This window comes from Loxodonta africana, chromosome 1 (genome assembly GCF_030014295.1).
Source record: "Loxodonta africana isolate mLoxAfr1 chromosome 1, mLoxAfr1.hap2, whole genome shotgun sequence".
NCBI lineage: Eukaryota > Metazoa > Chordata > Mammalia > Proboscidea > Elephantidae > Loxodonta > Loxodonta africana.
The window spans coordinates 205,926,518-205,992,442 of NC_087342.1; the positions used below are offsets into that span (position 1 = coordinate 205,926,518).

Sequence of the window (65,925 nt, forward strand, 5' to 3'; positions counted from 1 at the left end):
CAAGAATAATGTGTCCTGCAAAACTCTTGCTCAAATATGATGGTGAAATTAGGACATCTCCAGATAAACAGAAATAAAGAGAATATGTAAAAACCAAAACAAATTTGCAAGAATTATTAAAGGGAGTCATTCATTTAGAGAACCAGCAATATCAGAAAACAGCCTGAATCTAGGACGCAAGACAGCATCGGCTAGACACCAACTTAGGTAATGAACTCTCAAGGGTACAGCAAAACTAAGAGATTTACAACAGGGTACCAGAGAGGTCAATCTGTAACTCATGACAACACCAGAACAATAAAAGAGGGAATAAACGGTGTAATTATAGAACTTTCAAATGGAGAGGAAGTCAAAGCCATATCAAGTAATAAAAGACTGGTTTAAACTTAGGAAGATAGGGGTAAATTTCAAGGTAACCACAAAGAAAGGTAATAAATCTACTCATCAAAATAAAGAAGAAAAACAAAGTCTCAGTAAACACAAAATCTACAAAAATGAGTGAAACAAAGAAAAATCCACAAATAAAAGGGATTCAGCACAGGAGAGTAAGAGGAATGAAGTAAATGTTAGCACCACAAAAAAAGCACTACAAAATGACTCACACCTATCAATAATCACACTGAACGTAAATGGCTTAAATGCACCCATAAAGAGACAGACAGTAACGGAATGGATTAAAAAAACAGGACCTATCAATATGCTGTCTACAAGAGGCATATCTTAGAAACGAAGGCATAAGTATATTAAAAATCAAAGGTTGGAAAAAATATATCAAGCAAACAGCAACCAAAAAAGAGCAGGAGTAGCAATACCGATCTCAGGTAAAACAGACTTTAAAACAACATCCACCATAAAAGACAAGGAAGGACATAATATAATGATTAAAGGGACAGTTTACCATGAGGACATAACCATAATGAATATCTACACGCCCAATGACAGGACTCCGAAATACATAAAACAAGCTCTAACAGCACTGAAAAGAGAAATTGACGGTTCCATAGTAATAGTAGGAGACTTCAACACACCAATCTCGGTAAAGGACAGAACATCTAGAAAGAAACTCCACGAAGATACAGAAGATCTAAAAGCCACAAGCAACCAACTTCACCTCATAGACATATATAGAACACCTCGCCTAACAGCAACAAAGTACACATTCTTTTCCAATGCACATGGAACATCCTCCAAAATAGACCACATTTCAGGCCACAAAGCAACTCTCAACAAAATAAAAAACCCCGAGATAATACAAAGCATCTTCTCTGATCACAATGCAATAAAAATAGAAATGAGTAACCAGAAGAGCAAGGAAAAAAATCAAATACGTGGAAACTGAATAATACCTTGCTTAAAAACCACTGGGTAATAGAAGGAATCAAAGATGGAATCAAAAAATTCCTAGAATCAAATGAGAATGAAAACACATTGTGATGGTTAAGATTGCATATCAACTTGGCTGGGCCATGATTCACGGTGTTTTGGCAGTTGCATAATGTTTTGATCACTTCCCTGTAGAAATTTGATATGTGATCACCCCCATGATGGAATCTGCTGAGTGGTGCTGGGGGGGTAGGGCCTGTGGTGGCTCACCACCCCCTCAGCCTTCATCTGTCCACCTTCCACCACCTACTTCCTTCCTGCTCATCTTGCCAGGGTTGTTGGCTTGTTCCTGATCCAGCAGCTGTCTTGACTGACTTCTGGTTCGTGGGACTTAAGCAGCAGCTTACCTGTCCATCTTGGGATTTGTCAGTCTTCACAGCCTGTGAGCAATAGTCCTGCTCTCCAGCCTGCGGATCTTGGGTTCCCCAGCCCCTGCAGCTATGTGAATCAGGAGAAACCTTGCGGTCTTGCCTGCTGACTTTGGGGATTCCTTGACCTTCACAGCCTGTGAGTGGGAGCCCTGCTGTCCAACCTACTGATCTCGGGTTCACCAGCTTCTGCAGCTCCATAAATCGGGAAAGGCCTCTATCCTGATCCATGGACTTGGGACATTCTAACCCTTACAATCACATGAGCTGTTTCCTTGATATAAATCTCTCTCTATATATGTGTATTTGTATGCTTTACTGGTTATGCTTCTCTGGAGAACCCAGCCTAAGACGCACATCATAACAAAACATCTGGGACACAGCAAAGGCAGTGCTCAGAGGTCAATTTATAGTGATAGATACCCACATCAAAAAAAAAAAAAAGAGAGAGAGAGAGAGCAAAGGACAAAATCAAAACATTAGCTATACAATGCGAAGAAACAGAAAGAGAACAGCAAAAGAAACCCGCAGCCACCAGAAGAAAAGAAATAACAAAGATCAGAACAGAAATAACTGAAATAGAGAATAGAAAAACAATAGAAAGAATTAACGAAACCAAAAGTTAGTTCTTTGAAAGGATCAATAAAATGAACAAACCATTGCCCAAAATGACAAAAGAAAAACAAGAGAGGACACAAGTAACCCAAATAAGAAATGAAATGGGGGACTTTACAACAGACCCAACTGGAATAAAAAGGATCATAACAAAGTACTATGAAAAACTAAACTCTGACAAATTTGAAAACCTAGAGGAAATAGACAAATTTCTAGAAATACACTACCTACCTAAACACAGACTGAGTTTCAAAATCTGAGCAGATCCATAAGAGAAGAGATTGAAAAGGTAATTAAAAAAAAAAAAAAAAACTCCCAACAAAAAAAAAACTGTGGCCCAGATGGCTTTACTGGAGGATTCTACCAAACATTCAGAGAGGAGCTTTCACCAGTACTACTCAAACTATTTCAGAACATAGAAAAGGAAGACACTTCCAAATTCATTCTATGAAGCCAGCATAACCCTGATACCAAGACCAGGAAAAGACACCACAAAAAAAGAAAATTACAGACCAATATCTCTCATGAATATGAAGGCAAAAATTCTCAACAACATTCTAGCCAATAGAATTAAGCATCATTAAAAAAAAAAAAAAAACACACACCACAACCAAGTGGAATTCATACCAGGTATGCAAGAATGCTTCAACATTAGAAAATCAATCAATGTAATTCACCACATAAATAAAACAAAAGAATCACATGATCATCTCAGTCAATGCAGAAAAGGCATTCAATCAAGTCCAACACCATTCCTGATAAAAACTCTCAACAAAATAGAAATGGAAGAGAAATTCCTCAACATAATAAAAGGCATCTATACAAAACCAACAGCCAACATCATCCTTTATGGAGAGAAGCTGAAAACATTTCCCTTGAGAACAGGAAGAAAAGGATGCCCTTTATCACCACTCCTATTTAACATGGCCCTCAAAGTCCTAGCCAGAGTAATAAGGCAAGAAAAAGAAATGAAGGGCATCTAAATTTGTAAGGAAGAAGTAAAACTGCCCCTATTTGCAGATGATATGATACTATACATACAGAACCCAAACGACTCCACAAGAAAACTACTGGAACTTGTAGAAAGATTCAGCAGAGTAGCAGGACACGAGATCAACATACAAAAGTCAGTTAGATTGGTATACACCAGTAAAGGAAATCAGGAAAGCAATACCATTTATAATAAAAAAAGAAACCAAACCCAGTGCCGTCAAGTCAATTCCAAATCATAGCAACCCTATAGGACAGAGTAGAACTACCCCTATAGAGTTTCCAAGGAGCACCTGGCAGATTCAAACTGCCAACCCTTTGGTTAGCAGCTGTAGCACTTATAATAGCCACCAAAAACAAACAAAAAAACTTAGGAATAAATCTAACCAGGGATGTAAAAGACCTATACAAAGAAAACTACAAAACACTACTGAAGGAAACCAAATGGAAAAACATATAATGCTCATGGATAGGTAGACTCAACATTGTGAAAATGTCAATTCTACCCAAAGCAATCTAGAAATACAATGCAATCCCAATCCAAATACCAACAGCATTCTTTAATAAGATGGAGAAACTAATCATTAACTATATATGGAAAGGGAAGAAGCCCCAGACAAGTAAAGCATAATTGAAGAAAAAGAATAAAGTAGGAGGATTTGCACTACCTGACCTCAGAACCTACTACACAGCTGCGGTAGTCAAAACAGCCTGGTACTGGTAAAATGACAGACACATTGACCAATGGAACAGAACTGAGAACCCAGAGGTAAATCCATCCACCTAAGGTCACCTGATCTTTGACGAAGATCCAAAGTCCGTTAAATGGTGCTGGCAACACTGGATGTCCATCTGTAAAAAAAAAAAAAAATGAAACAGGGTCCATACCCCACACCATACAGAAAAACTAATTTAAAATGAATCAAAAACCTAAATATAAAACTAAAAACTATAAAGATCATAGAAGAAAAAATAGGGTCAACACTAGAGGCCCCAGTTGCTGCTGTTGTTACGTGCCCTCAAGTCGATTCCGGCTCATAGCAACCCTGCGCACTACAGAATGAAACGCTGCCAGATTCTGCGCCATCCTCACAATCATTGTTATGCTTGGGTCCATTGTTGGCAATCACTGTGTCAATCCATTTCATTGAGGGTTCTTCTTCTTTTTCACTGATCCTCTACTTTACCAAGCATGATGTCCTTCTCCAGGGACTGATCCCTCCTGATAACATGTCCAAAGTATGTGAGACCAAGTCTCACTATCCTTGCTTCTAATGAGCATTTTGGTTGTATTTCTTCCGAGAAAGATTTGTTCATTCTTTTGGTATATTCAATATTCTCCGTCAACACCATGATTCAAAGGTGTCAATCCTTCTTTGGTCATCCTTATTTGTTGCCCAGCTTTCACATGTATATGAGGTGATTGAAAACACCATGGCTTGGGTCAGGCCCACCTTAGTCTTCGAGGTGACATTTTTGCTTTTTAATACTTTAAAGAGGTCTTTTGTAGCAAATTTGCCCAATGCAATGCATTGTTTTATTTCTTGAGTGCTGATTCCATGGGTATTGATTGTTTATCATGATTGTTGTTTATTATTATTGATTGTGAGAATTTTTGTTTTCTTTATGTTGAGGTATAATCCATACTGGAGTCTGTAGTCTCTGATCTTCATTAATAAGTGCTTCAAGTCTTCATTTTCAGCAAACAAGGTTGTGTCATCTACATATTTCAGGCTGTTAATCAGTCTTTCTTCAGTCCTGATGTCCCATTCTTCTTCATATAGTCCAACTTCTCAAATTTGTTATGATCCACACAGTCAAATGCCTTTGCATAGTCAATAAAACACAGGTAAACATTCTTCTGGTATTCTCTGCTTTCAGCCAGGATCCATCTGACATCAGCAACAATATCCCTCGTTCCACGTCCTCTTCTGAATTCGGCTTGAATTTCTGGCAGTTTCCTGTCCATGTACCGCTGCGACCTCTTTTGAATGATCTTCAGCAAAATTTTACTTGTGTGTAATGTTAATGATAATCAATAATTTCTGCATTCTGTTGGATCGCCTTTCTTGGCAATAAGCGTAAATATGGATCTCTTCCAGTTGGTTGGCCAGGTAGCTGTCTTCCGAATTTCTTGCCATAAACCAGTGGGAATATAAAATGATACAACCATTTTGGAAAACAATATGGCGCTTCCTTAAAAAGCTAGCAGTATAAATACCATACAATACAGTAATCCCACTCCTAGGAATATATCCTAGAGAAATAACAGCCATCACACAAATAGACATATGTATACTCATGTTCTTTGTAGCATTATTCACAATAGCAAAAAGATAGAAACAACCCAAGTGCCCATTAACAGATGAATGGATAACTAAACTATGACACATACACACAATGGAATACTATGCAACAATAAAGAACAAGAATGAATTTGGGAAACATCTCACGACATGGATGAATCTGGAGGGCATTATGCTGAGTGAAATAAGTCAATCACCAAAGGACAAATACTGTATGAGACCACTATTATAAAAATTCACAAAAGAAACAATCTTTAAACAGCAATGGGTTTTGTATTTTTTTTTTTATGGTAGGAAAGTAAGGAATAGGGAGCGAAGAACACTAATCAGACAACAGATAAGTAGTAACTTTGGTGAAGGGTAAGACAGTACACAACACTGGGGAAGTCAGCACAACTTGACCAAGGCAAGGTCATGGAAGCTTCACAGGCACATCCAGACTCCCTGCGGGACCAAATTACTGGGCTGAGGGCTGGGGACCATGGTCTTAGGGGATATCTAGCTCAACTGGAATAACATAGTTTATAAAGAAAATGTCCTGCATCCTACTTTGGTGAGTAGCGTCTGGTGTTTTAAAAGCTTGTGAGTGGCCATCTGAGGTGCTCTACTGGTCCCACCCTGTCTGGAGCAAGGGAGAATGAAGAAAACCAAAACACAAGGGAAAGATTAGTCCAAAGGACTAATGGACCAGAACTACCACAGCCTTCACCAGACTGAGTCCAGCATAACTAGATGGTGCCCAGCTACCACCACCAACTGCTCTGATAGGGATCACAATAGAGGGTCCCAGACGGAGCTGGAGAAAAATGTATGACAAAATTCTAACTCACAAAAAAAGACCAGACTTACTGGTCTGACAGAGACTGAGAAACCCCAAGAGTATGGCCCCCAAACACCCTTTTAACTCCGTACTGAAGTCTCTCCTGAGGTTCACCCTTCGGCCAAAGATTAAACAGGCCCATAAAACAAAACAAGACTAAGTGGGCACCAGGGGCAAAGATGAGAAGACACGAGGGGACAGAAAAGCTGGTAACGAGAGACAAGAGGGGACAGAAAAGCTGGTAACGAGGAACCCAAGGTCAAGAAGGGGAAAGTGTAGACATTTCGTGGGGTTGGCAACCAATGTCACAAAATAATACTTGTATTAATTATTAAATGAGAAACTAATTTTCTCTGTAAACCTCCATCTAAATACAATAAAAAAATAAAAAGGGAAAAAAATTGTATGCAAGGGTCAAAACCTGCTGTGTCTTGCTCAGCTCCAGTGAGAAATATCCCTGAAGGCAGAAAATAAGAAAGTACTTCCTGGTCTCGTATTCAGCCCTGAAGTTATGATACAACGTTGATCCAGAAAAGGAAAATGGAAACACTCTCAAGTTCTAGAAGAACTAGGAGAATCTTTGAGGCAGATGTGATGAATGAGTGCGTTTGGAAAAGATAGTTACGATTTGCCTGGCTTCCTACCTATTTTCCTGCACTTTCATCCTTTACCACCAGCCACAGTCTCCCCACCTAGCCTCCACCCCATGGTCCCAGTCATGCCTCTGAACTTGATCAGAGAGAACTGCAGGGGCCCTGCTTCAAACAACTATGATTCACTTTGATGTTAGTTTTAATGTTAGGCTTCACCTGACTTTGTGCTCCACATAACCCCCAGCTTGTACCCCAGTTCCCCTAAGCCAATAACCTTCTTCGCTTCTGCCAGTCCCTCTTCTCCTTCCCAGGATGAGAGCATTTCCCCAGAAATCTCTTTTTCAGTCATATCCTGTTAGTTTCTGTCTGACCATTGCCTGACCAGATCTCCCCAGATTGCCTTTGCCCAGATAGTGCATCCCCCACACTGTTTCCCTGTCAGCACTCAAATTAGCCTGGATAGACCTCCCTGTCAACGGCACTGGGTTTGTTTTTTTGTTAGACCTCCCTGATGCCATCACCTGCCTGGACTGCCCCCCGGTCTTAGTCCCCATCTGTTTCACATGCTGTGCTCCACCTGCCTGGACCGCCCACTGCTCCAGCTGTGTTTTCCCCAGAGCATCCACCTGGCCTTCTGGGATAGGTGTGCCTGATCTCCAGATTCTCTCTTCTGGTCTGCCTGGGACTACCTTCTCCTGAAAACTGACACCTCAGCCATGACGCTGCTTAGCAAAAAAGCTATACCCATGTTGAGGTCAGCAAAACTATACCTTCATCCCCTACACCACTCCCCAGAGCATCATAGACGAGTCGCTGCCTCTGTGAAGGGTTTCCTCAATTCCTTAAGCAGAGTGGCCACTCCATCCTTGATGATCCCAGAGTACCCTGGACACCTGTCACCCTAAAGACATTTAATTTTTAGTATGTCTAATAGAACAGAGAATATTCTCTTCTTTAGTAGCAGGCATGAGATGCCTCTTAGGGAGAGAGCCATTTTTGTTGGGAAATATATTCATTGATCTTTCATAAGACCAGGTCTCTGGGTGGCACAAGTGGTTTGCATCCATCTAGTAATTCAGAGGTTGGGGGTTCAGACACACCTAGGCCTGGGGATCTACTTCGCTAAAAATTCAAGAAGACCCTATGAAGCAATTCCACTCTCTTACATATGGAGTTACCATGAGTCCATCAACCTGACAGCAATGCGTTTGGTTTTTCGGTTTTTCTTTTTTTTTTTTTTCATAAGATCACTTGAGTTCGGTGCATTCCTATAAGAAATTTCATCTGGTTCTAAGGCCTCAAGAAACCCTGGTGGTGCAGCGGTTAAGCACTCAGCTGGTAACTGAAAGGTCAGAGGTTCAAACCCACCAACTGCTCTGTGGGAGAAAACACCTGGCAAACTGCTCCTATAAAGATTACAACCTCGGAAACCATATGGGGCAATTCTACTCTGTCCTGTAGGGTCTCTATAAGTTAGAATCGAATCAATGGCAACAGGTTTGGTTTCTGGTTTTGCTAAGGTCTCATAGAAAAGGGCACAATTACACTGGACAAGGAAAGGGATTTGTTTGATCCTCAGAGAAGGTGGGAAGATTAAAGGAGGGAAAAGCGTATGGGCAGGGAAAAAAGTGGAACCATCAAAATTCAAAAAGCTACAGATGCCGTGATGGGACACCTACGCTGGAAAAGGTTGACCAGATATAAGAAATTAACTTTGAGTAGATTGCTTGGAAAGCAGTGACAAGTTTGGGTTTTGCATCCAGGCTTACTTGAACCAAAAACAATATGTGTAGACACAGACCCAGAGTCGGGAATCATGAGATTGTAAATTCTTAGGAATCAGTTACATTAATATCTTCAGAGGGCAGAGGGCTTCCCTGCCATGAATGGGAGCTTCAAGCCACCTCTGCTTTCATTTCAGAGACAGGTGGGAAGTGGGGAGAGGCCACAGTTGACATCTGAGTAACACGTGTTTGCCTCCTCTATTAAATAAAAACCAGCTTGACAGCAAAAACCACAGCTTATTCATCTTTGCTCAGCCATTATTTAACACAGTGCATGGCACACAGGAGGGAATCAGCAAATATGCTTTGAATTGGGAAATCGTTGCAAATATGCAGAAAAAAGCTCTAACTCACTAGGTTGATGCAAGCTCTTCTTGTGTCTTTTTGTACCTCTAAGACGAATCGACTCGAGGCCAGTGGGTGGTTTAAGACACTAGAAACTATTATCTGAATAATCCTTATCACAAGTTCTGGAAGTCATCTCAAGCAAGTTACTGTACTGGTGAATAACGTTTCACTGCCTTGCTCCCTCGGGCAGGGGGCGCAGAGCCCTGGGCAGCGGGGCTGCCACACTCCGGGCCTCCAGAAAGCTCATGGAAATGCTGAGGTCAGCCTTCCTGCTTCTGCCTGAGTCAGGCCAAGGGTGTGGCCCAGGTGAGGCCCCAGGTAAAGGGTGGGGATGGCTGTCAAAAGCTGCGTGGGAGAGGGTGGGGAGGAGCCATTTCAAACTCTGTGTGTGCATTTTTATTGAGTTTTCACAATTATCCTGGATGGAAGCTGGGCGTGAGAGCTATGCACTGCGCTGGAAATGGAAGGAATTGCAGACAAGACATGAGAGCTACAAAGCTTCTGGATTACTAACCCCACCTAAAAACACACATATGGTCCTGAGTTAATGGATCCCTGTCCCCTTACCATGGAGCCCTAGTGGCACAGTGGTTAGGCATTCGGTTGCTAACCAAAAGGTTGGCAGTTTGAATCTATCAGCTGCTCTTTGGAAACCCTATGGGACAGCTCTACTCTGTCCTATAGGTCACTTAAAGTCGGAATCAACTTGGCAGCAACAGGTTTTGTTTGTTTGTTTGTTTGTATCACTTTACGTAGTGTTTAGGTAAGTTTGCCTAATATACCTGGCCAACTGATTTCCCAAGATCAAGGAGAGGCCTTCAGAACTTGGCCTCATTTGCTAATTTGAAAGCTATATAAGTGGGTCCCCAGTAATAAAATGTCCACAAAAATCAGAAGAGCAGGGACTCTGAGATACAAAACCCTGGTCTTATAATTGAATGAGCCACCTATTTACTGCTGGAGTTGTTAGTCATTTATTCTCTGTTCTCACCAAAAGATGAGGTAGCCTGTACTTAAAGGGTCAGTTCAGCTGATTTCTGATCAGCTGATTTCTGGATGTACAGTTCACACGAATGAGTATTTATGTACTTTTTAGACCATGTCACCATCACATAAGAAGCTAAAGCAATATTTATACATGTTATGAACTAGGGCATATTATTTCTCTGAAAACATTTATAATAAACGTCGCTTACTCCTTCTAATGAAAGCATGCCTGCTAGATACATCTCCCAGGAGCAGTGATGACAAGGGAGGTCGTTAAAAGGCCCTGAACGAAGCTCTATGACTCTGTCCACATTACCACTTCATCATCAACTGAGTTCAAAAAAAGAATAAACAGTCTTACACTTTGGGTGTTTCATTAGCCAGAGACAGAGACCACGCCATTTAGGCTATGGTGGGGGTAATATTCAAGTTATAATAACTAAAGTCATATAAGAAATATTTGCACTCTGTAGCCTGAAGATCCCTATGTTAATTAAGCACCTAGGGTTGTCACAGTGGGTCTCTCAACACTGCACACTGTCTTGCCACCCAATCTCCCACAATCACCACCAAATATTAATCACTTAGATCTTTAAGCCCTTGCTTTTAGCAGCACCCAAAAGAAAGTCCTGGCAATCTGCTTCCAAAAGATCTCAGCCTTGAAAACTTTATGGAATACAGTTCTATCTTGCAACACGTGGAGGCGCCATGAGTCAGAACCCGCTCAACAGCAACGGGTTTGGTTTGGGTTTTCTTGGCCTTGAGAATTCCTGTGTATTGACTCATTTAATTCTCACAGCCTAGGATATAGGAACATTTACTGTAGCCCTGGTGGCGCAGTGGTCGAGAGCTTACCTGCTAACCAAAACGTCGGCAGTTCAAATCCACCAGCCACTCCTACGAAACCCTATGGGGCAGCTCTGCTCTGTCCTATAGGGTCACTATGAGTCGGAATAGGGTCGACGGCAACGGGCTTTACAGGTTTGACCAACAAGGAAACTGAGGTTTGTTTAAGTAATTCGCCCAAGGATACATAGTTAATAAATTGTAGAACCTGGATTTGAACTCAGGAAGCCTGGCTCCAGGACCTATACACCTAAATGATAAATGATAAAAAAAAATGATAGGCTACACCAAATTCCAAGAATGAGGAAACTGAGTGAAAAGAATGGTGTGTGAATGAAATGTATAACCAAAGCAAATTAAGCTACCTGAATTGATCAAAACAGAACAAAATTAAATAAAGAATAAAATATGTCCTTTATCTGCTTTATTGTTTTTCCCCATTTAAACCTGACCTTGGCCTGCACTGCCCTGGGGAAACGGAGGCCACAATTAAAACCCAATGGGAAACCAAGAGAGTTTGCTTTTGGGTTTCAGTTTTAGGATAATGGAAGGAATTTTCCGAAGGAGACCTGGTTGTACAGTGGTTAAGCCCTCACTGCAAACCGAAAAGTCAGCAGTTCAAACTCACTAGCTGCTCCAAGGGAGAAAAGACCCAGTGATCTGCTCTGCAAAGATTATAGCCTAGGGAATCTTAGGCAGTTCTCTGTCCTATAGTGTTGCTATGAGTCAAAATCAATAACAACAAGGGATTTTCAAGGGTAATTTGATTATCCAGTATTTTTCTTTACATGATGAGTTTGGAACCTAACTCCCTAATAAAATGTGACTCTACTCTGCCCAGTCTTTGTGACTGATCTTGGTCAAATCTTTTAACATTCTTTTCATCACTGAATCAAGGTCAAGAGGCTTCATGAGGCCCAGCAACTGTGCTCTGGAGTGGCATTCAGAGCAGTGCCTTCTTTCACGGGCCGTAGCAACAACCCTCCTGCTGCACAGGTCAGTGGGCTCAGTGTCCACTGATGCAGAGCTCATAGCATAATAGCAACTAACTGAATATTACACAGACTTTCAGGCATTATTGATCAGAACTCCATTAACTGCTTCTTCAGGTGGCACAAATAGTTAAACACTCAACTACTAACCCAAAGGTTGGCAGTTCAAATCCACCCAGAGTGTACTTTGGAAGATAGCCCTGGTGATTTACTTCTGAAATATCATAGCCATTGAAAACCTTACAGAGCAGTTTTACTCTGAAAAACGTGGAGTCACCATGAGTTGGAATTGACTCAACAGCAACTAATAATAACAAAGTAAGTTTCTTTGCCCAAAGCAACACAACTACAAGTGGTAGTATAAGAAGCTAGGGATTGTACCACTTAGTGTTTCACATCACTGGTTTTAAAATTTGAGGGGTTCATAGCACACTTTTGAATACAAGAAATTTTGACAACTTGCAAAAGGGATTTAAAGACTCAAGACTACACTAAACTAGTCAACAATAGATTCAAAAACAATTGTTACCTCGAGAAAACAGTATCCTGGTGTTTATACAGGCATCCACCCACAGTCATCGTACTGTTCACTGGGTTGGTCTTTAGCACCATATCTCAGTAAAAGTGCTCACTGCCCCAATTTAGGGTCTCTTAAACACTTACGATTAAAGCTTTCAAATATTTTAGTGAACATATAGGGTTGCTATGAGGCAGAATCGACTTGATGGCATACAACAACAACAAAAACTTTCTCTGATACTGAATTACTTTGTTATTCCCTTGTCTTTTGTGTATACAGCTCCATGTCATTAATTGTTGTTCAAATAAAGTTACGCATTGATCAAAATATGCTTGCATATCAATGACCGGGTTATTGTACATCAGTGGACCTCAAGACACCAATTGAGTACCACAATGCTACAGGGTAGTCTCCCGTGGAAGGTGTTTCATAGAACTTTAAGAATATTCCGTCCATCTTCATTAAGCTGAATAATTACATGAAATTAATCCAAAATGATGAAATTTCCTGACCTCTGTAAGGCAAATACAAAGTACATAAATAGGACCAACAATGATTGCCATTTGACTCATGGATGAATAGGAAGTATTAGAGCATCTTAATAGATTTAGCTGAGACCTGGGCCACTTTCCATCTTGGGCCCTTCTGTGCTCCTCAGGAGAATGAACTGGAGTCATAGTAATTGGAGTTAGGAAGCTTGCTGGGGTGGCAGTCTGGTTCAGGGTGTGTTACAGATAGAAAGAGAATCATCAGCAATATCTCCAAGATGCAGTAGAGGTGATGGGTGTGTCCTACTCTTGACACTGCTACTCTTCTTGTGCCAGTCCAAAGCCAGCCCAAAGGAAAATAGCAACTCATCCATTTATGTGGCGATCATTAGCTCATCCATGTCACCTCAGTGTTCATTATCTATGGTTTTACAGAGAAGTAAATTTAGGTCCATAGACATAAAATGCTTGGCCCCAGGTTTCCCCTACTCTGCTCTTTTCTTGATTTTAAAAAGTTACCTAAAATTTATTAGCATTTGCTACTTAGCCTTTAAATACCAATTTCACACACAAAGTATAAACATTAATTAGGTACTATTTTTCCCATATTACTTTAATTTTTTTTTTTTAATTGGCTACCATGACACCACTCCTATCTTTCCTCCTACCTCACTGGTTGCTCTTTCTCAACCTATTTTACACCCCGAGTTGTTGGGATGCTCCTGTGCTCAGTCTTCTTTCTCTCTTTTCCTGTGAAATCGTACCCAGTCCTGTAGCTTTAAACAAAATTTTTATGCTGATAGACTTAGCTTTTCTTCTGAACTTCAGGCAAGTATATCCAAATACTTTCTTGACTCCTTCACTTGGGTGTCTAATGGGCTTTTCAAATGTAGTATGTCCAAAAGACAATTTTTGGTTTTCTCCCCCAAATCTGCTGCCCTGAACTTCCCATTTCAGCAAACATGTCCACCAAACATCTAGTTGTTTAGGACAAATACGTCTCTGAGGAAAGCATGTCCCTGCTCCCTAGAGCATACAGGTGGGTGGGTTCTGCAGAAGGACCATGGGTGCCCAATGTTTTTGGTTGTAAAGACTGGGAGCTACCAGTTATCCTAGGAACCCTGTCACAGGTGGCTGGGTGACCTGAGTGGAGCTACCAGCCCTTAGGCCCCTGATGTGGGTAGGTGAAAAAAGACCCTGTTTAACAGGCAAAGCAATGTCAAACATCAAACACCCAACTCTCCACTGCACAGCTGAAGCAGTTGGAGTCTGCCAACAGGGGCCTATTCTCCTGAAATAAGCCCACACAGGTCCATGCAGAGGGAAAAGTTACTCAGAGTCCACGGACCATTTATGCCTGGACAGGAGCCGTCTCTGTCCTGAGCTCCCCCTGTTAGGGGAGCTGGCAAATTATCTTTTCCCCTAGTTGCAAATTTTTTCCTTCTCCAAGGCTGGGAGGATGGCCCTAGGCACTCAACAGGGTCTATCTCAGGCCCAGAGAATTCAGCCGCTGAAGCCGGCTTGGGGGTGAGTGGGTCGCGGGAAAATATAAGCAAGTACTTAGCTTTTGCCCAGAGCGCCATTATTCTCTGGTTCCGGAGGTGTGAGTAGGCTGTGGCTGGCTGCTTCTCCCTGAAAAAACTGTGGCCAAACGCTAGTACTATCCTGCTGCCACGGCTCCAGGAATAGTGCCTGAGATCTCCCTGGGATTCAGGCCAGATAATTCCTCTCCGCTTTTGAACTGTCTCTTCCTCCCCCTGCCACTCAGTTCATTTTCTAAGCTTTCCTTTGATGCTCAGGGCTCCTAGCTTGTCATAAGTATACTCATTTCACTTGTTTTTTTGGGTCTTTGCTGTAAAGAGCGCTCGCTGGAAGCATCGTCCTTGACGTCATTCCACAACTCATCTGGTCTTCGGTCACTAGTGTTCAGTGCTTCAAATCTATTCTTCAAATGGTCTCTAAATTCAGGTGGGATATACTCAAGGTCATATTTTGGCTCTTGTGGACTTGCTCTGACTTTCTTCAGTTTTAGCTTGAACTTGCGTATGAGCAATTGATGGTCTGTTCCACAGTCAGCCCCTGGCCTTGTTCTGGCTGATGATATTGAGCTTTTCCATCGTCTCTTTCCACAGATGTAGTCAATTTGATTTCTGTGTGTTCCATCTGGCGAGGTCCATGTGTATAGTCGCCATTTATGTTGGTGAAAGAAGGTATTTGCAATGAAGAAGTCACTGGTCTTGAAAAATTCTGTCCTTTGATCTCCGGCATTGTTTCTATCACCAAGGCCATATTTTCCAACTACTGATCCTTCTTCTTTGTTTCCAACTTTCACATTCCAATCACCAGTAATTATCAATGTGTTTTGATTGCATGTTCGATTGATTTCAGATTGCAGCAGCTGATAAAAACCTTCTGTTTCTTCATCTTTGGCCCTAGTGGTTGGTGCGTAAATTTGAAAAATAGTCGTATTAACTGGTCCTCCTTGTAGGCGTATGGATATTATCCTATCACTGACAGTGTTGTACTTCAGGACAGATCTTGAAACGTTCTTTTTGACGATGAATGCAACACCATTCCTCTTCAAGTTGTCACTCCCAGCATAGTAGACTATATGATTGCCCAATTCAAAATGGCCAATACCAGTCCATTTCAGCTCACTAATGCCTAGGATATCAATGTTTATGCGTTCCATTTCATTTTTGACTATTTCCAATTTTCCTAGATTCATACTTCGTACCGTATTCTTCTTCCTAGCCTGTCTTAGCCTAAATCCTATCCTCCATGGGTGACCCTGCTGGTATCTGAGTACCAGTGGCATAGCTTCCAGCATCACAGAGACATGCAAGCCCCCACAGTACAAGAAACTGACAGGCGTGTGGAGGTTAAGTATTTTAGACAAGTATAAAGAATAAAATACATATATATTCTGGGCCCACCAACCAGTAAAAGGAGCCCTAATGGTGCAGTGGTTAAGTGCTTGGCTGTTGGCTGAAAGGTTGGCAGTTCGAACCCATTAGTTGCTCCACACACACACACACACACAAAAAGACCTGGAAATCTGCTCCTGTAAAGATTATAGCCTAGGAAACCCTATGGGAAAGTTCTCCTCTGTCACATGGGGTTGCTGTGAGTGGAAATCGACTCAACAGCAACAGATTAACAGTTAACTGTTAAAACAAGTAAAAAAAAATTAACATTTTGTCAGTTTCGATTGGGATTTTTATAAACAAAAAAAATAGAATGTTATAGACAAATTTGAAGACTTTTTCAATCTTCTCCCTTGTCTCATTCCCTTCTACCTTCCCTAAAGGCAACTAAATCTGATGAATATGATTCTGGTCCATGGTCACACTTTTGGTGCATGTAAAAATACACATTAATAATGTAGTATATGCTTTGTGTGCCTTTATACTTTTAAAAATACTTTCTTAACATATGAATTATTCTACAACTGCATTTTCACCAACAATTCTTTGAAATTTTGTTTATACATATAAACCTAGTTCATTAGTTTTAACTGTTGTATAGTATGTGATTGTTTAAGTTTTATTTATTCCTCCACAGGTAGACATTTCAATTGTTTGCAGTGTATCACTATTACAAAAAATGCTTCAGCGGAGGTGCCTGTACCTGTCTTCTTATGCACATTTATCTGTGCTTCTCTGTGCATAAAACCAGAAGTTGAGCTTCTGCTCTCCAATTTTTTTTTATCACTATTACCAAATTGTTCTTTAAAATCAGTATAGCAATATACACTCTCATCAGCAGTGTCTGAGCAGTTTCAGTACCCCATGGAGGTACTTAAGTATTACCAAACTTTTAAATTTTGCCAATCTAAAAAACCAAACCCACTGCCATTGAGTCCATTCCGATGCATAGTGACTTTACATGACAGAACAGAACTGCCCTATAGAGTTTCTAAGGCTTTAATCTTTATGAGGTGCCCTGGTGGCACAGAGTTTAAGAGCTCAGCTGCTAACCAAGGCGTCGGCATTTTGAATCCACCAGGTGTCCCTGGGAAACCCTATGGGGTGGTTCTACTCCATCCTGTAGGTTCGTTATAAGTCGGAATCGACACAAGGGCAATGGGTTTGTTTTTCTGGTTAATCTTTACAGGAGCAGACTGACACATCTTTCTCCCACAGAGCGGCTGGTGGGTTCAAACTGCAAACCTTTTGGTTTGCAGCCAAGCGCTTAGCCGCTCCGCCACCAGGGCTCCTTTGCCATTCTAACAAAACCAAGAAAACTGAACCCATTGCCAGTGAGCTGATTCTGACTCATAGTGACCCTATAGGACAGAGTAGAACTGCCTCATAGGGTTTCCAAGGACCAGCTGATGGATTCGAACTGCCAACTTTTTTGTTAGCAGCCAAATACTTAACCACTGTGCAATAAAAAAAGTGTTAAATACAATTCTTTTAATTATCATTTATCTGAAAATTAATGAAGACTTTCTTGGCCATTCAGGTTCTCAATTTGTGAATTGCCTACTTAATATTCTTTGCCTATTTTTTTCTTGAGTTATTTTCTTTTCCTAATTCATTCATAGAAAGTGCTTAAAATATATTCTAGATACAAATTATTTACATATATGCATATATATGTATCTCTTGTTTTTAATAACTGCATAACAAAGAAGAAGTTTTAATAACACCCAGAACTGGTAGCATTGTAACAGCTTTAGGAAGATAGGACACAAGGAGTTTTGGGGGAAAGGCATGTAGATAGTCCCATGGTAGTGTGCACAAAGTATTCAGATCTTCGTGTCTCACATCGATGTCTACCAGACAACATCCCCTGGAGAGAAGGTGTTCAAAAAGTAGATGACAAGATGTCAGCCAGTCTTGCCCATGGCTGACCTCATACTTGTACAATGGAGCAATGAATGGAGTGGCCAGTGTGGCAGGGATGGAGGTTATGTACAAGCCCAACAGCATGGGCTTCCTTTCACCAAGGCTGCTCTGGCTATTGACACTGCTAAATAACCAGCCTGCCAGCAGCAGAGACCAACACTTAGCCCTTAATATGGTACCAGCCCTCAAGGAAAAAAATCACCCACTTAGAGACAAGTTAATAACATCAGACCCCTTCCACCCTGGAGGGGACCGTAATTCATCTTAACAGGGTTGATAGTTATTTCAATTTCCTTTCCCCATCTAAAGTGCTTCTGCAAGTTATCTGAGGATTTATGGAGTTCTTAATTTAGTAACATGAGATCCTGTATAACATTTACTTAACTAAGGGAGCAAAGATGTGACAAAGGACACATAACAATGGAATTCAGTGGTCTTTTCATATACTACATCTCTCAGAAACTTCCAGTCAGATAAAACAATAAAATAGCCTCTTATAGGCTCAGCTAAGTTTTTAAGGTACCAGCTCATGGACAACACCCTTCAGGGCTGGAGACTAGGCCCTTGTACAATCACTCCTAGTATCTTGTTTGGGGGATTGTGTTCCCTCTAACCAAAAATTTAGGCTCCGTAGAACTAGGGGTCTAGATCCCCAAGAAGGGAGTGGTTTCACTAGGGGACATAGTAAGGGGTTCACTGAACCAAAAGCTACAACTACCTCTGGTCATTTTGGGTTCCCCATGCAGGTAGACCAGCAGGCCAGCAATCAGAGTTAATAAACTAGTAGGGTTAATTGACCTTGATTATCACAAGAGGAGGTAATTAATGTTATGAAACAAAGAATACATCTAGAACTTGGAGGATTCATGAAACCCCCTTCATGTTTCCATGCTTTGTATTAAGAGTAGATGTGCAATTCCAGAAAGCACTGCCTGAATAGGGCAAGTTAGCTGTGGGCTCAGACCTCTCAGAGATGAATGCTCGGTCACCCCAGCAGGCAAACATTCTAGACCAACAGAAGCATTGGCCAAGGGTGAAGACAATCTAGAATGAATAGTAAAGAGGGAGATTTATCAATTACAGCCTTATCAACAGCTGCAGCTGTGGAGACTAACTCATTTCACCAGCCCTCCCATCTTCTAATTTTGCTCTAGAGACTATGTCCACAAGTAGCTCAAAGCATCGATATCAGATCCTACTCCATGTGGGGCACAGATAAGCTAAGTAAAGCCAGAAGTGGTGGGCTGTAGCAGACATTGCTGATGTCTCACCCCATGTCTCCTTAGTCCACCTCTGATTTAGCCTGCAGCTATAGTTCTCATGTACACAGGTAGCTTCTTACCCCAAGTATCTGGCTCTTTGGCCTGAAAACTTTACTGAGAGCTTACTCAGCCTGCGTACGCAGGGTAGCCCAGACAGGCCGGGGATTTAAATTCCCAGGAGCAAATCTCAACAATGAAGGACAGCAATCATTGGATAAATAACCTAGCCTCCCTGGCTGTCCTGCATTAGAATAATTCAGACGTGCATTCTACACTGTTTCTCAGAGGGTCTCCAGCAATGCTGAGCCCCGGTTGCCCACAGCAGTGATCTGACAATTAACACACACTTTTCTCCTTTGTTCCCTAAGCTGCCCTACTTTTCTCTTGCCTTTGTTTGTACTTTCTCTGAGCAACTCCCAAATAGATTACCTACCTGCAAGCCTTTTCTCAGGAATCAAAATTAAGGACGTGTGCCATTAAAAAAGGAAATGTTCAAATGTCAAAATGATGACTTATACACTGAATGGCTTGTAATTCATAGTAGCACAGCAATGACTAAAAATTCTTAGAAATAAAAACCAAAAGGCAAACAAACCAACAAAACAAAATAAAAACCTTTAAACCTTATTTAACGTCTGTATCTCTCAAATGCATTTGTACGGTGGTTAAGAAAATGGACTTTGGAATCAAACTGACCTGGGTTGGAATAATGGCTCTAGCATTTACTTTGAAAGTTAATAATCTCTGTAAGTCTCAGGGCAATTTGGCTAATAACTAAAAAAAAAAAAAAAATTTTTTTTTTTTTTTTTTTTTTAAATAACTAGCCAGTTGCAAATGTAAGCTCATTGTTATCTGAATATTCAGGAAGCCAACCAGGAGCAGTTTGAACTGAGGTACTTCAAGGCGGCAGTTCTTTTTTTTCAGGTCCTGTGCATCTGTAGGACGTATGAATAGAAAAAGAGAAACCTCATTTGACTCAGCTTAGGCTTTAATTAGGGACATTTCTGAACACTGAATTATCACTTAAAGACATACATAAATTGGGAGAATTGGGCAGAGAGTATATTCACCTTTGCACTAAATCCCTAAGACTGTTGATGAGAGATGTCTTTGTATTTCTGAGCCTTCCAGAAAAGAATTTGGGGAAGACGAATGTATGGGGTTTATATGTGGGAGGGGATGTAGGGAGGCATGACTGACTTCTTGAAACATGGCTGGCAGTAATTCTCATCCCTACCTGGATGTCCTGATTCTGCAGCCAGGGCTGCCAGGCAGGACTCTCTTAGCAGTTGTGCCTGCTCAAGGACACCCAGCCAAGGGGGCTCCTGGTGGGAAACTGCAGTAGTCCAAAGGAAGAGCCACCTTCACCTAAGTTACAGCAGCCCTACAAGGAAGACTCCTCCAGAGTGAGGGCCCCGGGGTGTCCTGTGTGGCTAATGACTGTTCTGAGACAACAGGTATCTGTGTTTGCCCGAGGTCTCCCAGGAATTCATTTTGTCGAGCTGATAACACTAGTCTTGAGGTTTCCAGCTTCTAAAGACCTAGGCTTCTTCTTTTTTTTTTTTTTTTTTTTTAAATCCATCGCTTCTCTTATACCTTTCATCAGGCAACCACTGATCTACTTTCTGTAAAAATAAATTCTTTGCATTTTCTGGAATTTTATATAAATGAAAACAAAGAGTATGTACTATTTTTTTATATAGCTTCTTGTGTGTGTGAAATACATGTAGCAAAACGTTTGTCATTTCAGCAGTCTTCCATGTACAGTTCAATAACATTATGTTCATCATGTTTTTCAGCCATCACCCTTATCCATACCCAAATCATCCCATCAGTCTTCACAGAAGCTCCGTGCTCCCTAAGCATTGAGTCCTCCCTTCCCCCTCCCCTCGCTGTAATCACTACTGAACTTTGAAGACCTAGACATCTTTAGAAAAGGATATAATTCCCATGGTAAAGACTATCAACATGAAGCTAATCATGGCAAGATAACCAGCTTCCTGGATGTACTTTGGTTCTCATCAACCTTCTGTGTCTACACTGAAATCGGTTTTTATTTCATTTTTCTTGAGGAAAAAAAAGAGCTGGACATTGTGCTGTTTGACTGTAGAAACTAGGTGGGGTGGCATTTGGAACTATACATTTTCACTTAAGTGTTTCAATTTAAGAATATCCACCAAAAAGCCAGAATAGAAAGGATAGAACAGGGTAACAAAGGATTGCCGTATGGAGCTTGCTTTCAAAGTCTTACTCAGCAATTTACATTTGGTGATTAAATTCAGAGATTCTATTTCAAATCTAAATGTTCCTTCTTAAAAGTAATTTGTTCAAAAACGGTTGATAATAGCAGGTCACTTACCTGGAATCTTTGCACTGGAAAAACTGGCTGGGCAAACCATTAAATAACCATCTGCCACGATTACTTTGTGACTCATTATCACTAAGACAATCTTGTATCATTTCAATCAACAGGATTCCATTTCTCACCAGAAAACTGTATTTAAAACACATGCACACACAGACTGCTGAGCTTTCCTTTGTTTAGGTTATTTCTGCAACGAAAGAGTAAATTCTTGAGGTTAACAATGAAGCAGAGGATAGTACAAGTGGAACATAATTAACACGACAGAATCTGAACCTCTTTTTAATTCCTCTTTTTGACTTTCTTTCCCACACCTGAGGTGTGTTATACTTGTCTCTGCCACACCAGGAAAATACTCACAGATACTTACCAGAGTTATGAAATCCAGGAACTGTAAAAAGGCAAGCCAAGCTCACCTAGGAATTATCTAGAAAAGCAAATTCTGATAATCAACAGATATCAAGCCTAGTCTGTTTTGGGGTCTTTGAAAACCTGAAACCATTTTATAGAGATAGATAAAACAATCTTTTGACCCCAAATATACCTGTTGTAAAAATCCATTGCAAAATCAACTGTTGCACAAAGAGTGAAAAAAAGAACAGCGGGATCTGAATTTATTCCTCCCAACCTCCCTAAGCAATCTGCTTATGCCCCGAAGCACAGGGATTGGCAGCAGCTATAATTACACCCTATTACATGATTGGAAACTCTGGTGGCGTAATGATTAAGTGCTATAGCTGCTAACCAAAAGGTCCGCAGTTTGAAGCCGCCAGGCACTCCTCAGAAACTCTACGGGGCAGTTCTGCTCTGTCCTATAAGGTCATTATGAGTCGGAATCGGCTCAACGGCAGTGGGTTTTTGGGTTTACTGCATAATTGTATGATCTGTTCTTGTTTAGACTCACCACTTTTCATAGTAACTTAGATTTCCAAATTAATTTCTGCTTTGGTTTTGCTGATAATACTTTGACTTTCTCTCTACAGAAGAGAATTATTAGAGAACTACTAAAAAGGTTTGCTTATGCCTTCCACCTAACATAAAGTAAGGCGCTCCTTGGAAACTCTATGGGACAGTTCTACTCTGTCATATAGGGTCGCTGTGAGTCGGAATCGTCTCGAAGGCAGTGGGTGGTTGGGTAACATAAAAAAGTAAAGGTGGCTGGAGGAGTTCAGACAATTGCTTCTAACGAGGCAATGTCTTCCCAAAACATGAAAAGGTTCGTTCATAGCTGTTCTATTTGAAGATGGAAAACCAGTTGCTGTCGAGTAAGTTCTGACTCATAGTGACCTATGTGTGTCAGAGAACTGTGCTCCATAGCTAGAGCTGATTTTCAAAAATAGATCACCAGGCCTTTCTTCCAAGGAGTTTCTGGATGGAACTGAATTGCCAACTTTTTGGTTAGTGACCAAGTATATGAACCTTTGCACCACCCAGAGGGTTGTTGTTAGGCACTGTTGAGTTGGTTCCAACTCATGGTGACCCTATGTAGAGCAGTACCAAACAGTGCCCGGTCCTGTGCCGTCCTCACTGTTATGCTCAAGCCCATTATTGTAGCCACAGTGTCAGTCCATCTCTTTGAGGGTCTTCCTCTTCCACTGACCCTGTACTTTACCAGGTATGATGTCCTTCTCCAGAGACTGATCCCTCCTGATAACATGTCCAAAGCATGTGGTGCGGAGAGTGTTAAATAATTAACTTGTAATTTAAAGTATCTTTTTTTTTTTCTATTAAAACAAGCATGGCTATATTTCAGATTAAATATTTGTCTGAAATTTTAAAACAAAACATGGAGGTTATAAATCTACTTGCCTCTGCTGAGAGTACTTTGGTGAAAAACATTTAGACACAATGACGTATGAAAGTGACAAGGAGTCTGTCTGTTTTCCATGCATTTCTGTTTCTGATTAGGAATATTCTGGGGTATTACAAAAGCCCAAAGGATTAGGTATAGCATAAATCGTGTGTTCATGATGTGCTGTGTGAGTTTTTTATGTAATATATATTCCACAATATCCCATAAAAATAATTAATACAATGTCCTATGCAGTATATGGATGATTCTAGGCTCTAAATTTTTTTTTTAACTTTTCAAAAACTTCAGTTAAAAAAAAACACTGCTGTTGAGTCAATTCCGACTCATAGCGACCCTATACAACAGAGTAGAACTGCCCCATAGAGTTTCCAAGGAGTGGCTGGTGGATTCAAACTTCCGCCTTTTGGTTAGCCGCTGAACTCTTAACCACTGTGCCACCAGGAGCAGATAATTTGTAATATCAAAAGCAGTACATTTTAGAAAGATTAAAAATGAATGCTTTAGGAAGATGAGCTGGGATTTTATCTAAGAGGTCTGCTACATTAGCCACCAACAGAAATAGCCCCTCTGATTTCAGCCATACCCATGGGATGGTTTGGAAACATGGCTTATGGCTGTAATGTTCAAAGCAATGACTCACATGGTCCAATCACAAAGAAGTGCTCCAAGACAAGACACTCCAGTAATGAAAACTCATTTCAAAATAATGTGAACCGTGTTTCTCAAACACATGCAGGGAGATACATAGATCCTAGAAGCTGATTTTTAAAATCCCGTTTTTTTTTTCCCCGTCTCTCAAACTTTTCCCTCAGGTGTCTCTCTCTCACCCACAACTCTCCTTGAAGAGCTGGCTCCTGCCCAGGCCTAATCCTTTACACTTTTGTTCCCCATCTTCTTTACTCCTTTATTTCTCTATTATAAAATGCCCCCAAAACACAGTCAAGGCATGCCCTTCCCTGGAGTAAGGAGAAGTGGGAGAAATTAAGGGAGTCACACCAACATGGTAGGAGGAGGGGAAAGCCTGGAAATACACTGAGGGTAGTAATACCTACCATACAATGTCCTAGTGCACCAAACAATACCAAGACACTTCTCTATCTCTTGCTGTTGCTGTTACTTACTAGCTGTCTGCCCTTGGGCAAGTTATTTCACATCCCTATGCCTCTGTTTCTTCTCTAAAAAATTAAGAATAATTGAACATCAGAGGGTCAAGGTAAGGTTTACGTGGGTTAATACCAGTGAAGCACTTAGCACAGAGCCTATTTCATAAGCAGTGTTTTTCACATTACTATCATTATCATCTTCATGATCTCATCACCTTGTAGCCAGTCGTTCTGCCTGGTTTGTTAGGGATGAGGGTGCAGTGGGAGGAAGGGGAGGCAGGCCAACTGGCAAACTCCTCATGGAACAGACCTCTAAGTAATCCCCCTGCTTTATGCTTTCCTCCCTCCCCATTTCCACTCTTTCCTGCCAAGCCCAAGCTTGCCATCTCTCTGGCACTTATCAAGAAGTACAGTTGTAACTTGCCCAGCAGCTGATTATCGAGTTTGTTCTGGGTGGTGGCTACTCTGCACTGTTGACAATGCCTTTTATTTTTCACCTTCCAAAATCTGTGATCAACTAACAAATCCTCCTCTTGTTATGGGTTTATTCCCTCTTGTATTTACTATTCTACATTTTTTTCTATACTGGTCAGAAAGTTATATTTATATTTAATAGAGTCCACTCTACCATTTTGAATCAGAAACTCCTTAGGGTACAAAAGTTTTTTCTTCTAAGCTTTATGGTTACTTAAGCTTGTGGTAGAGTCCATATCCACTTGTTTAGCATTTTTCCAACTAAAGCAATATTCTCTAATTTGAATTTTTTTTTGATGACAATATTAAGATTTTGCCTCTAGCTGATGAAAATAAATTTGAAAAACACACAAAAAAACTTATGGTATCACCTTACTCTTTTTTCCCATTCCCAACATATTTGAATAATTAACAAATGAACAGATATATAAAGGCATTGAATCAAAGAATTCTGAAGAAAAAGGGATAATTTGCAATCATTTCACAGATGAGGATACTGAGACCAGCGGGGAGACAAATTGCCCAGGAGGTCTGATGGTGCTGTGGTTAAGCGTTCGGCTGCTAACCAGAAGGTCAGCTGTTCAAATCCACCAGCCACTCCTTGGAAACCTTATGGAGCAGTTCTACTCTGTCTCATAGGGCCGCTATAAGTCAGAATTAACTGGATGGCAACAGGTATACGGGTACACAGCTAGAAAAGCCAAACTTAGGAGAGAACTCAAATGTGCCTTCTTCAGGTATGCCTAAAAAAAAAAAAACAAGTCAACCGAGCAGTGACTTTTATTATATTAATAGGGAAGTCTTTCAGTGGGAGTTCATAACAAAAATCAACCTAATGAAGTTATTATGACTATATCCTTATATTTTCTCTATTCTTTTATAAAAGGGAAGCCTAGCAAATTTTATTGTCAGTCCTGGAGTATATGGTTTTGAAGCTAAAAATAATTATACTCTAAAGCTATCGAGACAACTGAAAGACCTTGACATATTACTTGTTTGGCTCAACCGTAAATGCCACTTAGCATATCTGGCTACTTGTAGTGCCAGTGTGAGGTAATTGTTTGGGAACCTAGAACTGCTTAGTCAAAAGGAAGGGCAAAGGGTGGGACTCGATATAATTACAGAGTTAAAAACCACCTCAGCTTTACCATGGGAAATCTAACACAGTGCGTTGTTAGTCTTCAGATGGTTTCTCAGTTGAATTCTTCACTGCCTTCCAGATTCTCTGGAATTTTTCTTCTCTGTTTATGACATAGGAGTTCCTGGGTGGTGCAAGCAGTTAACATGCTTGGCTGCTAACCAAAAGGTTGGCAGCTCCAGACACCTAGAAGCACCTCAGGAGAGAGGCCTGGTAATCTACTTTCAAAAAAAAGTCAACTATTGAAAAGCCTATGGAGCAGAGTTCTACTATGATAAACATGAGGTCCCCATGAGTTGGAATAGACTTGACAGCAATGGTGGTCTTGTCCCAGTGAATCTAAAGAAACAAGGGATAGAAGATCTCTATAATAGGACAAGGCTGAAAGAAGCTGAACATTACAGCCAAACTAATGATGTTTAGTATATCCTCATCACAATGTTTCAGGCTGAAAGTCTTCCATTATGTCAGCTCATTGGTCCTTGGAAGTTATGCCATTTTTTCCTAAATTTGCATTATTAGGATATAGTGTGTTGTTGACTGGGGAGGGGAAGGAAAGTTGGCAAAATAGGAACAAATTCAAAGGCAAGGATGCATGCTTTAGAGGAGCTTGTATTCTGAGAACCAGTGTCATGGATAATGGGAAACCCACTTTCTTCATCTCTAGATAGCTGCTATTTTTTAAAATGAGTTGTACTGTTATTTGAGAAGATGGCATTTTTATCATTGTTAATTATCACACTACATCCTCTACCAGTCATTAAAAAAAAAAAAACCATTGCCATCGAGTCAATTCTGACTCAGCAATCCTGTTAGACAGAGTAGGACAGAGTAGAGCTGCCCCATAGGGTTTCCACGGAGCAGCTGGTGGATGTGAACTGCCGTCCTTTTGGTTAGCAGCCAGGTTCTTAACCACTGTGCCACCAGGACTCCCTACCAGTCAGGATTTTTTTTTTTTTTAAGTCGGGTGTAGTCATCCAGACTACATTCCTCTGAATTTATGATGAAAACATTCACGTTGTATTCTACAACGGCATACAAGAAAAATTCACTGCCAAGGACAAACTGGCCAACAGAAGGACTGAGGCAAAGTATCTCTATCATCTCACCATGCACCCCTTCTTCACATTTATGTATATACTATGTACCAATTGTCATGGTGTTGACTCCAATTCATGGTGACTTCATGTGTGTCAGAGTAGAACTGTGTTCCATACAATTTTCAATGGCTGATTTGGCTGATTTTTTGTAGGCAGATCACCAGGCCTTTCTTTCAAGGTGCCTCTGGGTAGACTCCAACCTCCAATCTTTTGGTTAGGAGCTGAGCATGTTTACCATTTACATCACCCAGGGACATTCACATTTTTATACCTTAGTAAAATTAACCTAAGACCAATAGTGCAAAAACCTACCAAGTGGGAAGGTGAATAAGTGGAAAAGATGTAAAGAGATGACTATACCCACCACCTAAATGGAAGAAGATCCCATCACAAGGACAAGGCTGTGCAGTGGCAGATGAGAGAGGGATGAACCTTCAGACAAACAGCACAAATGTTCCCTGGGGATATCTGAACCTACCCAAAATCCCTTAGTCCATTTGCCATTAGTGGCAGTACTGAACAGATAATGTTTGATATTTGTGTATGGGGCGTTGTTCATTAAGGAAGAAGTTCTGGCAGTGGACAACAAGAATTCATTAATGTTCACTCAGAAACTGTTATTGGACACCTAAAATGAGCAAGACTCTTAAAATTGAGAAAAAGCTACTTTTCAGTTTATCCAGTGTTCATGCAACCCACTCAGAGCATATTTTAAAAATTCCCTTCCCCAGATTTAAAGACAAAAAACTATTAAATAGAAACAAGATTTGAAAACCTGGTTTATTGGGGAAAAATGCATAATGAAAACTCTTTGCAATTGCTTATTCTGCAATTTACAAAATAATTTGATATAAAAAAGCTTAGTTTTCATTATGCGCATTAATACAAATGATAAAAAAGACCAATAACGAAGCCGATACATCGTATATTTTTCATTCACAGAAACTACATAGCACTGAATTCTCCCATTGCATGTTTTACATCAGAAATTTTAAATCTATTTGCCAAGAAGACCAGGTTTTTAATTACAGCTAGGTTTTTGCCTACAGGTGCTACCTATCAGAAGCTGTGTCTACATGATGAGAGCCAGGTAAAACCTGAGATGAAAAATTCAAGTGAATTCTTCTCCTTACATTGTTTTAATTACACTTCCGTGACACTTTTGTACAATGCTTTACTGTACAACCTAATCACATGTATCCCACTAACCCAAACCCACTGCCATTGAGTCGATTCCGACTCATAGTGACCCTATAGGACAGAGTAGAACTGCCCCATAGAGTTTCCAAGCAGCACCTGGTGAATTCGAACTGCTGACCTCTTGGTTAGCAGCCGTAGCACTTAACCACTACGCCACCAGGGTTTCCATGTAACAGTCATGATAAATTACACCAAGTCCATCTTTCAATCCACTCTACTCTGATCCTGAACATACAGACACAAGACAGTATAGATTTATCAATAAAGCATTTTCCCACACCCTAACCCTACAAACCACTTTAAAAGAGAAAGCATATCTTAACATCATATTCCCAAAGGAAGCTTTGATACTGCAACACGGTTTGGTCAATGTAAAGTTTAGCAAAAATTCAGTGACTCAGAATATTAATCATAAATTCTCACAAGTGATATGCATTTAGGAAACTATTCTGCTTTTTTAAATAGCTGAAGGCTGGAAAAATACTTATTTTTTGCATTTCTTTTAGAATGTTTGGTCACTGACAATTTTATCCAATATCTCTCTCTTCTCCTTAGCCCTTAAGAAGCCCAGTCCATTCGGTCTGGGGAAAACAGTAACTTAATCAGGTTATTGAAAACCTGGAAGCCTTCTTCTTTTTACTGTACAAAATGGTAAGTTTCATATTCAAATTCTTTTACAAATACAATATAAATGTTATGAATACACATAGGCGATATTGGTATAAAAACCCACTGCCATCGAGTCGATTCCAACTCATAGTGACCTCATAGGGTTTCCAAGGCTGTAAATCTCTATGGAAGCAGACTGCCACATCTTTCTCCCATGGAGCCGCTGGTGGTTTCAAACCACCGGCCTTTCGGTTAGCAGTCAATCGCTTTAATCACTGTGCCACCAGGACTCCTTCAATATTGGTATATGATAGGTAATTAGTTTAAAGAAAGAAGTCTCGTTTAACTCCACAAGACACATATAAAAGATGAATATAAAACTATAACACCATTTAGGAAACATTTTCTCTCAATTTATGTTAACATTTTTGACTAGTTTCATAATATGAACACTATGACATCACCGCCAAACATAGGTTCAAAATCATCTGGGGAAAACAGTTTCTTTCTCTGGAATCCACCTCAGCCACAGCGATTCTCTTCTGCTCTCGTTCCCCACGTTAGGCAGAGGTGTAGAAGTATCTGGGCTTAGCATTGCCCAGAAGGTCATCTTCGTAGTTGGGGAGGCAGCAGAAGAAGAAGGCACAGCCAATGAGGATGATTGTGGCTGCCCAGCCAAAGCCATAGGCCCAGTTATAGATGTAGGTGATATCGTGATTGTCGTGAAGCCTGAATTCCTGGGTGTACTTCACTGGGTAAATTACCAGGGAGATGATCTGGAACACAGCTAAAGGGGAAAAAAATCCCAAAGTATCAATGTATGAATGAGTGAATGCATGGTAACAGATTAATTCCCTCTTCCACAACTGTTTTTGCCTTTAATAGGCATTAAATCCATTTGTTATTGTAGTGTGCCATCGAGTTGGTTCCAACTCATAGCAAACCTATAGGACAGCGTAGAATTGCCCCACAGGGTTTCCTAGGCTGTAATTTTATAGCAGTAGATCACCAGGTTTTCTCTCCCTTGGAATTGCTGGTGGGTTTGAAGCACCAATCTTTTGGTTAGCAGCCTAGTGCTTAACCATTGTATCATCAAGGTTCCTTTAAACCCACCTAAGCAATGCTAATGAAAGAGTTAAGGGAATCCTGTTAATCATGAGCCAACAAAGATCAATTAAATACTATGAACGAATGAAGGGGACCTGGTGGCACAGTCATTAAGTGCACATCTGTTAACTGAAAGGTCTGCGGTTCAAACCCACCAGCTGCCCCGGGGGAGAAAGATGTGGCAGTCTGCTTCCATAGAGATTACAGCCTTGGAAACCCTATGAGACCGTTCTTTTCTGTCCTGTAGGGTCTATGAGTCAGAATTGACTCGACGGCCATGGATTTTTATGGGTGGATGAATGGTTTTGATCTATTTCTGCAAAATCGAAGCCGTATCACTGCTCAATTTTTCTGATTTTAACCCAGTAAAACATATATGTATAATTAAAAATAACAGTTGCTATGAAAAATAACGTATTCAAGTAGACCATATTCAACATTATTACCATTAAGATGCAGGAAGATTCCTAGACATTTTATTCTTTGCCCTGGTGGCACAGTAGTTAAGAACTGTGGCTGCTAACCAAAAGGTCAGTACTTTGAATCCACCAGCTACTCCTTGAAAACTCTATGGGGCAGTTCTACTCTGTCCTCTAGGTCACTATGAGTCGGAATCGACTTGACAACACATTTGGTTTGGTTCAGGTATATATGTTTCATATTTTACCTGTCAAACTTTTTAATGGAGGGTTTAAGAATGAAACCATAAAATGAGAACACAGGGTTAAACAGGACCCTTAAGCTATAAAAATGATGAAGATCACTGGAACTCGTTTTCTTCACAACCATAACTACTGCTACCCTGTCAGCTCGAGATGACACTTACCAGATCGTAATGGCTTAATGCTCAAAGGGAGCAATGGACAAAAGAGTTTTACAAGGATTTTACCATTAATGTCTCAGTGAATTATTTCTAATGGTGATTCAAACAGGCTTCCATGTAGTCTTCTCAGACATATGCAATGAAGACATAGTAAATGTGTTTCTTCAAATTATAAATTTGAACTACAAAAGCCAACTAGAAAAGGAAATGGGATTCAGCGAGGTTCTTTATACCTTTTGTGATTCCAAGTCATTTCTGGTTTTTAAATCTTATTCAAAAAGCCAACTCTGAAACATGGGGAACACTGGCGTAAACTTATCTGTAATCAAGAGAAATTTCAAAATGTGCCACAAAGAAAGCTAGGGCTGTGCCTGCACTGGCCTGCTTCTCTGGGGCCACCTCTTTCAGCCAGGGTCTCCTGAGCCCCACTTGTCTGGCCCTGGGCTTTGGAAACTTTACTTTTCTAAAAAAACTTGGGGAATTCAGCACGAAGTGGACATGCTGAATCTTATGGACCCCTTCTAGTCACAGGGCTTCTGATTGATTCCCAAGACCAGCTTCCCACTTTGTCTTTGTGCCCCAGGTCTGAAGCTGGACTTCTGCTTTGGTCCCTTGAGCCTAAATTCCTATCCTGAGGAACGACCTGGTGCCCTAGCTTAGCTTTACCCTTGTTAGCACCTTCTCTTTTTCCCTCTTTGAGAAATCTCATTTTCTATCTGAATCCAGCGCTGCGGCTGGGACCCTGCCCCTTTGCCAGGCTTCTCCAGTTCTAGTTGCCCACCTAAAATTTCAAATAATTCTCGTTCCTAGATTCTCTTAGTTCTAGTAGTCCATCAATAAATGTTCGCTATGAGCCAACTGGATTGGAGTCCCAGCCACCTGCATAACTAAATTTCTTCATACGGCCTATGTCTAGATCATCATCTCCTGGCACTGGTTCTATCCTGGTGGATGGTATAATTCCAGATCTGGTTCCTCCTCCATCCATCCGTCTACCAAATCCTTTCCCGCCCCTACCATATCATAAAGATCACAAAACTCCTTCCAACGAGGGAAAGATTCAGGGACATTCCAGTCTCCTCAGCATGGTGTTGTTCAGGGAAAAGTGAGGAGGCTGGGCAAGGGCACATCCCAAGCCTGGATCCCTCACTGGAGGCCAGCACTGGGGACCACACTCTGGAGAGCACTATGCTCCAGGATGACACACCCCAGACCCTCAGGGTGGGTGACCCTGGATATGGGGCTACCCAAGAGGTATGAGTGAAGAATCCTAACACACAGTCTTACCAGCCAAGGCAAGGAGGCCGCCAATCACTCTCAGGAAGACAAGCATTTGGGGTCCACAGAGGGCAAAGAAGGAGAGGACGAAGCAGATGACAAGGATGATGAAGCCACAGAAGAGCATGGCAGCTGCAGCTCTTCCCCACGCTACAAGGGAGAAGGAACAGTAATTACGAACAGAAGTCAAATGGAAAAATCACGTGTCAAAGTATCAATAGCTTTTTTTTTTCCTTCTTCTTTCTACTAATTATATTAGGGTGAAGGGACAATTTTTCTTTTGAGAACGCTTAGACATCTCCATATTGTAGGGGGAGAATAGGCAATTCATATGTGGGACATTAATTTACGAATACTCAGTAATGCTTTTACCCCTTCGTTTTTGGGGCAAATGTCTCTCTCTTAAATGAAGGTTTCTCATTTAATACATTTGCCACATAAAACAGGTATATTTAAAAGGTTCACCCAAGTTCCATAATACAACACTACTTTAGTAAACAACATGATTTTGGATTGAACAATCGAAATCACACTTTCTTCAGAAAATAGTTCAAAATCAGTTTAAAAGGATCTTGGGTTCGTATTAACACTTGGTATCATGCAAAAACAGTTCTTGAAAACATATATTTACAACGAGGCAGAGCTGTTAGGTAAAACAATTTAATGGTAAAGAAGTAGACGTAGTGTTATAAAAGAGCAAATTTTATAGCAAACAAGCATTCTAAATTTTTGCGTTTTAACTCCTGAAGTATTCACAATCTACTGCACAAGACTTCTTAGTTGCTGATATTAGTCCTAAAAAGAAACAGAATGAGCCAAAATTGAATCCTAGGTTTGAAGTTTTAGAAGGCCACCTCCAGCCTGTGGAAGGGAAATATGTGATACACACACTAGCAATTTCAGTTAATAAATCCTATTGTTCAGTCTGCACTGATTTTTAAAATCTCTTCAAACAGCCTTCTTCCCAGAGCCAGTAACTACCATTTAGGAATTAGCTTCTCTGTGCCAAGCACTGTGCTAAGAACTTCACATGCATTAACTCATTTAATCCTCACAGGAATCTTTTAAGCTATGTATTATTATCATCACTATTTTAAAAAATCAGGACATACTATAATTTGGAGAGCTCAAATAACTTGCCCAAAGTCCCACAGCTAGAAAGTGGGTTAGACAATTTCATCTCCAGCCTGTCTGAATTCAAAATATGGAATAAGTTAAGTGATCTTAACCTATCACTCCACTGTGTTTATAAAGAAAAGTCAGGCGCACCTCTGCCCTGTTTTTACCTCTACGCCTGTAACACAGCACAGCTGACAATATTTATTCCCAGTTAATTCTAGGTCAGGTCCCTGAGTGCTTTGCGCTCAGCTACTAACTGAAGGGTGGGCAACTTGACTCCACTCAATGTAGCTGCAAAAAGCCTGGCAACCTACTTCTTTATGATTGCAGCCATTGAAAACCCAATGGGGTGCAGTTCTACTCTGAAACACATAGGGTCGTCGTAAGTCAGAACTGACTCAATGGCAATGGGTTTTTATTGCTGTTGTAGCTTTTAATTCTAGATCAAAGTAAAACAAAGACATGGGATATCAGAAAGACCACAGGCTTTGCAGTCAGCTGGACCTCAATTTATATCCTGCCTCTGTCACCTACTAACCACGTGTCAGTCTCCTCACCCTGGTGGCATAGTGGTTAAGAGCTACAGCTGCTAATCAAAAGGTTGGCAGTTCGAATCCACCAGGCATTCCTTTGAAACCCTATGGGGCAGTTCTACTCTGTCCTATAGGGTCGCTATGAGTCAGAATCGACTTGAGAGCAATGGGTTTGGTTTTTACAAGTTTCTGCCACCTACTAACCACGTGTCAGTCTCCTCATCTGTTAACCAAGGTTAAAAATGTCTCATTTTGAGATTATTGTGAGGAGGAAAGATCCTGTGTGAATAGTAACCATGCTATTAATTCTCCAGCCCTCAGCTCAAAAAGTTCCCCATATATTCCTGCACCTCAAGTTTTCCTTTTTATTCTACACTCATGAGGTTCTGCACCGTCATGTAAAGATTGTCCCTCGCCCCTCCATTGAATTTTTGTATCAGACCTGAGCTAAGCTCCTCCTGTTCCCTTGTCCAGCAGCCACACTCCCTCCAGATCTTTCTCTGAATTCATGAGGGACCTTGGCATAATAGGTTATTAAGGAGAAGGAATACTGCTGTGTCTCAGAAATCCCATGTTTTCACACAAATTGCCCCTCGATCGTACTGGTCAGGGATGGGGCAGAAATGGTACACAATTGGTCCCGGTTTTACATTTAGATATTTGATTCCTCTCCTCCAAATGGTCTTGCTCTTCCTGTCAGATCAATGAGAGACTTTAGAGGCAAGGTAAAGTAGAACAGTGTATTTTAAAGTAGAAATGAATAAAACCAAAATGTGAATTTAGTAAGTCTCTTTTCTCACTTCTGCCTTGTCCTTCAAGTAAGATAGCTCTCAAGAGAAGAGGGACCATGCTTTGGAAAGAACATAGTTAACTGGAACTTCGCAGAGTCTGGCAGCCCTGGTGGTGTCGTGGTTAAGAGCTATGGCTGCTAACCAAAAGGTCAGCAGTTTGAATCCACCAGATGCTCCTTGGAAACTCTACAGGACAGTCCTACTCTGTCCTATAGGGTCACTATGAGTCAGCATCGACTCGACGGCAATGGGTTTGGCATTTGGCTTTCACAAAGTATAGACCATAGACTACTACATAAGAGTCATCAGTTGTTAGTTGAAAATACAGCTTCCTGGGCCTCCCTCCAGACCTACTGAAGCAGATCTCAAGAGGCAGTGCCCAGGAGTCTGCATTTGACTGGTATTTCTTACGTCCATACTAAAGTTTGAGAATAACTAAAATAAATGATTAATCTCCTTATAAAATTGATTTAGTACTGCCGAAAAGGAGCACGTAACTTTCCGCGTGTGACTCACTGCCAGAACAGTCGCATTTCTAGACATTTTTTATGGCAACTGTTATGAATTCAATCATCAAATTCAAATAAGCAAAAACTTAAATTGAGTTTGCCAGCATGAAACCCTGCAACAAAAAGCAATACAGCCTGTATGTGTATGCCAGGGGAATGTGAACATAATCAAGATAAACTGCAGATTCAAATATGAGTTTCCAATAAAAACAGCAAAAACATCCTATCGAGGAACATCTTTCAATAACCAAACTTTTACAGTCACAGATGAAGGTTTGAAAAGTACAGCTAAATAAATCACGTATAATGTTGTAAAAGTCGTATCAATAATTTGATCTGTTTCTCTGAGGAAGATGAACACAAACAGATTACTGCTATTACCACTCCCTCTAACATCATAGCTGAGGTATAATTTAGGCTTAGTTTCAGATACTTGAAGTGAATTATATAAAAGAAATAGTAAGCCAGCTCATCTAACCTAAAGACAACAGTTGGACATAAACATAAAGACAGACTCTTTTAAAAACTTTTCATAATCTATGTCAAATCAAGTCAGTGAGTGATATCTTGCTTATTTAAAATGCTGAGTCTAAAGCAATTTAAAAAGGAAAACTAAGCGACATTGTGTCTTGAGAAAGGCTGCCTGGGAAGTCCAACGTGTAAAACCTGTTCCTTGCAGCTCAGAAACACCCGCAATAAATCACTTAACTCTCCTTTAAGACAGGAACCTTGGCGTGGCCTTAGAGATTCTGACGGCTTGACAGGACAGATCTTCTGCAAGCAAGGCAACACACCTTCTCATGTCACTGACTATTTTGTTTTAAAATGATGAGGTGTACCATACCAGGTCTGAGCAGGGTCCTCCCAGCCTGATATTCTGTCTGAAGAGGAGAGAGCTGGTCAGGCAGAACATGGCTATTCTCTACGATACACATTCCGAAAAGTTAAGATAAGCCTGTACCCTGAACACCTTTGGTCTTCCTTAACTTCTAGAATGAACCTAACATCTACAATTTGCCCAACACTTTTGGGAAATATTCATATTTTTACATTACGTAATGGTCTAAATTACATGTTTACCAACTTTAATGAAAAACATCAATTTTTTAAATAATTTTTATTGTACTTTAAGTGAAAGTTTACAAATCAAGTCAGTCTCTCACACAAAAACCCATATACACCCTGCTACACACTCCCAATTACTTTCCCCCTAATAAGACAGCCTACTCTCTCCCTCCACTCTCTCTTTTCACGTCCATTTCTAACCCCCTCCACCCTCTCATCTCCCCTCCAGGCAGGAGATGCCAACATAGTCTCAAGTGTCCACCTGATCCAAGAAGCTCATTCCTCACCAGCATCCCTCTCCAACCCATTGTCCAGTCTAATCCATGTCTGAAGAGTCGCCTTCTGGAATGGTTCCTGTTCTGGGCCAACAGAAGGTCTGGCGGCCATGACCACCAGGGTCCTTCTAGTCTCGGTCAGACCATTAAGTCTGGTCTTATGAGAATTTGGGGTCTGCATCCCACTGCTCTCCTGCTCCCTCAGGGGTTCTCTGTTGTGTTCCCTATCAGGGCAGTCATCAGTTGTAGTTGGGCACCATCTAGTTCTTCTGGTCTCAGGATGATGTAGTCTCTGGTTCACGTGACTGTTTCTGTCTCTTGGGCTCGTAATCACCTTGTGTGCTTGGTGTTCTTCATTCTCCTTTGATCCAGGTGGGTTGAGACCAATTCATGAATCTTAGATGGCTGCTTGCTAGCGTTTAAGACACCAGACACCACTCTTCAAAGTGGGATGCAGAATGGAAAAACATCAATTTTTAAAACTTGTCCTAAAGCTACTTCTTTTATGATTCAACACGTGGCCCTCGGTTCTTCTTCGAAGGCAGCCTGTCCTTTATCTCTGCCGAAGACAAGCTGTCCTTCATTATTATTTCATACACCAAATTTTATTTCCTAAGTGTGTGTGTGTGGTCTGAAGGAGAGTACATTTTTATTGAGACCATGAAAGCACCCAGGTAAATAGATGCTGTGTTTCTGTGTAAGAATACTTTTCTTTTTTTATAGAAAGATCAATTTGGAATTCTGTGCATGTAATCTATTATGTCCTCAGTTTATCTGCTTGACTACCACTTGGAGAAATTCATATTACCAAAGAAATCAAAAGTACTATAAATCCACTTTTAAATAAGATTTATTAAAGATCCATTTAAATGAACGACTTATCAAACTTTGCTATCCCTTGAAAAGATTCAACATTAGACCACGAACATGAAAAGCATTCAACGGTCACTAATGAAATTCTGAGTTTCTCCTAGGAAGTGTGTTTAAGTTTTGTTTTTTGTTTTTTTTTCCCCCTGTGAGAACGAATGCTCTATCTTCTTTTCCAAAGGTTACACGTGAAAACACAATGTTCCAAGGCACATGTAACTAAAGACCAATAAAGTCAGCTGATAAGAAAAGAGCAAAAAAAGTGAAACTAAATAAATGTCAAGCTAGAAATAAATAAATCTACTAAAGCTTGTGAAAAGAGAAAAAAACAAACTTTTATTTTTAAGGTAGATAATCACTAATATTTTTAATACTATTATAATATTTTTGGAAGCTATCACTAATTTTCCCCCAGAGTTAGTACTTCTCCTTTTAATGGGTTTCCTACAGTCTTTGATAGTTTCACATTAGGCTTTACAGACCAAAACAGTCTAGGGTCTAATCCCTTACTCATGCACTGCAGATACCAATCTGGCCCTTTCCAGATCGAGGAATTCATCTTAAAGATACTGAAGGCCCCACTTAATGAATCCAAGATTTTATCAGACATCTTCATAGGGTTATTTATGTCATAAACAGGCAGATGATAAGAGAATAATTCAAAAAATTTTAAAAGATCCTATCTATATAAATAAATACATGCATGAGTGTACCATATATTCAAAAAGACTGTCGCATATTCAACAGGCAGTAATACAGACCAATGCTTTTCAAAAGTGCTTATGAATCACCTGGGGATCTTGTCAAAATGCAGATTCAGTAGTTGGAGGCTGGATCTGCGTCAGTGCAAGAAGCTCCCATATGATGCTGCTCTGTGACACTTTGAGTAGCAAAAATCTAGAGGTCCACACACATCAGGCCCCAAAAATATCTACATAGGAAGGATCTACTTTGCCGAAATTTTGGAAGGCAGTAAAGGAGATGGCTTTACCAAGGAATGGCAGGGTCAAACATGAGAGCATTCCACAGCTGGTGTGAGATTCTTTACAAGCTCTGACATTTTCCCCTGAAACTGAGCCAGCTGGTAACTATTTACCAGTGTGTGTGTGTGTGTCTGTGTGTGTCTGTGTGTGTGTGCATGTGTGTTTAAAAATACAGGTAACACATTAGCCTTCAACATTTTTCACATATAAAATTCAGCATGTTTTTACCAAACCATGTGACTTTATCTCTTTACTGTCTTCTTTTAAAGCATTATATTTAATCAGTAAGTGGGGAAACCTCCTTACACAAGAAGATAGGAAAACAGAGAATTTTACCCTAAAGACAAGATAACTAGCAATGAACTTGGGTTGTACCCTCAAATATTTGAAAGTTTGTCAGATGGAAGGAAGAGACTGGAAAGGAGAATTTATAGGAAAGCCACTTCAGCTCAGTCAGTAGAAGACAAGTACTTTTAAACAAATAGCATCATCCAGGGAATAGAATTAAGTTGTCGAATAAAGGGAAGAACCTCAGTCATGGGTGTTAATGAGAAAGAAAGGCATTCTAATTCCTTCTAATTCTAGTAGTTCATCAGTCTGTATCTGCTTACAGGGAGACGACAAGTTAGATCAATAAAAAGGGACTGAGGCCATCTGGGGAGGTCACCATTAGATTCAGCAAATGTGGAGTGGACTGGGCTAGATCATTGGTTTCTGGGCTCTATAACTGATAGATCAATGTTTCTCTTAATTATGAAAATCAATAAAGAATGGCTAAGTTTTTATTTTGCTATATAAGGATATTAACACACACGAAGTAAAAGTAATTTATCTACTAATGCCTAATTTCATAAAATGAGAACATTTTAATACTTTACCCCTCCCCGCCCAAAAAAGCCAAACAAGCATAATCTCAGAATGAAGTCCTTTAAATTGAACTTAGCCTAATGTACACCTCTCGACTACATACTTATTTTTCTCATTTCCTGGACACTTAAGAACCATAGGGTTAAATGACTTGAAAATATTACATACACTACTCTGAATCTTTGACTTTCTTTGACGTGTCCAAGCCGATTTAATGTAAAAAACATTCATTGCATTTGGCAGTATTCAAAGGGTGTCTCTGGTAAAAGTGAGACTGCACTCCTGAGTTCAGATTCAAGTCATGCGCTCTTCAACCAGGCCACACCAACTTGACTTTCCACTTTCTTTCCAGGTGCACAAGGAGTGGTTCAAACTCACCTCCATTCTCCACCCCGACAAGATGGAGCTTGCCTGGGATTTGAAATCTGCATGAGCTAATGCTTAAAATATCCTCCTGATATATTCCTTCCGAAAACTGGAAACAGAGACCAAGGACAGGGAATGTTGCAGAAGTGTAGTGAGCACTTGAACTCAACTTTGATTACACAGGTCAGAGGTCTGCCTCTCCTGGTGGCTTCATATCTATTGTCTTCTCCCCATGGGCACCTCATGCCAGAGCAAATCCTAGACTCATGAATGATTCTAGGCCTTAAGCGAGAGCTTCTTCTAACACATTATTGGCAGCACCATGTTAACTTTGTAAAAGTCAATAGGAATAACTAAATTGAGATGTTAAAGCCACCACTGGTTTGTGAAAATCCATCTTGCTGCATCACAAAGGTAGTAATAGATTTTTCAAGACTTACTTGACCAGATAATCAAACTAAGCTTTTCCGAAAATCACATTTTATATCAACTCGAAACATAAATGGTACCCTGGATCAATGTTTTCCTTACAATTAAAAGGGGAAAGGCTTTAGACTTTATCTAATTAAATAATTTAGCAAACTAAGGAACAAAACCTGCTTACTCCCTTCCATATACAAAGCACTGGAGTCAGCCTGAGGTTGGAACAACCACACCCTAGAAAGGTGAGCTCACCCTGCAAGTCAAGGCAATAAAAACTGCACTGTGGGTGTTTCACAAGAGGGCTGTAGTCATGGCAAGAGCCCTCAGGGCAAATCATGTCCCAGCAATAGTGCTGATCACTAGCTCACCCGTCAGCGGGCTAACCTTCTTACTTTACGTGGAGAAGATTAGTGAGTATCCTCTGGTGTGTGTTAGCCTTCAAAACACACAAACAGACCTGTTAAGTCCCCTAAGAGAGACACAGCTTGAGAGCATTTTAACTAGAAGTTACAGTTTTATCATTTCAAAGAAATCCATTCCCTTCGAACACCTAAAAGACCTGGAATAACACAAACCCTAGCAGGCAGCAAGTTTTTGTGTGTTTCAAGAGGAGAGGAGAGGAGAAACACAAACTTTCAGGAAAGCAAGACTCCCAGAAGTCTTTGCATTTTATTACCTGTCCAATGAGCACCAGGCCTCCTTTTGGGTGAAAGTGCATCATAGGCACTTCCAAACAATTCCACAGTAGATAAGATAGAGCCCAAGACCCTGGTACAGGGCTCCAGATCCCCAAACAAACACGGTTTGATTGGAAGCTCTGGGTGGGCTTATGGGAAAGAATCAAGTTAACGATCATAGCAGCGAATGGAAGACAGCAGGGCAGCCTTCTGTTTTTTGCTGATTCTGACTCATAGCGACCCCATGTGACAGAGCTTAACTGTCCCATAGGGTTCTGTAATCCTTATAGAAGCAAATTGCCAGGTCTTTCTCCCCAGGAGCCGCTAGGCGGGTTTGAACCGCCAGCCCTTAGGATGGCAGTCCAGAGCTTAGCCACTTTCACCGCCAGCGTTCCTTCTTTCTTTGTTTAATCCTATTAAATCTAGTTGGTAAAGCCCGATTCAGTAATCTTTGGCCTTCAAGATTTTGATTATATTCACACCTAAACCCTCTTCCCACCCCAGACACATTGCTAATCACAGTAAAACACAAGCTTGTCTCCATATCAACCGCCAAGCAGGGAGAGATATCCTACGTGAAAGAAAAAAATGCCTTTGCAGACATGAACAGGCTCCTCTCACTCATGTCTATTAATAAGTCATGCTGGAAAAATAGAATATCCATCTGCAATATCTTAAATTAGTCTACAGTGTTTAGCTCGAATAAGGTGGAAGATGTGCTTGTTTTCTATATTTCACATCAGATTAAAAAAAAAAATTTTTTTTTTTCTAAACAGCCATGCCATACATAAACCAAAAGGGCACCCCATAAAACAAGTACTTACAGGAACTAGCCTGAGCTGTGAAATACTAAAGTATCTATTGAAATCGTAACTGCTAACACTTTAACGGAATGGGCTTTTTTAATGGAAGAAGGGTTTCTTTCACTTGATTCACGTTAAAAGGAAAACACCGATATTAGGGGAGGGACCTATTTATAATGATATTTTAATCATAAGAACAACCAGAGGAGAAGGAGAAAAGGGAACGGGAAGAAATTTCAGCAAGTTTTCCAAAAAACTTATTTTGTTTATTATACTTCCTCATCTAAACCTTTTCAGTGGCTGCTATCTTTTGCATTTGACTGACAAACCATACGAAAATACATAGTTTGAACTAGGGCCATTGTCTTCCAATTTTGAGCCTGGATTGAGCCACTCAAAACTGGGGCTGCTTTAAACACACTTTTTTTTTTTTTTTTTTAAGCACCCATTAATTAAGCCGGGTCCTGTCACGTCCCTGAACAGCGGGCGGCTCCCACGCGTCTCGGGCCCAGGCTTCCCGGCGGCGCGCGGGCACTCACCGAAGTCCATGAGGCTTTGGCAGCCTTGCTCGAAGGACCCTGTGCCGCCGCCCTCGCTGTTGCATTTCCACCACAGCGACGACGTCTCTTCGTGGTTGCTCGACTGCAGCCAGCCGCGGCCGGCCAGCGCGATGATGTCGAAGACGATGGCGCAGAGCAGGAGCAGGGGCAGGATCCACCTGCAGCGCTCGCAGGCCAGGCCGCAGCGCAGCATCTCGACGGTGGCGACGCGGAGGAGAGGAGCGCGGGGGACAGGCGCCGGCAGAGAGTGGCCGCCGAGCGCGAGCACCCGGACAAAAGGGACGAGCGCGCAGGGAGGTGGCTCCTACGAGGACGCTCGGGGCCGGGCGCCAGGGCGCGGTCCCCGGGCCCCACCTAGATTCCGGTGACTCAGAGCGCGCCCGCCCGGACCTGCCCTGCCGGCCGGGAGCGCGCTGGCAGAGGCGGGGCCGGTTGGTAAAACAGTCCGGGTTCAGATTACACCCGGGGTGGGTGACCTTAACCTGTCCCTGAGCTGGCGCCGAGGCGGAAGCCCGAAGCTCGTGCGGGGGCTAGAGGGCCACCGCACTGGGGGTCCCGGGCTGCCATCGAGCGCGCCCGGGAAGGAGGGAACGAGGGTCTTGCATTCTCAATAGCTTCATTTCCCTCTTACATGACTTTCTCCCAACAAATGTTTTTCTTCTCAGTGTGTACACTTGTTCACATTTTCACCTGTAGCTAAATATTTGACCTCACAGATCGGATGTTGTTATTGGTAGCTGCCGGTCAGCGGTCCCCCTATCCGACGCTGTGATCCATAGGGTTTTTATTGGCTGATTTTCTGGAAGTAGATCGCCAGGCCTTTCTTCCTACATGGCGGATAGTGGTCTGCTTTTCAACAATATATATTTGAGCATCAAGCACTTGGAGATGGTTGTCCAAATTGTGCCTGTGGATAAATGCTGGACTCTGAATCTTTGAATGCGTATGTCCAAACCCAGAAATTCGTTCCTGGCCCGCCCAGGCAGAGGCGGTCACTTCCTCCTGGACTCCACCTTTGTACCTTGCACCATTGTTCACTTCATACTCTTATCTGTTTTCCTTCCTGCCTTTCCCATGTGATTGCGAGCTCTTTGACAGCAGAGGCTATGTTTTATTTGTGTATCCTCCTTGTCTAGCACAGTGTCTGGGTCATAAGAGGAGCTGGGTGAACATTTGGTAAATGAACACATTTAATGTACCAAGTACTCATGCCAATCTTGGAAGCGATTTCTCTGGCTTCCCCGGATAACTTCATGTTATCTGCTGCAGTCCAGTCCCTATCACAGATCTCCACCAGTTACACCCTGCTATGTTGTTGCTGTTGTTAGGTGCCCTGGAGTTGGTTCTGACTCATAGTGACCCTATGTACAACAGAATGAAACACTGCCTGGTCCTGAGCCATCCTTACAATCATTGTTATGCTTCAGCTCATTGTTGCAGCCACTGTGTCAATCCACCTCGTTGAGGATCTTCCTCTTTTCCGCTGACCCTGTACTCTGCCAAGCATGATGTCCTTCTCCAGGGCCTGATCCCTCCTGACAACATGTCCAAAGTATGTAAGATGCAGTCTCGCCATCCTTGCCTCTGAGGAGCATTCTGGCTGCACTTCTTCCAAGACAGATTTGTTCGTTCTTTGGGCAGTCCATGGTATATTCAATATTCTTCACCAAGACCACAATTCAAAGGTGTCAGCTCTTCTTCAGTCTTCCTTATTCATTGTCCAGCTTTCACATGCATATGATGTGATTGAAAATACCATAGCTTGGGTCAGGCGCACCTTAGTCTTCACGGTGACATCTTTGCTCTTCAATACTTTAAAGAGGTCCTTTGCAGCAGATTTACCCAATGCAATGCATCTTTTGATTTCTTGACTGCTGCTTCCATGGTTGTTGATTGTGGATCCAAGTAAAATGAAATCCTTGACAACCTCAATCTTCTCTCCGTTTACCATGATGTTGCTTATTGGTCCAGTTGTGAGGATTTTTGTTTTCTTTATGTTGAGGTGCAGTCCATACCAAAGGCTGTGGTCTTTGATCTTCATTAGTAAGTGCTTCAAGTTCTGTTCGCTTTCAGCAAGCAAGGTTGTGTCATCTGCATAACGCAGGTTGTTAACGAGTCTTCCTCCAATCCTGATACCCCATTCTTCTTCATATAGTCCAACTTCTCGTATTATTTGTTCAGCATACAGATTAAATATGGTGAAAGAATACAACCCTGACACACACCTTTCCTGACTTTAAACCAATCAGCATCCCCTTGTTCTGTCCGAACAACTGCCTCTTGATCTATGTAAAGGTCCCTCATGAGCACAATTCAGTGTTTTGGAATTCCCATTCTTTGCAATGTTATCCATAGTTTGTTATGATCCACACAGTCAAATGCCTTTGCATAGTCAATAAAACACAGGTACATATCCTTCTGGTATTCTCTGCTTTCAGCCAGGATCCATCTGACATCAGCAATGATATCCCTGGTTCCACGTCCTCTTCTGAAACTGGCCTGAATTTCTGACAGTTCCCTGTCGATATACTGCTGCAGCCATTTTTGAATGATTTTCAGCAAAATTTTGCTTGCGTGTGATGTTAATGATATTGTTCTATAATTTCCACATTCGGTTGGATCACCTTTCTTGGGAATAGGCATAAATATGGATCTCTTCCAGTCAGTTGGCCAAGAAGCTGTCTTCCATATTTCTTGGCACAGATGAGTGAGCATCTCCAGGGCTGCATCTGTTTGTTGAAACATCTCAGTTGATATTCCATCATTTCCTGGAGCCTTGTTTTTTGCCAATGCCTTCAGAGCAGCTTGGACTTCTTCCTTCAGTACCATCAGTTCCTGATCATATGCCACCTCTTGAAATGGTTGAATATTGACTAATTCTTTTTGGTATAATGACTCTGTGTATTCATTCCATCTTCTTTTGATGCTTCCTGCATCATTTAATATTTTCCCCATGGAATCCTTCACTACTGCAACTCGAGGCTTGAATTTTTTCTTCAGTTCTTTCAGCTTGAGATATACTGAATGTGTTCTTCTCTTTTAGTTTTCTAGCTCCAGGTCTTTGCGCATGTCATTATAATATTTTACTTTGTCTTCTCGAGAGGCCCTTTGAAATCTTCTGTTCAGTTCTTTTACTTCATCAATTCTTCCTTTTGCTTTAGCTGCTTGACACTCAAGAGCAAGTTTCAGAGTCTCCTCTGACATCCATCTTGGTCTTTTCTTTCTTTCCTGTCTTTTCAGTGACTGCTTGCTTTCTTCATGTATGATGTCCTTGATGTCATTCCACAACTCGTCTGGTCTTCAGTCACTAGTGTTCAATGCATCAAAACTATTCTTGAGATGGTCTCTAAATTCAGGTGAGATATACTCAAGGTCATATTTTGGCTCTCGTGGACTCGCTCTGATTTTCTTCAGTTTCAGCTTTAACTTACATATGAGCAATTGATGGTCTGTTCCACAGTCGGCCCCTGGCCTTGTTCTGACTGATGATTTTGAGCTTTTCCATCATCTCTTTCCACAGATGTAGTCAATTTGATTTCTGTGTGTTCCATCTGGCAAGGTCCATGTGTATAAAAAAAAAAAAAAAAATGTGTATAGTCGCCATTTATGTTGGTGAAAGAAGGTATTTGCAATGAAGAAGTCGTTGGTCTTGCAAAGTTCTATCATTCGATCTCCGGCATTGTTTCTATCACCAAGGCCATATTTTCCAACTACTGATCATTCTTCTTTGTTTCTAACTTTTGCATTCCAATCGCCAGTAATTATCAATGCATCTTGATTGCATGTTCAATCAATTTCAGACTGCAGCAGCTGATAAAAGTCTTCTATTTCTTCATCTTTGGCCCTAGTGGTTGGTGTGTAAATTTGAATAATAGTCATATTAAGTGGTCTTCCTTGTAGCCACATGGATATTATCCTATCACTGACAGCATTGTACTTCAGGATAGATCTTGAAACCTTCTTGAAACGCCCTGCTATACATACTCTGGAAACCCAGGCAGCATAGTGGTTATGAGCTACGGCTGCTAACCTAAAGGTTGGCAGTTCAGATCCACCAGGCCCTCCATATTGGGCAGTTCTACTCTGTCCTATAGGGTTGCTATGACAGCAACGGGTTTTTTTTTTAATATAATTTCTTTATTTACTATCGAGATTTCTCTGATTAAAACCATACACCAGCATGTAACCAGCACCTAAAATCCGACCTCCATGACTCTGCTTGTGTGGCAGGGAGGGTGGAATGGCAGCAGAGCAGGAGACTGGGGAGAACCGTTGTCAATGTCAGGCACCATGGTGCCTTTGGGCTAATCACTGCTCACATCCAAAGAGGGTCACATCTTTCTTACACTTCCAAAGATGTCTTCTGAACCCCTCACTTTTTTCATTAATATAAAAATAAAATTAAATTAAAAACCCCATTGCCTTCCAGTCTATCCTGACTCACGGTGTACAGAGTTAAAGAGTAGAACTGCTCCACAGAGTTTTCTTGGTTGTAATCTTTATAGGAGCAGGTTATGAGGCCTTTCATCCACAGTGCTGCTGGATGGATTCATATAGTCAGCCTTGAGGTCAAACCAACCCTAATTTAATATAAAGGAAATGGAAACTACAACTAGCAATGTTTAAAATTTATCCCTCTGTTTTTCACTTCCTAAGGTATGTATTATTATCATCTCCTAACAGATAAGAAGACTGAGGCACAAACAAGTTAAGTAGCTTGCTCAAGACCACAATTCCACAGAAGGGCAAAGCTAGACTTTAACCTAGGCAGCCTGATAACCGAGTACAATCAACCATGATAACGCTTTATAGGAGCTTGTATTTCTCCATAGAAACAGAATATCATTTTGTCTTATGTAATGCTCTGGCAATTTTTGAGGATGAATAAAAGTACTGAAAAAGCCAGTATCTGAAACCACGTGAAATAATTCCCCTAGCCTTAATTTTACGTAAACCAAATTCACACATATCTTCATTAGAGGAAAATACTTTCACTTTCAAAGAATAACACTAAATGATATTATGCCAAGAGTTAACTGCATGTGGTATACATTGTATGAAGAAAATACATTCTCAGGGTTTTCAAATATATTGAAAATATTTGTCTAAATAGCTGTGTATAATACATGTGTGAGGAAAGATTATAATTATACAGTAGAATAGAGTACTGATCACAAGCAAAGTGGTTTCAGACAAAATGAGAGTTTCACTGGTGTCTTAATATCTCTGAATAATTTTGGACTAGATATAACTTCTTTTTCTCGTTCCAATGGATTCGTGGGAAAAAAGTTCATTGAGGCTGGGGTGAAAGCAACTCTTCAAAAGAGACTAAACGAATCTGATTGGGTTCCAACAGTAATGTACCTAACACAATATTTACAGACCGTGAAATCAGATTGCTCAGGTTCAGACCCTTTCTCATAGTACCTGAGTGACCTTGGGCACATTACTTAACTTCTCTGTGCCTCAGCTTCCTCGTTCATAAAACAGATAGTCCCCACTTCATAGTGTTGTAATGAGTTATTAAAACAGCTAATACGTGTAAAATTCTCAGGATAGTATCCAGCACACAGTAAGTCACAATAGAACGGATGATGATGATGATGGTGGTGGTGGTAATTCCCACATAGGTTTCCATGTTACTAAGTTTGGAAAAGGTTTTTTTTTTTTTTTTTTTCATATTTATAAGGGGCAGATTCTACACACAAATACCACAAAGTTTTCACCACGTTATCTTAAACTTACTACTAAGTTACCTTAAACAACGCAATCATTCATTGTAGGCTTATTCATAAAATGACGGAGTATACAGGTAGTCCTCAACTTACTACAGGGTTCGGTTCCGACGACTTCGTTGTAAGTCGGTTTTGATGGGAGTCGAATACCTCTTTTTTTTTTTTTTCATTATTATTCCCTTTTATTATCAGTATCTTTATAAATCCAACCCTTTTTTTTTTTTTTAGTCTTTGAGGGTTGGAAACTACATTAAATTTACACATATATTTTAATACATACATATATAAAAAATAAATCATAAAAACTTACTCCAACAACGCAGAAGAGTCGGGCAAAGTTGGCATTTTGTTCGTGCACAATAACTCCACCTGTGGAACGTTCTGGATTATCCCTGGGAATGGGGATGGCGTTTCTAGTCAGAAAATGAGTGAGAGTTGTCTGTACAGTCCTTTTCTTTTTTTCTTCATATATTTCGCGGTAACGTTGCATTGCTTCCTGAATCTGCCTGTCGGCTTTAGCAAAGCGATCAGCCTTTGGGTCCACGTTTTCAAACAACTGAAGCCCCTGATTTAGGTAGGGTTTTGAACAGTAAATCATAAAACTGCACATCTGAGAAGGTAACATCTGCAAATTACGTGCTGAGATACTGTATGTAATACATATTACTAACAATAAGGTATACAACAACACCACCACCAACAGCAGAGGTCATAAACGCAGTCGTTTTAGCTGGGTAACTCCTAAATTGGAGACGATCTGTAGTAAGGATGGTAGACAGTTGGATTGCTCCTCCTACTGGATAATCTGCAGATTGCAGAATACTTGGAAGAAAAAAAAAAAGTCTAAGAAAATCAGGTTTGCTTTTTGTAAATTTTGATTCTTTGTACTTATACATGAAATGTTGCAAACAACAATACAGAAATATATAATGTAAGAAGGAAAAATTGTATTCGTTTCACTCTCCCATCTAGAGAAAGTAATAGTAATAAATGATAACAACAGTTAAATAAGGTCAGCTGGGAGCTTACTATGTGCCAGTAAGTGCTTCACGTTCACCTCCGGAGGTATATACTATTATCATCTCCCTCTAATAGACAAGAAGACTGAGGCACAAGCAAGTTAAATAGCTTGCTCAAGACCACACATTCACAGAGGGGCAAAGCCAGACTTTTACCGAGGCATTTTGATACCAGAGACAGTACTATCAACCACAATAGCCCTTTATGGAAGTTTGGGGTATATTTTTCCAAAAAGTTCCTTCTTTTTTTCCTTCTCTTTGTCCTCGAAAACACCCAACCTACTACCAACTTCTCACAAGCTGTAATGAATTGCTCCCCACCCCAGCACTAATGTTTTAGGCTTAGCTAATAAGATCTTTGGGCAATGATATGGCTCTGAAGTGGCTGTCCCTTAGAATCCATGGTGAGAGCACCCTCCAGAGGATATGGGTGGGTCTCCTCTGAATTCAGTAAATATTTCTGGCATCAACCATTTGGTGAACAGTCAGGACGTTATTTTTTATATTCAATATTAATGATAAGGCTTGACTGCTGCTGAAAACCGAGGGTCTAGAATAATAATTAAGACTCGAATTCTTGAACCAAAGGTGAAATGCAAGAAATTAAGTATATACTGCATATGATAAAAATGGCCATGGGAACACAGTAGATATGAACCCAGATTTTTTTCCTCCTCTACCTTCACCCCACACACTCCTATTCCTTTCACCTAGTGAGCATCTACTGACCCCCAGATCTCAGCAAAACTTCGCTCCCTCAGGAAGCCTTTCCTGATTCCCCTGACTAGATGGGGTTCCGGTTACCTGTCCTTCAAAAGTTTGAACACAATCTGAATTACATATTTGTTTTTTATTATATCATTTATATCTACCCACGCCCCCCAACGGCACTGCAAATTCAACGTTGACAAGGATGTTTTGTGTTATCTCTCACCATTGTGTCCATGTTACCAATGCTGTGGTTGTTGTTAGGTGCCCTCTAGTCATTTCTGACTCATAGCGACCCTATGGTCAACAGAACAAAACACCGTCTGGTCCTGCACCATCCTCACAATTGTTGCTATGCTTGAGTCCATTGTTGCAGCCACTGTGTCAATCCATTGCATTGAGGTCGTTCCTCTTTTTCCCTGACCCTCTACTTTACCAAGCATGATGTCCTTCTCCAGGGATTGGCGCCTCCTGATAACATGTCCAAAGTATGTGAGATGGAGCCTTGCCATTCTTGCTTCTTAGGAGCATCTACTTCTTACTAGACAGATTTGTTTGTCTTTCTGGCAGTCCGTGATATATTCAGTATTCTTTACCAACACCATAATTCAAAGGCATAAATTCCTCTTCGGCCTTCGTTATTCATTGTCCCGCTTTCACATACATATGCGGTGCCTGAAAACACCATGGCTTGGGTCAGGCCCACCTTAGTTTTTAAAGTGACATCAACGCTTTTTAACACTTCAAAGAGGTCTTTTGCCGCAGATTTGCCCAATCCAATGCTTCATTTGATTTCTTGCCTGCTGCTTCCATGGGCATCGATCCAAGTAAAATGAAATCCCTGACAACTTCAGTCTTTTCTCTGTTTACCTGGATGTTGCTTATTAGTCCAGTTGTGAGGACTTTTGTTTTCTTTATATTGAGGTGTAATCCATACTGAAGGCTGTGGTCTTTGATCTTCATCAGTAAGTACTTCAAGTCCTCTTCACTTTTAGCAAGCAAGGTTGTTTCATCTGCATATCGCAGGTTGTTAATGATTCTTCCTCAAAAGCTAATGTCCCATTCTTCCTCATATAGTCCAGTTTCTCAGATTATTTGCTCAGCATACAGATTGAATAGGTATGGTGAAAGGATACAACCCTGACACACACCTTTCCTGACTTGAACCACGCAGTATCCCATTGTTCTGTTTGAACGACTGCCTCTTGGTCTAAATACAGTTTCTTCATGAACACATTTAAGTGTTCTGGAATCCCCATTCTTTGCAATGTTATCCATAATTTGTTATGATCCACACAGCCTAATACCTTTGTGTAGTCAATAAAACACAGGTAAATGGTTTTTGGGTTAAATATCCTTTTGGTATTCTCTGCTTTCAGGCAGGATCCATCTGACATCAGCAATGATATCCCTTGTTCCACATCCTTTTCTGAATTTGGCTTGAATTTCTGGCAGTTTCCTGTCAGTGTTCTGCTCCAACCTCTTTTGAATGATCTTCAGCAAAATTTTACTTGTGTGTGATATTAATGATATTGTCCAATAATTTCTGCATTCTATGGAATCACCTTTCTTTGGAATGGGTACAAATACGGATGTTGTCCAGTCAGTTGGCTAGGTAGCTATCTTCCAAATTTCTTGGCATGGATGAGAGAGAGCTTCCACCCTGCATCCGTTTGTTGAAACATCCCAATTAGTATTCTGCTAATTCCTGGAGCCTGGTTTTTCACCAATGCCTTCAGTGCAGCTTGGACCTCTTCCTTCAGTACCATTGGTTCTTGATAATATGCTACCGCCTGAAATGACCAATTCTTTTTGGTACAATGTCTCTTCTTTTGATGTTTCCTGCATCATTTAATATTTTCTCCATAAAATCCTTCGATATTGCAACTCGAGGCTTGAATTTTTTCTTTAGTTCTTTCAGCTTGAGAAATACTGAACGTGTTCTTCTCTTTTGGTTTTCTAGCTCCAGGTCTTTGCACATTTCGTTACAATACTTTACTTCATCTTCTCAAGCTGCCCTTTGAAATCTTCTGTTCAGCTCTTTTATTTACGTCATCTTTTCTTCTGTTCACTTTAGCTATTCTACATTCAAGAACAACTTTCAGAGACTCTTCTGACATCCATTTTGATCTTTCTTTCCTGTTTTTTTTAATGACTTCTTGCTTTCTTCACATGTGTTGTCATTGATGCCATTCTGCAACTTGTCCAGTCTTTGGTCATTAGTGTTCAGTGCATCAAATCTATTCTTGAGATGGTCTCTAAATTCAGGTGGATATACTCAAGGTTGTACTTTGGCTCTTGGGGTCTTGTTCTAATTTTCAACTTCAACTTTACTTGCACCAATACCTTATACATCATAGGATTTTAATTAATCCTTGATGAATGAAGACAAGAACCAGTTCTAGTCTTAAAACAGATCCAAAGATCTGAATGCTCTTCCTTTTGGAAGGTCTTATTGTTAAAATTGTCAGCCTTATCGCCTCTCAGCATAATATATGATTAATTTCTCTCCTTGAGATCATCAAGGTATGTAATGAGTCACTGCCAGCTACGTTACCTCCCAAAGATTTCTACAGCCCAGACTCCTGGCTCCATCCCTACTCCACCCTAGTGCAGTTGCCTTTACTGCTACGGCAGCCCCCTCACTGCTCTCCCTGTATCCAGGTCTGAACACTGCCCCCCAAGCCCGTCACCACAATACATCTCCCACCAGATTGCTGAAACGATCCTTCTCAGTATACATCTGACCCTGGCTCCCTCCTTCATGCACCCCTCCCTGGTTTCCCCATCGCCTCTAGGATTAACTCAAGGTTTCCAAAACTCAAGTGCAAATTCCTCTATGGCCTGGTCCCTGATTGCCTCTTGAATCTCATCTGTTGCCTCCACTTGTCTTACACTCGCCAGTCTTTTCTATTTCTCACATTCCCAGTACTATTCTTGCCTTTGTTCCTGATGTTATTTCTGGTATACCTTCCTTTCCAGACCCTTCCTATTTACCTAGTTACTTCTGGCTGATCTTTTAAGATTTGCTTGAGACCACAACCCCCCACAAGAAAACCTACCTGAACCTCATACTTCTAATCTTCCCACTTACAGCCTAAGCTAATTATATGCTTTTCCCTTTGTTCCCAGAACAATTGAAGCATAAGTACTAATCACATTTTTGTAGTAATCTTTTTATAACTCCATCAGACTCTGAGATCCCCGAAGAATGTGACCATGTCTCATTCATCTTTGTATTCTTAACACATCTTTCAATGAAGGTTTTAAATAGTTGTTTGATGAGTATATGAATGAGTGAATGAGTGAATGGATTTGTCAATGGCTACCTCTGTGACTCTGTCTCTCTGAATTTCAGTGTCTTCATCTATTTGTTGAGGTGGTAAAAAAAAAATGAACTATAAGAGGACTTATAACTCTACATTACTATGAAAGTATAACCCAAAAAAAATCAAACCCGGTGCCATCAAGTCGATTCCGACTCATAGCAACCCTAAAGACAGAATAGAACTGCCCCATAGAGTTTCCAAGGAGCTGCTGGTGGACTTGAACTGTTGACCTTTTGGTTAGCAGCCAAATACTTAACCACTGTGAAAGTATGGATAAAGGAAAAAAGTTCTTAGAATTAAAATTAAAAAAAAAAATGTATACTTATTTTGAACAGTAGGTGGCAGTAAAACATTGTTTCTCAGTATAGTATTTGCAAGCCTCAAAACTGACCACATACCCACATAAAAGCTAATAGTCACATAGTATTTTTGTGTGTGTGTGTGTGCCTCCACTGTATTGGTTCATCAGTGATTAAACATGCACCACACTAATATAAAATGTTAATAATAGGGGAAACTGGGTGCAGGTTTATGGGAACCCTCTGCTATCTTCACAATTGTCCTATAAATCTAAAACTGTTCTAAAAACTCTGGACCCTGGGACATCAATCAGCATAATTATTGCGAACGGGGGAGAGTGCTTGTTTCAGGCCCATTGTTTCTGTGGTCGAATTTTAACTATATTCTGATTCTAAACCCTCCCCGGGATCAATTTGGAAGCATTCCAAAAGGGACTTGTTAGTAGCTCTGCACAGATGAGGAGCTCTGGTGGCACGGTAGTTAAGAACTCTGACTGCTAAGCAAAAAGGCGGCAGTTCAAATCCCCCAGCCGCTCCTTGGAAGCCCTATGGGGCAGTTCTACTCTGTCCTATAGGCTTACTTTGAGTTGGAATCGACTCTATGGCAACAGGTTTTTGGTTTATACAGGTGGGAACAACTAATATTTGTTTAAAATTGCTATGTTTCAAGGACTGTAGTAACATTTCAGAAATAATATCTCTTTAAATTTTTACAACTAACTGCAAGTTAGACACTGCGATGCCCATTTTACAGATGAAAAAAACTAAGGCTGAATAATGACGTAAATTACCGTAATAAATAAGGAAATTCAACCCCAATCTACCTTCGTCAATGTCTGTGATATTTCTACCCCATCACAATGATGTTATAATTCTCTGAGTTGAGCTAAAATTGTTACTTAGGTAAGCACAGCAATTGGAACAAACAAGTAAGTAGAGTTAATAAAAGGTTTATACGTATACGTGTATAGATATAGGTATGTATGTGCATATGTACTACCTATAGACAGAAACCCTGGTGGTATAGTGGTTAAAAGCTATGGCTGCTAACCAAAAGGTCAGCAGTTCAAATCCACCAGGCTCTCCTTTGAAACCCTATGGTGCAGTTCTACTTTGTATATAGGGTTGCTATCAGTTGGAATCGACTTGAGGGCAATGGGTTTGGTTTGGTTTTTATCTATAGGTAATGACTGTGATGATTAAGATTGTGTGTCGATTTGGCTGGGCGATGATTCTCAGTAGTCTGGCAATTATGACATAGTTTGGCAGTTGTATGATGCTGTGATCACTTCTATGATGAGATTTGATATAATGGGATCACCTCCATGAAGGGATCTGCTGTGAGTAGCCAATCATTTGAAAGGGAGTTTCCTTGGGCATGTGGCCAGCACTGAATATAAGTGGACATTCTGGCAAGGCTCAGGGGCTTTTGCTCACTCTGAATCTTGCACTTGGCTCCTCTTTGTCTGACCTCCAGTTCTCCAGACTTGAGCTAGCAGCTTACCTGCAGTCTTGCCTGCTGATCTTGGGATTCGCCCATCTTTGCAACCTGTGAGCAAGAGCCGTGCTATTTGACCTACCAGTCTTGGGATCAACACCGCCTGTGGCTATGTGAATCAGGTAGTCCTTATTTAGCACTTACTTTGGGCCACTCTCTGTTTTAATTCCTCTTATCCTAACGACATCCTCATAAAGTACAATTTTTGGTTCCATTTTACAGCTGAGGAAACTGAAGCACAGGGCACCTAAATGACTTTTCATAGACAACACAGTTAGTGTTGGAGATGGGCCTCTAACCCAGACATTTTGCTATAGAATCTACACAATTATCTCCTCAAACTTTCAGTTTTACTGTGCATATTCTTAAATGCATTGTAGTGTATTTGAAATTTGTAGAGCATACCCAATCATCAATGTATATTTTAAGACTTCTTATCTCTCCAAACCTATCCCAGAAAGCTTGTGTATGCTCATATGCGTTCTCTCTCTCTGACATTATGGTACAAAGATTAATATTGTAGCCCTGTGACTATCACAGACATGCAGGCTGTATATCCTAAGGTTATTTCAGCCTAGAAATTTTTCAACAAATATTCAGCTAAGAATTTAATGTGTAATACATGTCCATAAATACACTTTTGAAAAAAATATATTCACAAGACAGGGAAAGGGATGAGAAAACACAGGTCCAGGTTAAGCAGAGTTGTATTAAAAGATATTAAAATGTGTTTCTTTAATGAATTGAAGGAATGGTCAATGTTTTGGGTACTTTCTGTATTTAAAATACATGCATTTCAGTCTATTTCTGGTATTTATATTTTGTATTATTTGGGACTTTCAAAACACAATGGCACCTCTAGGTAGTTCTTTCCTGCTCACGTTCGACTCCCTATGTGAAGCTACCTCAGCCCAGCCCATAACAGCCTCTCGGGCTACTTGGTCTCTTCTCCTGTCTCTACACAGGCCTTCTTCTTATCTCCCAAACTGACCTTAAGCACCTTGAAGTGAAGGTTTGCATTTCTTTGTATTCCTGTTAAAAAAAAAAAAACAATTGCCATGGAGTCAACTCTGACTCATGATGACCCAATGTGTGTCAGAGTAGAACTGTGCTCCATAGGGTTTTCAATGGCTGCTTTTTCAGAAGTAGATTGCCAGGCCTTTCTTCCAGGGCACTTCCGGGTAAACTTGAACTGCTAATCTTCAATTAGCAAAGGCACATTAACCATTTGTACTACCAGGGACTCTTGTGTTCCTAGAAAAAAGAAAAAGAAAAAAAAACCCACTCCCATCAAGCATTTTGACTCATAGCAATCCTACAGGACAGAGTAGAACTGCCCCGTAAGATTTCCAAGGCTGTAAAACTTTATGGAAGCAGCTTGCCATATCTTTCTACTGTGGAGCGGCTGGTGGGTTCCAGCTGCTGATGCTTCAGTTGGCAGCCAATGGCTCAAACACTGTGCCACCAGGAGTCTTTTGTATTCCTGTAAAACCAAACCAAACTCAACTGCCATGGAGTCGAGTCCTACTCACAGCGGCCCTATAGGACAGGGTAGAACTGCCCATAGGGTTTCCAAGGCTGGACATTTTTACAGAATTAGACTGCCACATCTTTCTTCTGCGGAGCAGTTGGTGGGTTTGAGCTGCCAACCTTTCGGTTAACAGCGAGCACTCAACCACTGTGCCACCAGAGGTCCTTTGTATTCCCATAACCCATTACCATCAAACCAAACCCACTGCTGTTGTGTTGATTCTGACTCATAGCGACCCTATAGGACAGAGTAGAACTGCCCCATAGGGTTTCCAAAGAGCAGCTAGTGGATTCAAACTGCTGACCTTTTGGTTAACCATGGTAGCTCCTGTAGCTCCTAGCTACTGCTCCGCCAGGGCTCCGTAGCAACCCTATATAGCACCCACTTAATCTGCTAGTCTCAATATGTCTTGATTTCAGGAAATACAACTGCCAAATAACAAATCGTTTTCTGCATGAATAGACGTGAACTGAAAGGTTGGAGGTTCAAGCTCATCCGGAGGAGGCTAGGAAGAAAGGCCTGGCAATCTACTTCTGAAAGATCACAGCAACATGGGGTTGCCATGAGCTAGAACAGACAGGACGGCAACGGGTTTGGGTCGTTTTTTTTAGTTGGAGATATATTGAGTTGACATTCAGAGGGGAACTGGAAAGAGGATTATGGGGTGGGCAGGTGTATTAGTTTTATATTGTTGTCTGAAAAAGTACCACAAACTTAGCAGCTTAAAACTACACCCATTTATTAGCTCACAGTCCCATAGGTCTGAAGTCCGAGCGGGCTCAGACTGCTATTCAGACGAGTCTCTACTTAGGGCCTCACAGCCTGAAATCAAGGTGTCCACTGAATAGGGCTCTTATATCAATTTATCACTGAGCCAACAGTATGGAAAGAGAATCAGACTGGGAGGGAGCTAGAAGTTTAGACGTGGTTTTGCAACTAATTATGTGGCTTTGAAAAAGGAACTAAGTCTCTCCGAAATTCATTTTCCTTATCTGTGAAAGGAAGGAGTTGGATTAGTTAGCACAGAGCTATAAAAATGAAAACTGGAGTGCAAAGTAGAATCAATTATCCAGGTAACCTCAGCCTGAAAAACACTTTCCTCTGAGATATCAAGGCAATCAGGGCAAACATTTTGGAGATGATTCGGGAGGCTTTTCTAAAAAATTGCATGAACATACCCCTTTATCTTACCTGTTTACCTGCATATACTTTAAAAAGTATGATTTTTATTGATAGAAGAAGCCCTGGTGGTGCAGTGGTTAAAGTGCTTGGCTGCTAACAGAATAGTCGGTGGCTGGAAAAAGCTGTGGCATCTGCTTCTGTAAAGGTTTACAGCCTTGGAAACCCTATGGGGGCAGTTCTACTCTGCCCTACAGGGTCGCCATGAGTCAATATCAACCTGATGGCAAAAAATAACTATCCTTATCCCTGAATATTGCACAGCCTGAGGTGTGAACGTTATTGGGGGTCATTCTTAGAGCTCTGTGTATCACAGCCAGCAGGCGGGGGGCGGGGGTAGGAGGGACCAGAGTGCATGGTAAAGGAAGCTCCAAAAACCAAACCCGTTGCCGTCGAGTTGATTCTGACTCACAGCGACTCTATAGGACAGAGTAGAACTGCCCCACAGGGTTTCCAAGGAGCGCCTCATGGATTCGAAAGGCTAACCTTTTGGTCAGCAGGCAAAATCTTAACCACTACGCTGCCAGTGTTTGGTAATGGAAGGATAAAACGAATAGGACATAGAAAAATTTATGTACTGAAAACTTTGCTCCAGGTAGAGGAACAGTTTACGTATATGTCTAAATATTTAAAAATCACAAATCGAAGTAACAAACTCTGAATAAAATGTTTTATTCTCCTGCCTTGACAAATATACCTTCATGACAACTTGGATGGTCAGGTTTGAATTTAGAAATTATGGAAAGTTGGCACCCCTAGTCTACCCCCTTCTTTGCCCACCTCTAGCTCCTTTCTGTACTACAAAGGCCTCATGCACCCTGGGTGTGCACGCCCGCCCACCTGCCAAACTTCTTCTGAATTCACTGCAAAGGGCCACCCTTGGCTACCACTTGGGCCTTGGGGAACACACACCAGCAGCACATTTGGACCTTGGGAGGCTGAAGCCCGGGAAGAGGATAGTATGAGCACCGGAAGCAGGCTCAGGCTGATTTGGCAGGGAATTTGTGGGACACGGGTACCTAGAAAGTGGTGTAGAGATGGCTGATGAGGGGACTGGGTGGCGTGTCCCCTTGGGCCTACAGACTCCTTGTTCTATGAGGAGGGCACAGTCAGGGCTAAGTCAGTGTCAAAAAACCTGTTGCCATTGAGTTGATTCCAACTCACGGTAACCCCATGTATTACAGAGTAGAACTGCTTCATAGGGTTTTCTTGACTGTAATCTATATGGAAATGGATCGTCAGGCCTGTCTTCTGGAGCACCACTGGGTGGGTTCCAGTTACCAACCTGTAGATTAGCAGCCAAGCTCTTAACCACTGTGCCACCAGGGCTTCTTTAAATCCAGGTCTGGGACAGGAGACTCATGTGGCCCGGAGCTACAAAACCCTGGGGCAGACACCTAACAGACCTGTCCCTGAGGACTGACATCTGAGCACCTGTTTCTATGGTGGACACAGTGGGAGCCTCCAACTGTACCCTTTGGAGCCCATGACACTCAAGACAACAAGCATCAGAGAAGTTCATGACCCCTGATGCCTGCCTGGTGCTGTGTATACTTCTCTCCATCTTCTCTTCTGCTAAAGTGTAGGAGGGGCAGCAGGAGGGGCTGTGCAAGCTACCAGCTCCAAAAAGTCTTTTCTGGCACCATGACTTAATTGTATCTTTTAATTTTGCCTGGGTTTTTTTTTTTTTTTTTTTTTTTAACATTCAAAGCAATATCTTCCTATGCCCAGAAGGAAATAGGATATATATTAACAATAGTTATTTATGGATGGCAAATTACAGGAGTCCCTGGGTGCTGTTAACAGTTAATGCACTCTCTACTAACCAAAAGGTTGGAGATTCGAGTCCACCCAGAGGCACCTCAGAAGAAAGGCCTGGTGACCTAAAAACTAAAATATATATATATATTTAGTTTTAAAATCAGCCATTGAAAACCCTACAGAGCACAGTTCTAGTCTGACACATGTAGGATCACCATGAGTCAGAATTGACTTGATGGCAACTGATAAAAAAAAAATACAAGTGATTTTTGTTTCCATTTTTAGTTCACATTTTCTAGATTTTCTGCAAATAATGCATTAATTTGTTAAAGAGAAAGAAACAAAAGTTACGTCATTTCTTTCAGAGATTATTTAAGCACACACAAGCACAGAACACACAAATAGCATGATACAATGGTACATAAGGGTCAGTTTTTGTAACTTAACATTTTTTCCATATTGGTAGACACCGTTCTACCTCATTTATTTTTCATTATGCACTAAAATTTTATGATAGGAAATAACCATAATTAATTCAATCATTATCCTACTAAGGGATAATTTGGTTGTAACCAGTTTTCTGCTATTCTAGGCAATGCCACAAGAAACATTCTCTGTATACTTCTGCCAGTTTCTCTTTAGGATAAATCCTAGTGGTGGAAATAATGGACCAAAGATGACGTGCCTTTAAAACTGGTTGATAGTAACAAATTGCCCTGCAAAAAAGGTACCAGCTATTTGCATTTCCACTCAAATTGTATGGGAATTTTGACAAACACTTGCCAACTCTGTGTTTTATAAATGTCATTTTTGCCAACTGATAGCTGAAAAACATGGTATCTCCTTGATTTTACTTTTATCTCTTTTTGAGTGAGGTACAGTGTGTGTATATTGGGCATTTGTATTTCACAATAATTTAAAAATGAAGGCTTCGCACGGCATTGAACTTAGGGGTACTGCTACTCAGGGCAGAAAATATGAAAGGAGTAATGTCTTCCTTCTCTGAATTCGTAGTCAGTGCCTGATAACCCACCACCTCTCCAGTGTTATTGGATGATTGTTTCTTGTACTATTTATATAACACTGCAGCCTGACTATAGACCCCTTCATACCAATGACCTCGTATATCTCAAATTGCATCCATTTGTTGAAACATCTCAATTGGTATTCTGTCAATTCCTGGAGCCTTGTTTTTCGCCAATGCCTTCAGTGTAGCTTGGACCTCTTCTTTCAGCACCTCGGTTTCTGATCATATTCAACCACTTGAAATGGTTAAACGTCAAACAATTCTTTTTGGTATACAGACTCCGTGCATTTTTTCCATCTTCTTTTGATGCTTCCTGCGTTATTTAATATTTTGCTCAAAGAATCCTTTAATATAGCAACTCGAGTCTTGAATTTTTCTTCAGTTCCTTCAGCTTGAGAAATGCCGAGCGTGTTCTTCTTCCCTTTTGGTTTTCTAATTCTAACTTTGCACATGTCATTATAATACTTTACTTTGTCTTCTCGAGCCACCCTGTGAAATCTTTTGTTCAGCTCTTTTACTTTATCATTTCTTCCTTTTGCTTTAGCTACCCTATGTTTAAGAGCAAGTTTCAGAGTCCCTTTGGTGGATCACAATTACCCCATCACATAGTCCGACCAAATCACTTGGGTGGGAGTTACAAGACCATGGCTAGGAAGGCCACACAAAAGTGATCCACTGCACCGCTCCGACCTCACCAGATTCCTCCCTTACCAGGCTCCCTTCTGGCCTCCATATAATCCCTCCAACACACTAAGCACTTCACTGTCACAAAGCCCTTGCAGATGCTGTTCACTCCACCCTGTACATACCTCTGTATTCTTCTCACATGCTTGGCTCACCCTTATTCCTTAGGCTTCAATTAATTTCCCATACTAACTGTGTCCCTCTACTCAGTTATTCTAGTATATTACCTTGTTTATTTCATTTAACACAGTCCATGTGATAAAGCTCCCCAATGCCACCCTCAGACTCAATGATTTGTTAGAAAGACACACAGGTCTCTGAAAATCTGTTATACTCACAGTTATAGTTTATTACAGTGAAAGGCTACAGATGAAAACTGGCAAATGAAAAAGACACACAAGCAAAACATGGGAATACACTGAATTCTGCCAGCAACAATATGAGGCAACATGTATATGGCAATTTGTGCAAAACACTGCCAACTGGGGAAGCTCAACCAAACCTTGATGTCCAAGGTTTTTACTGGAGGTCAGTCACATAAGTTTGTATAGCCCATGGGAGCATGGCCTAAGCCCTCAGGCTTGCAAAAACAGGCACTCAAGTTAAGTCACAGTGTTAATATAAACCATCTGCTGAAATTGATACACCATGGCCCAGGCCCTCAGGCATACAAAAACACTCTTATCAGGCAGAATATTTCAAGGTTCAGATGTTACCTCCCAGGAGCTAATCAAGGGCCACCAAAATCAAATCCATTGCTATAGAATCAATTCCATCTCATAGTAATCCTATAGGACAGGGTAGAACTGCCCCATAGAGCTCCCAAGTCTGTAATCTTTACGGGGAGCCCTGTGGGCACAGTGGTTAAGAGCTATGGCTGCTAACCAAAAGGTTGGCAGTGTCACTCTACCAACCGCTCCTTGGAAACCCTATGGAGCAGTTCTACTGTCTCGTATTGGGTGGCTATGAGTTGGAACTGACTCGACTGCAACAGGTTTGGGTTTCTTTGTGTGTGTGAATCTTTATGGAAGCAGATTGCCATGTCTTTGTCCTGTGGAGCAGCAGGTGATTTCTAACCGCCTACATTTAAAGCAGCTGAGCAGCTAACCACTACACCACTGGGCTCTTTAGTCAAGAGCCAGTCTTTCTGCAAACAGACCATTGTTTGGAATGTGCAGAGTCTGAGTAACCCAGGTCTGCTGAGTTAACAGTCTGAAATTACCTTAATGCTAATTCATTGCTTGTTGAGTATCTCTTCCACCTTAGAAGACAGCTTCATGAAGGCAGAAAGACCTTTTCTGTGTCCTCCAGTGCTGCACACCAAGAAATGAGTCCAATGCCTGGCACAGATAGATACTCAGTAGATGTTTGCTGAATGAGTGAATAGAACATACGAATGAGCGAACAGAACATACGAATGAGCATTTACGGTAAGTTCCTCTTACCTTCGCTTCTTAAAGGAATTTTCTCATGCTCATAAAACATGAGATCTTGGAAGAAAGTTATATAAATTATGACATTTTAATAGAGAAAAACGGTCCTCTAAAGTCCTCATAACATATTACGGATTACATTGTGAAGAATGGGAATGCCAGAACGCTTAAATTGTGCTCATGGGGAACCAGTGCATAGACTAAGAGTCAGTCATCTGAACAGAATGAACAGCTACTACATGGTTTAAAACCAGGAAAGGTGTACGTCAGGGTTGTATCTTTTTACCATATTTATTCAGTCTGTATGCTGACCAAATAATCTGGAAAGCTGGAATATATGAAGAAGAATGGGGCTTCAGGATTGGAGAAAGACTCATTAACAACCTGTGATATGCAGATGACACAACGTTGCTTGCTGAAAGTGAAGAGGACTTGAAGCACTTACTGATGAAGATCAAAGACCATAGCCTTCAGTATGTATTATGCCTCAGCATGAAGAAAACAAAAATCCTCACAACTGGACCAATAAGTAACATCTTGATACACGGAGAAAAGATCGAAGTTGTCAAGGATTTCGTTTTACTTAGATCCACAATCAATGCCCATGGAAGCAGCTGTCAAGAAATCAAATGACGTTTTGCATTGGGCAAGTCTGCTGCAAAAGACCTCTTTTAAAGTGCTCCAAAGCAAAATATCTTTTTAGTCCACTTTGAGGACTAAGGTGCACCTGACCAAGCCAAGGTATTTTCAATTGCCTCATATGCATGTGAAAGCTGGACAATGAATAAGGAAAACCAAGGAAGAATTATGAATTATGGTGTTGGCAAAGAATGTTGAACATACGATGTTCTGCTGAAAGAACGAACAAATCTGTCTTGGAAGAAGTGTAGCCAGAATGCTCTTTAGAAGCAAGGATGGCGAGGCTTTGTCTCATGTACTTTGGACATGTTATTAGGAGGGACCAGTCCCTGGAGAGGGACATGCTTGGTAAAGTTGAAGGCCAGTGAAAAAGAGGAAGACTCTGAGATGAATTGACTCAGTGGCTGCAATAATGGGCTCAAACCTACCAAGGATTGTGAGTATGGTGCAGGACTGGGCAGTGTTTCTGTTGTACTTACGGGCTATGAGTCGGAACTGGCCAGAGAAGGCTCCTAACAACAAAGTTAAGCTTTGTTAGCATAAAATTCCAAGCATATCTTCAAGTAAATTTTAAATTTCATAATTATTTGACTTGGCATGAAAATTCTATCTAAATATATCAGAAGTTTGAAAAATGATTTGGGCTTTGTAATGAATCTCATTTTATTACAGAGCTTGCTTTTCTCAAATTATAGTAATAATTCTCTGATAATGTTTCCTGAAACATTTATGAATCCCCTTAACTTACATTTCAGTAGCATCTTAATCTTTTGAACTTTCTCAATATGAAAATATATTTTTATCTAATGTCATAATTTCTTGCAATGTATTCCAGTGGAGTAAAAATCCTTCAGTAAATGAAAGGTCTCCAGTTTAGAACATTTCTTCTTTTTTGGGGGTGGGGGGAGGAGTGTGTTTTATGACTATATTACCTGATGCTTAGCTTTTGCCATCTGTTCTTCCCACTAATTATAAATGATGGGAGAAAAACTCAAAAACATATAATACACAAAATAACTTTAAAATCTCTATATTTGTTTCATTAAAAATGCTGCCGAGAAGATGTTATTGCTCATGATTCAGACATAAGTTAAAAAGCGAACTGATCACACACAACAGAACAATTTGTTTCCAGGATGAAAGACTCCCTGAAACTCATAGGATGCTTGGGGATGACTCCGCTGAAAAGCCTCTTCACCATAAGGCATAACACCAAGTGAATCTTTTAGGCTTGATAATTATGGCGAGTTGATGGCAGAGATCGTTTCAACTGTATTCATTTTGTGGAAATCTGTGTTTTTAAATAAAAAAGATTGTGAGAAAGAGAATGAAGTGTGAGGATGTATATAAGCTATACAGATTTGCATAATTATTTAAGTTTAGTAGAACAAATACTACTGTGGACAATGAATTTTATTCTCCTCTAAAGCTGTAGCCTGATCACATTCACACTGTTCCTGCTTGCACGACTGTCTGTCTCTGCTCTTGGACAAATCATTGCCCTGTCCTGCTGGTTAAGTACTCACATAGCAGATTCTGTGCTAACCCAGTGTTTCCTATAATATGCTAATAACAAGGCCCACCTCGGTGCTTATTAAAATCACAAATTTCTAGGCTCCATGCATGGAGAGTGTGTTTCTGTAGTTAAGGGCACCATAAGATTTGTCTTCCAAACATTATGCTGGAACAACAGGAAATGTCAGACAAACTAGGCCATTCAGTCATTATCAGTAGATCTGGGTACAAGCATACCAAGAACACCAGCTGATTCTTGTTGCCAAGAAATGGGATCCTCCTGAGGAAATTAAGCCTCTCCCTCCATCCCTCTGGTGATGCAGCACTCCTAGAAAGAGTTTCCACCTGGAAGAAGCCATCTGCTCTGCCCATTCAAGTGCGGTGACCAAATGTCCTGGTTTTCCTGGGACTAGGAGGATTTCTGGGACACGAGACTTTCAGTGACAAAACAAAGAACGTCCTGGGCAAACCAGATGAGTTGGTCACTCGGTGGTGGGGAACTCTGGCTTTCCAGAGACGTAGGAATGGGAGAAGCCAAGGAGAGGAAAAGTTGGAAAGAGAACTGGGAACTCTCACAGGAGTGGGAATATTATTTCTATCCAAAGGCTCTAGGGCGAATGAAAATTCTTTCTGTATGAGTATTTAAGCTACTTTAATGGAAAAAGGACTAACTGTTGTTAAAAAAAAAAAAAAAAGGAGCCCCACTGGTGCAGTGGTTAAGAGCTCAGGCTGCTAACCAAAAGGTTGGCAGTTCAAATCCACCAGCTGGTCCTTGGAAACTCTATGGGGCAGTTCTACTCTGTCTTATAGAGTTGCTATGAGTCAGAATGGACTCGACGACAACAGGTTTGGTTTTTGTATTGTAAAAAATGGTTCATACGTTCTCCTTTGTTTGGAGATTGCACTGGGTAGTCTTCCTGTTCTAAGAGGTTTACTTATCTGCCCAGTGGTCCGTATCTACCATTCCCATTCCACAGTCTGAAAACGCTGAAAACCCAAACATTATCCTCTCCCTCAATGCCCAAAGACAAGGGTAACTTGGTAACAGTTATCACCAACTGAACTATTGAATTGTGTTTCTTAGCAGCATTGTGCCCTCAGAGAATTTTGCTCAGGGCAGGTCCTTAAACATGAACAAAGAAGTGTATACTGAAAGAAACTGCAACTGGGCTATTTCCTAGTATTTTTTAAAGTTCAAAAGGTAAAAATAGAATGAACTAACATTTAAGATTTACTCCGAGTAAATACTTCCATATATTATTTTATTTAATCCTCACAAAGTTGTTATTTGGTTCTGTCAAGTTGACTTTGAATCATAGTGACCTTATGTATAACAGAATGGCTGTCCGCTCCTGCCCTGTCTTCATGATTGTTGCTATTCGAGTCCATTGTTTTGGCTATTGCATCAATCTATCTCATTGAGGGTTTCCCTCGTTTTTGCTGACCCCCTACCAAACACAATGTTCATGACCTTCGAAATAACTGTGTGAAACAGGCATTATTAGGTTCAGCTTCCCCCTTGTCTCTCTTCTCAAGGTTGTTTTATCAGAAGATGGGTGTCTGTTCTT

General features: G+C 40.9%; 1 protein-coding gene across 1 annotated transcript; it reads right to left on the minus strand.

The window, feature by feature from the left end:
• Positions 1-29,113: 29,113 nt before the first annotated feature.
• Positions 29,114-42,254, minus strand: PERP (p53 apoptosis effector related to PMP22). Its single transcript, XM_003404003.3, has 3 exons — positions 41,980-42,254; positions 32,172-32,312; positions 29,114-29,741 (listed from the first exon to the last, which is right to left on the minus strand). Exons 1-3 carry the CDS (start codon positions 42,191-42,193, stop codon positions 29,515-29,517), a joined length of 582 nt encoding a protein of 193 aa, XP_003404051.1. The 5' UTR covers positions 42,194-42,254; the 3' UTR covers positions 29,114-29,514.
• Between the last annotated feature and the right edge of the window lie 23,671 nt (positions 42,255-65,925).

Coding starts and splice junctions, on each gene's coding strand:
- PERP (XM_003404003.3), bottom strand. CDS start 42,193: ATGCTGCGCTGCGGCCTGGCCTGCGAGCGCTGCAGGTGGATCCTGCCC. Junction 32,313..41,979: donor CCAAAGCCTCATGGACTTCG/GTGAGTGCCCGC, acceptor TCTCCCTTGTAG/CGTGGGGAAGAGCTGCAGCT. Junction 29,742..32,171: donor CGGCCTCCTTGCCTTGGCTG/GTAAGACTGTGT, acceptor TTTCCCCTTTAG/CTGTGTTCCAGATCATCTCC.